Source organism: Macaca nemestrina, chromosome 13 (genome assembly GCF_043159975.1).
Source record: "Macaca nemestrina isolate mMacNem1 chromosome 13, mMacNem.hap1, whole genome shotgun sequence".
Taxonomy (NCBI): Eukaryota; Metazoa; Chordata; class Mammalia; order Primates; family Cercopithecidae; genus Macaca; species Macaca nemestrina.
The window spans coordinates 33,181-105,269 of NC_092137.1; the positions used below are offsets into that span (position 1 = coordinate 33,181).

The 72,089-nt window shown below is 41.8% G+C and overlaps 1 long non-coding RNA gene across 2 annotated transcripts; it reads left to right on the forward strand.

Annotated features, from left to right (window-relative positions):
* The first annotated feature begins 17,295 nt into the window (after positions 1 to 17,295).
* LOC139357747 (uncharacterized) lies at positions 17,296 to 52,490 on the forward strand. 2 transcript variants are annotated; one of them, XR_011611342.1, is made up of 4 exons: positions 17,296 to 17,341; positions 19,003 to 19,108; positions 50,773 to 51,151; positions 51,408 to 52,486. It is a non-coding gene; the product is annotated as an uncharacterized lncRNA (long non-coding RNA). The 2 variants fall into 2 exon arrangements; XR_011611341.1 differs by having other exon boundaries at positions 50,773 to 52,490.
* Positions 52,491 to 72,089: the final 19,599 nt, after the last annotated feature.

A 72,089-nucleotide genomic window follows, 5' to 3' on the forward strand; every position in this document is an offset into this window, starting at 1 on the left:
TCTTGTGCCAGTTTTTAAGGGGAATGCTTCCAGTTTTTGCCCATTCGGTATGATACTGGCTGTGGGTTTGTCATGAATAGCTCTTATTATTTTGAGATACGTTCCATCAATACTGAATTTATTGAGAGTTTTTAGCATGAAGGGTTGTTGAATTTTGTCAAAGGCCTTTTCTGCATCTATTGAGATAATCATGTGGTTTTTGTCTTTGGTTCTGTTTATATGTTGGATTACGTTTATTGATTTGAGTATGTTGAACCAGCCTTGCATCCCAGGGATGAAGCTCACTTGATCATGGTGGATAAGCTTTTTGATGTGCTTCTGGATTCGGTTAGCCAGTATTTTATTGAGGATTTTTCTGTCAATGTTCATCAGGGATATTGGTCTAAAATTCTCTCTTTTTTTGTTGTGTCTCTGCCAGGCTTTGGTATCAGGATGATACTGGCCCCATAAAATGAGTTAGGATTCCCTGTTTTTCTATTGATTGGAATCGTTTCAGAAGGAATAGTACCAGCTCCTCTTTGTACCTCTGGTAGAATTCAGCTGTGAATCTGTCTGGTCCTGGACTTTTTTTGGTTAGTAGGCTATTAATTATTACCTCAATTTCAGAGCCTGCTATTGGTCTCTTCAGGGATTCAACTTCTTCCTGGTTTAGTCTTGGGAGAGTGTATGTGTCCAGGAATGTATCCATTTCTTCTAAGTTTTCTAGTTTATTTGCGTAGAGGTTTTTATAGTATTCTCTGATGGTAGTTTGTATTTCTGTGGGGTCGGTGGTGATATCCCTTTATCATTTTTTATTGTATCTATTTGATTCTTCTCTCTTTTCTTCTTTATTGCTCTTGCTAGTGGTCTATCAATTTTGTTGATCTTTTCAAAAAACTAGCTTCTGGATTCAATGATTTTTTGAAGGGTTTTTTGTGTCTCTGTCTCCTTCAGTTCTGCTCTGATCTTAGTTATTTCTTGCCTTCTGCTAGCTTTTGAATGTGTTTGCTCTTGCTTCTCCAGTTCTTTTAATTGTGATGTTAGGGTGTCAATTTTAGATCTTTCCTGCTTTCTCTTGTGAGAATTTAGTGCTATAAATTTCCCTCTACACACTGCTTTAAATGTGTCCCAGAGATTCTGGTATGTTGTATCTTTGTTCTCATTGGTTTCAAAGAACATCTTTATTTCTGCCTTCATTTCGTTATGTACCCAGTAGTCATTCAAGAGCAAGTTGTTCAGTTTCCATGTAGTTGAGTGGTTTTGATTGAGTTTCTTAATCCTGAGTTCTTGTTTGATTGCACTGTGGTCTGAGAGACAGTTTGTTATAATTTCTGTTCTTTTACACTTACTGAGGGGTGCTTTACTTCAAACTATGTGGTCAATTTTGGAATAAGTACGATGTGGTGCTGAGAAGAATGTGTATTCTGTTGATTTGGGGTGGAGAGTTCTGTAGAAGTCTATTAGGTCCGCTTGGTGCAGAGTTGAGTTCAATTCCTGGATATCCTTATTGACTTTCTGTCTCGTTGATCTGTCCAATGTTGACAGTGGGGGGTTAAATTCTCCCACTATTATTGTGTGGGAGTCTAACTCTCTTTGTAAGTCTCTAAGGCCTTGTTTTATGAATCTGGGTGCTCCTGTATTGGGTGCATATATATTTAGGGTAGTTAACTCTTCTTGTTGAATTGATCCCTTTATCATTATGTAATGACCTTGTTTGTCTCTTTTGATCTTTGTGGTTTAATGTATGTGTTATCAGAGACTAGGATTGTAACCCCTGACATTTTTTTTGTTTTCCATTTGCTTGGTAGATCTTGTTCCATCCCTTTATTTTGAGCCTATGTGTGTCTCTGCACGTGAGATGAGTCTCCTGAATACAGAAAACTGATGGGTCTTTACTCTTTATTCAATTTGCCAGTCTGTGTCTTTTAATTGGAGCATTTAACCCATTTACATTTAAGGTTAATATTGTTATGTGTGAACTTGATCCTGTTGTTATGATGTTAGCTGGTTATTTTGCTCGTTAGTTGATGCAGTTTCTTCCTAGCATCGATGGTCTTTACATGTTGGCATGTTTTTGCAATGGTTAGTACTGTTTGTTCCTTTCCATGTTTAGTACTTCCTTCAGGAACTCTTGTAGGGCAGGCCTGGTGGTGACAGAATCTCTCAGCATTTGCTTGTCTATAGAAGATTTTATTTCTCCTTCACTTATGAAACTTAGTTGACTGGATATGAAATTCTGGTTTGAAAATTCTTTAAGAATGTTGACTATCGGCCCCCACTCTCTTCTGGCTTGTAGAGTTTCTGCCAAGATATCTGCTGTTAGTCTGATGGGCTTCCCTTTGTGGGTAATGTAACCTTTCTCTCTGACTGCCCGTAACATTTTTTCCTTCTTTTCAACTTTGGTGAATCTGACAATTATGTGTTTTGAAGTTGCTCTTCTTGAGGAGTATCTTTGTGGCGTCCTCTGTATTTCCCGAATTTGAATGTTGGCCTGCCTTGCTGGGTTAGGGAAGTTCTCCTGGATGATATCCTGCAGAGTATTTTCCAACTTGGTTCCATTCTCCCCATCACTTTCAGGTACACCAATCAGATGTAGATTTGGTCTTTTCACATAATCCCATATTTCTTGGAGGCTTTGTTCATTTCTTTTTACTCTTTCTTCTCTAAATTTCTCTTCTTGCTTCATTTGATTCATTTGATCTTCAATCTCTGATACTCTTTCTTCCAATTGATCAGGTCGGTTACTGAAGCTTGTGCATTTGTCATGTAGTTCTTGCGTCATGGTTTTCATCTCTATCAGGTCGTTTATGGACTTCTCTGCATTGGTTATTCTAGTTATCCATTCATCAAATCTTTTTTCAAGGTTTTTAGTTTCTTTGTGCTGGGTTTGTAGTTCCTCCTTTAGCTCTGAGAAGTTTGATCAACTGAAGCCTTCCTCTCTCAACTTGTCAAAGTCATTCTCCAACTATCTTTGCACTGTTGCTGGTGAGGAGCTGCGTTCCTTTGGAGGGGGAGAGGTGCTCTGATTTTTTGAATTTTGAGCTTTTCTGCACTGCTTTTTCCCCCTGTTTGTGGTTTTATCTACCTTTGGTCTTTGATGATGGTGATGTATGGGTGAGGTTTTGGTGTGGATGTCCTTTCTGCTTGTTAGTTTTCCTTCTAACAGTCAGGACCCTCAGCTTCAGGTCTGTTGGAGTTTGCTTGAGGTTCACTCCAGGTAGGCTCCTCTCAGTTAGGCTCTCCAGTTAGGCTACTCGGGGGTCAGGGACCCACTTGAGCAGGCAGTCTGTCAGTTCTCAGATCCCAACCTCCATGCTGGGAGAATCACTACTCTCTTCGAAGCTGTCACACAGGGACATTTACATCTGCAGAGGTTTCTGCTGCTTTTTGTTTAGCTATGCCCTGTCCCCAGAGGTGGAGTCTACAGAGGCAGGCAGGCCTCCTTGAGCTGCAGTGGGCTCCACCCAGTTCGAGCTTCCTGGCTGCTTTGTTTACCTACTTAAGCCTCAGCAATGGTGGGCACCCCTCCCCCAGCCTCACTGCCGCCTTGCAGTTAGATCTCAGACTGCTGTGCTAGCAATGAGAGAGGCTCTGTGGGCTTAGGACCCTCCGAGCCAGGTGTGGGATATAATCTCCTGGTGTGCTGTTTGCTAAGACCCTTGGTAAAGCACAGTATTGGATGGGAGTGACCCAATTTTCCAGTGTTCTGTGTCACAGTTTCCCTTCACTAAGAAAAGGAATTCCCTTCCCCCTTGCACTTCCTAGGTGAGGCGATGACTTGCCCTGCTTCGGCTCTCACTCGTTGGGCTGCGCCCACTGTCCTGCACCAACTGTCCAACATGCCCCAGTGAGATGAACCTGGTACCTCAATTGGAAATGCAGAAATCACCCATCTTCGGTGTTGCTCACGCTGGCAGCTGGAGGCTGGAGCTGTTCCTATTTGGCCATTGTGGCACCAACCTCACTTGATATGATTTCTAAATTTAAATGCCTTTGAGACAAACATGAATTGTGAAGGGATTTAAAAATGTCAGTGAAAAATGGAATTAAAAATAAAAATATAAGTATCAACTTTATTTCTCAATATAATCTCTACTGAGGTCAAGACACTGCATTAAGGGATGATCCCAACCATTCAGTCCATTGCTAAAGAACTGAGGGTCATGGGAATTTAACCATGTCAATGCAATCTTCTACTATTAACTGAAGAAAAATGGGTGCCCTTTACAGTTATTTTAAGATTAGGAAAAATAAGGTCAGAAGAAACCAAATCAGGACTGTAATGTTGATGCCTAATAATTTCCCATGAAAACTCTTTCAAAATTACCGGTGTTTGACGAGAGGAAGGAACAGAAGTGTTGTTGTGGTGCAGAGGGACTCTCTAGTGAAGCTTTACAGGGCACTTTTCTGCAAAAGTATTTGCTAATTTTCTCTAAGAACTCTCCTACTAAGCAAATATTATGGTGCTTTGATCCTACAGAATGTCAACAAGCAAAATGCCTTGAGCATCCCCAAAACCTCTATGGCTTTTGCTTTTGAGAAGTTTGCTTTTGCTTTGACTGGACCACTTCTACTTCTTGGTAGCCATTGTTTTAATTGTGCTTTGCCTTCAGGATCCTATTGATAAAGTCAGTTTCACTCCCTGTTATAATTCTTCAAAATAATGCTTCAGGATCTTGATTCTGCTTGTTCAAAATAGTCACTAATAGCTCTACTTTTGTCCATAGCTGATCTAGGCACAAGGGTATTTGGGACTCATCAAATGTAAAGTTTCTCAACTTTCACGTTATAGTCAGTATTGTGTAAGCTGAACCAATTGAGATGTCTGTGGTGTTGGCTATAATATCTCTCGTTAATTGTCAGTCCTCCTCAATTAGGGCATAGAAACAATTTTTTTTCTCTCAAAAATTGGAATGGATGCCCCTCCTCTGTGGGCTTCATCTTCAACATTGTCTTATCTCTTCTTAGAATCAGGTATCCCTTTGTAAACGACTGATCCTTCAGGTCATTTTTCCCATAGACTTTTCTTAAAGAATAATTTATTTCACCGTTTTTTGTACCCCAGCTTCACCATAAATTTGATGTTTGTTCTTGTTTCAGGTTTGGCAGAATTCAAGTTTGGCAGAATTCATGTGGTTCTTTTCAGACTGATGTTTTAAATCCTATTCACATATGTTAAAACACGGCCGGGCATGGTGGCTCACGCCTGTAATCCCTGCACTTTGGGAGGTTGGGCAACATGGCAAAACCCTGCCTCGACAGAAAATACAAAAATTAGCCTCTACAAAAAATACAAAAATTAACCAGACAAGGTCCCAGCTACTTGGAAGGCTGAGGCAGGAGAATCGCTTCAGCCTGGAAGCAGAGGTTACTTTGAGCCAAGATTGCTCCACTGCACTGCAACCTCGGTGAGAGGAGTGAAACCCTGTCTCAAAAATAAGAAAAAGTTAAAATAAACTAGTATATGTGTGTTTTGATGCAAAAGCTAAAAGTTCACGCATAGTTTTTTCATAATTGTTATTTTGCATGAACTTATTGAAGCCCCCTATTATTTGCCATAATTTTCTCATCTTATTAATTTCTATATACATACAGAATTTCCAATTTGTGTAAACCTTTCTTCCCAGTTACTGAACAATTATTTTAAATTGGAAAAATATGAGCTATTTTAATCTATATTTTTGTTTTCTACTTCTGAATATTTTAGAGAAAAAATGGATAATGAGACTTGTAAGATGGAGATGTTTGGAAGTTTCTATTACCAATGACAAATTAATTTTTAAATAATTTCAGGAAAATTTAGGTGAATGTCTGTACTTTCATATGAACATTCATAGTAAAACAGATTTTTTAATTTCTACCCTTGATAAACTTTAGTATAAAATATGTGAGTAAATGTGTACTTTTCCGTTCCTCATGAACATTCTCAAGTTTATGCTATCTGGATTTTCTCAGGATGAATTACAAGCTGTATATGCTGCTGAAGTGTCTCAAAGATTATGTCCCAAAGAGAGTGCCCTACTGTTTTTCCAATATTAATTTCTAAGTTTTACCAAGTTACAAGTTTTTTTTTTTTCATAAAATATAAAACATAACTTTCCTGTGGTAAGGGGTACAAAGGAAGCTTGGATTTGTTCTGAGAAAGGGAGAGGGTACTTCTGCCCATTGCCATGCACATCTGATTTTAGAGCTGAATGCCTTTCTGAGCTTGGCTCACTCCTCTCAAACTTGCTGGTAAATAGACACAAATTAAAGAGAAATAATTGTACACCATTTGGGATCAACGAATCCAGATATCTGAACCATTGTTTATTATTTGCCCCTCCCACCCTCTCACCCTCCCAGATCTCTAGTGTCTATCATTCCACTTCTATGTCCAAGTGTACAATTATTTAACTCACACTTACAAATGAGAACTTCATGTGTTCATTTGTACAGATTCTCTTCCACCTAGCTACCTCTGAGACTGCAAGAACAATCACTCCTCCCCCTCCTCCTTCTCAGCCTACTCAAACAGAAGACCAGGAGCATTATCTATCTATCTATCTATCTATCTATCTATCTATCTATCTATGCACACACACACACGTACACATATATATACACACACAAATATATATACACACATATGTGTACATATACACACACACTCATAAAGAATTTGCATTTTAAAGAATGGCAGAACCATAGTTGTTCAAAAATCAACTATATAATTCTATATATGATAAATGTCTACTAGAAAATTCACGTTTAACATTGCAAACACGACATAGAAAAAATAAAGTTTTAAAAAAAATTTTTTTATTTCATTTTAAGTTCCAGGATACATGTGCAGGACGTGCAGGTTTGCTACATAGGTAAGTGTGTGCGATGGTGGTTTGCTGTACCTATCAACCCGTAACCTAGGTATTCAGCCCCACATGGATTAGCTATTTATTCTGACGCACTCCCTCCTCACTCACCCCCAGACAGGCTCCAGTGTATGTTGTTCCCCTCCCTCTGTCTATGTTTTCTCATTGTTCATCTGCCACTTATAAGTGAGAACATGTGTATTTGGTTTTCTGTTCCTGCATTAGTTTGCTGAGAATAATGGCTCCCAGCTTCATCCATGTCCTTGCAAAGGACATGATCTCATTCCTTTTTATGGCTGTATAGTATTCCATGGTGTATATGTATCACATTTTCTGTATCCAGTCTGTCACTGATGGGCATTTGGGTTGATTCCATGTCTTTGCTATTGTGAAGAGTGTGGCAATGAACATATGCATACAAGTATCTTTATAAAACAAGAATTTATATTCCTTTGGGTATATACCCAGTAATGGCATTGCTGGATCAAATGGTATTTCTGATTCTAGGTCTTTGAAAAATCACCACACTGTCTTCCACAGCGTTTGAATTTACATTCACTCCAACAGTGTAAAAGTGTTCCTGTTTCCCCACAGTCTCACCAGCATCTGTTGTTTCTTGACTTTTTAATAATCACCATTCTGACTGGCATGAGATGACATCTTACTGTGGTTTTGATTTGTATTTCTCTAATGATCAGTAACGTTGGGCTTTTTTTTTTTTTCATATGTTTGTTGGCTGCATAAGTGTCTGTTCATATCCTTTGCCCACTTTTTAAAATATTTTTATTTTCACTTTTTAAGACAGAGTCTTGCTGTGTCACCCAGGGTGGAGTTCAGTGGCACAATCTCGGGTCACTGCAACCTCTACCTCCCAGATTCAGGTGGTTCTTCTGTCTCAGCCTCCTGAGTAGTTGGGATTACAGGCACCTGCCACCACATCTGGCTAATTTATTGTATTTTGAGTAGAGACTGAGTTTCACCAGGTTGGCCAGGCTGATCTTGAACTCCTGGCCTCAAGTTATCTGCCCACCTCACCTTCCCAGATTTCTTGGATTACAGGTATGAGCTACTGCACCCAGTTTTTGCCCAATTTTATATGGGGTTGGATTTTTATAGTTTTGGGTTTTACATTTAAATCTTTAATCCATTTTCAGTTCACTTTTGTATAAGGTATAAGGAAGGGGTCCAGTTTCAGTTTTCTGCATATGTCTAGATAGTTTTTCCAGCACCATTTATTATTAAATAGGGAATCCTTTCCCCATTGTTTGTTTTCATCCAAAATAAAATGGTTGTAGATGTGCAGTCTTATTTCTGATATCTCTATTCCATTCCATTGGTCTATGTGTCTGTTTTGTACCACTACCATGCTGTTTGGGTTACTGTAGCCTTGTAATATGGTTTGAAGTCAGGTAACAGGATGCCTCCAGCTTTGTTATTTTTACTTAGGATTGTCCCGGGTATATGGACTCTTTTTTCGTTTCATATGAATTCTGAAGTAGTTTTTTCTAATTTTGTAAAGAATGTCCATGGTAGTTTATGGGAATAGCATTGAATCTATGAATTACTTTGGGAAGTATGGCCATTTTCATGATATTGATTCTTCTTACCCATGAGCATGGAATGTTTTTCCATCTGTTTGTGTCCTCTCTTATTTCCTTGAGTAGTGGTTTGTAGTTCTCCTTGAAGAGGTCCTTCACTTGCCTTGTTAGCTGTATTCCTAGGTAGGTATTTTATACTCTTTGTAGCAATTGTAAATGTGAATTAATTTGTGATTTGGCTCTCTTCTTGTCTATTGTTGGTGTATAAGAGTGCTTGAGACTTTTGCACACTGATTTTGTATCTTGAGACTTTGCTGAAGTTGCTTGTATCTTAAGAATCTTTTGGGCTGAGGTGATGAGATCTTATAGATATAGGATCATGTCATCTGCAAGAAAAGAAAGTCCGACTTCCTCTTTTCCTGTTTGAATATGCTTTATTCTTTCTCTTGCCTGATTGCCTTGGCCAGAACTTCCAACACTATATTGAATAGGAGTGGTGAGAGGGCATCCTTGCCTTGTGCCAAATTTCAAATGGAATACTTCCAGCTTTTGCCTGTTCAATATGATAATGACTGTGGGTTTGTCATAAATGGCTCTTATTATTTTGAGGCAAGCTCCATCAATACCTACTTTCATGAGAGTTTTTAGCATAAAGGAATGTTGAATTTTATCAAAGACCTTTTCTGAGTCAACTGAAATAATCATGGGGTTTTTGTCTTTAGTTCTGTTTATGTGGTGAATTACATTTATTGATTTGCATATGTTGAACCAGCCTTGCACCCAAGGGATGAGGCCGATTTGATCTTGGTGGATAAGCTTTTTGATGTATTGCTGGATTTGGTTTGCCACTATTATATTGAGAATTTTGCAACAAAGTTTATCAGAAATATTAAGCTAAAGTGTAGTAAATACATTGAAAATAATAACAGACTGATTAAAAGACTAAATAATATGAATCCTAAGTGTTTTCACAACTGATTTATAGAGTAAAAGCACTGCCAAACTAAATGAGCTTGGCCAAAGACTGTACAGGGTCTGAGATGTTGTCTCAACTTCCATTACTCATTGTGAGGTGGACCTACAGTAACTATATTTGATGCAAAATTTCATGTTGATGGAAGCTGAGATGTCCTGCAGTCTCAGAGGGACAGTATTCTGGTGTGTCTCCCTTTGCCCTGTCAGGAATAAAGATCTAGACTCTACAGGTTTTGTCAAAATATACAATATGTAGGAAATGGGGCAGGGTTTAGGTTGTGAGGCAAAGCCTAGAGATATAAAGAAACAGCTTCTGACCCAGGGCTCATGAAGTCAGGTTAGTTTCAGAGATGATGGTGGAGTGAGCATAGTACAGTCTTTGGAACCATTCCTTCCCCTTATTTGTTCATAGGCCAGATGTGCTCAACTAGGGGGCATCTCAGGTCTGATGAACAGAGTCCTGGAGAGACAAAGGGGCAATCCTGAGGAAAAGGCTCAACAGGGAGGAAGGAGCCACCATTTTCTCTCCTGAGAAAAATCCTTCTCCCTAGGAAACCATAGGATTTTCTTTGGTCCCAGTGAGACTTTTTCTGAGTGAAGAGAGCAGAGAGAGCAAGGGACTGATGTGTTATCTGTTTCCACCTCCTGCAGTGATTCTGAAACCATGGGGGACAGAATTATCTTCAGAATCATGAGCAATCCAGATGCCATGGTTTCACACAAGACACTGGAAGTTCTTATCTCTGGGGGGTAGGCACTGGTCACTGATACTCTTTAAAGCTCATTCACTGATTACAAAGTGAGCCAAATTAATAATCTACTGCAAGTTTTACTAAACTCACTTTACTCGACACACAATTCACACACATTGTTAATATACACATTTTGATGCTTGGACAGGGTTGGACCCAAGATTCTGTACTTCTATGGAGCCCTGTGTTCTTCCCAGGTGTAATTTACTCTCAGGTAAGTAAACTGATCACATAACTAACAAGAGATTGATCTGTGATGATTAGAAATGAGAAGATCTGTTGGTTATGTTTTATTGGGATGGATTCTATTAACATTTAAATACAGTTTAAAAACACAGCTTTACAATGAAAAGTAAGAAGCAAATATAAAAAGTGAAGGGGCTATTCCCCAAAGTAGTTTCCACTGAAATACCACCAGAGAAAAACAACTCTCAGGACAGGGATACTGCTTCAAAGACACAGATTTCACAGCTGGATGGTTGATCTAGAATTTCCGAAAATTCCATCCTTTACTCATGAAATGCAGTTTATTTAAGAACTTTCTAATTTGACTGTAGTTTCATACTCACACACTTCAGTGTGTTGTGTATTATTCCATTGATGATAAGAATAACTTATTTGGAAATGAATTACATACTGGTGAGGAAATTTTCCCTTTAAATTAAACCTAAACTCACACCATAAAATTAGCAGCATCTGTTTGTCTGTTCCAAGAATTAAATAGGTTCTACCCAGGGCACCTGAGGTCAGTTGAAAACAAAAGCAAAAAAAGTTGGAATAAAAAGTAAGAACACCCTTCCAATGTTACAAATGCATCCCAGTCTCAATTATTCACATTCACGAGAATGATTCACCTATATCCCACTTTAGCAAAATTTCACCTACTCTCGACTACCAATTGACTAATCAAAACAAACCAAGACAGAATAATAAATTCAAATTCATCCAGTACACTGAGGGGAAAACCTACACCTCAAAATGTAGTATACAGATATTCACACAGGATGTCATCTACTGTGAAAACACGTGCACAGAGACAGTCCCTTCACATGATCAGAATACTCACAACTCCACAAGAATATATTAGATATAGGATCATCTTGAAATGCGGCCATCACTAACCAGTTGTCCCTTTTACATAGACAAAAACCTGAGGACCACATTATGTTATGTAGGAATGACTGTACACTTGTGTGCGTGTGTGTGTGTGTGTAGGGATCCGGGGAATCCAATAGACATTCCAGTGATAACCTTTTCATGTTCAGCCTCTTGATTCTATATCTGAGTGAAATGACTTGCCAGTGGGGAACAAGATAAGTCTTTGCAGGAAGTGCTCTGGTGGGAGCTAGATACCCAAATCATAAAGCATCGAGTGTTGGAAACATGCACTGAAGTTAGACAAAATATTCCACGCACAATTTAGACGGTGAAAGACTTTCGGGTAATCATGCAGTCACCGAGAGGCTGATTGATGACATTCCCCGAATTTATGATTGCAAGAAGAGACAAATACTCATGACATTCTATTTCCGGTGGTTGGGGACATACGATGGCAATTTAAGAAATCATGAAATCAAGAAACTTGAGTAATCGGAAGGTATGCCAACTAAAACCTTCGATTCCTTTAACAAAGGATGAAAACAAAAACCACATATCACACAGCATGGGAGATGACATTTTCATATGTATGTGATAATGGATCAACATTTGAGAGAGATGCAATAAAAAGTTGTAAATGTGACAAAAGCAAACAACCAGAATTAAACACTGGAAAAGCCTGGGTGACGGGAGTGGAGCGCCCTGTCTCAAGAAGAAAGAAACAGAGAGATTTAAAAGCAGGGAGTGAAACAGAGGTTTGTACACCATTGTTACTACTGGCCCGTGTTTCAGTAGGAAAAGGTGAAAAGAAGGCATTTATCTCATGGATTCTTGCATGGATTGCTCAGGATCTGGGATGTTGCCTCCGTTTCCAGTTAGGCATTGTGTGGTGGACTGGCAGTTCCCACATTTGGTGCAAAATTTAAAGCTGATGAACGTAGACATGCTCCCCAAACTAGGAGGGTCAGAATTTGGGTGTGTCTTCAGGTCCTTTGGCTTCAGGAATGAAGATCCTGGCTCCAGAGATTTTGTCAAAATGTCTTAGAGAGTGAGAAACGGGGCAGAATTTAGGCCCGGTGCCAAGGCCTCGAGGTGTAAAGAAACATGCTGGCCTCAGGGCCCATGAAATCAGGATGATTTTAGGGAGGATGGTGGAATGAGAGGACTGTGACCTTTGGCCCCGTTTCTTTCCATTGTCTTTCATGGGGCAGGTGTGTTCAATCAGAAGGCTTCCCGTGCCCGATGAAAAGAGTCCTGGGGGAGGAAAGAAGCGCTGCTTAGAGAGTTGCTCCACAGGGAGAAAGGAGCCACCATTTTCAGGAGAATGATCCCCAGAAGCATGAGCAGTCCAGATGCCGTGGCTTCACACAAGACGCTGGAGGGTGTTACGTCTGAAGCCGGGACCTGGGCATCGGTGTTCTTTCATGCTCATAACTGATTTTCAGGTGAGCCCAATGGATCACCTGTCTGCCAGTCATGCTCATCACACTGTACTTTACACACACGTCACACAGAGACATTGTTAATACGCACATTTGTGTGCTTGAGCAGGGTTGCACCCAAGATTCTGTGGTTGTACGGAGCCCTGAGTTATGCCCTGGACATCTTTACTCTCGGGTTGGTCAACTTGGATCACTGTACCGACCGAGAAATGGAGCCTGAAATCCAATCGGCGAATACACAAAAGGAAGGGGCCATTTCCCACAATCATTTCCACTGCAACACCACCTCGGATGAACAAGTCTCATTGCAGGTCAGGGACTATGCTTCAGAGATGCACCTTTCGCAGCTGGACGATTGACCCGGAATCTCCCAAATGCCATTTTGATACACACCAAATGAGTTTTATTTCAGTGCTTACTGCTTTTATTTTAGTTGAATACACACACGCTCCTGTGTTTGATTTCCTTGATTATCAATACGATTTACTTCCAAATGACTCATACCAGTGGGATGATTTTCTGCTTCAATTCATTGGAAATGGGCAGCATTCAATAGGCAAGTGTGTCTGTCTGTCTGTCTCCAGCATTCTGTGGGTTCCACCAAGGGCACAAGTCCTAGGGCGCCTGAGGTCCATTCAACAAGCAATGTAAAAATGGCGAGGCAGGTTCAAAAGAAGAACATCCTTCCTCTCTTCAAATGCGTCCCAGTTTCCACTACTCAAGGTAGCAAGAAGGATCCACAGAAGTCCCACGTTCGCCAAATTTCAACTTCTGGTGCTCACCAACAACTGACGAATGAAACACACCCCAAGAGAAAATAGTCAACCCCGTCCCCTGCAATAACCTCACGCGCAACCCTACACTGCAATATGTCCTATTCAGAAATTCACACTGAATGTCATCTACCATGAACACAAACACACAGACACTGCCTCCACAGGTTCAGAAGACTGACGACTGCAAAACTCGATGTTTCCCATGTCTGGGCTCATCCTGAAACGCAGCCATCACTATCCAGTTGTCCCTCTTGTGTAGACAGAAACCTGGGCTCCTCATTACTTTATGTCGGATTGACTGTGTATGTGATGTGATGGTGTGTGTGTGTGCGCGCACGAACCCCCTCGTGGGTGTGTGTGTGTGTACGTGTATGTGTGTGTGTGTCAGTGTGTGTGCGCATGCACTCCTGCGTTTGGGTGGAGACTTTTCCTGAGATCACTGGCACACAAACAGAGCCCTCTTGCTGTGTTTGTTCCTCCCTTTGGATCTCCTGGTCCTCCCTTGCAGAGAAGTGAGTGTGTCAGTGTTCATGGACTCCTGAGATGTCAGGTTCCTTGAAGAGAGGTTCAGCAGGGAGCTTTGCTGTTCAGGATGACAGTTGTTCATCCCACTCTTGTATTTTGATGGATGAATCACAAGCACGTTGGGAGGCAGGGTACATTCGACTTTTCTGACGTTGAAGTCAGGCTTGGTTTTGTTTTGGTCTTGGAGGAACTTCCAGTGGTCTAAGGTGCTTTCCTGAGTGGCTCTTTCCACCAAGTGCTCCTCCAAGTCAGGTACCTGGAGGCAGGGTTCTCTCTGGAGCTCTCCTTGCGTTGCTCGCCTGTCTTTGTTCAGCGCCAAGGGCTCCTGGTTCCCTGCCTATTGACACACTCTCACTGCATCTTTCCAGTTCACTCTTCTGGATGTAAAAGAGGACATAGGCCTGTTGCCTCAGGACAGAAGCGATGCTACAGGCAGTGACCTCGGCGTCATCCATTTTATTCCACTGGCTTCCTGGAGCTTTGACATAAGAGAGGTGATGTCCGTTGTGACAACACCACCCAGCGTGGACCAGCACAGCATAGAGGACATAGACAAGAGGTCCTGTGTTCTGCTGAGACATGTATGGCTGCATGTCAAGGCACTCAGGGTATTGCACGTTCTTGGCAAGTTTGTTGCCTGTGACATTGGAGAATCTCTTCAATAAAAGGATGAGGACCTTGGCAGAAGTGTGTAGAGTGAATGTCTTGGAGGCAGGCGCCTTCTGGAGACAAAGACCACAATGATAGGCATTCTCTCCATTGAGTTCTTCGGGCTTCACCACCTGTTCCAAAGCTTGCTTCACACCCTGAACTGCCTGGATATCCAGGGCGATGTCCAGGTAAGGGTCAAAGGTGTCCGAAACGCCCTGGCAGTGGAGACACTTGATTTGAGATCTCCAGCAGCCTCCAAATATCTGGTGGATGAGGGTGGTGTCCTCAGAGTCATGATCTACTTGCTTGTGCCCGGGAAGACATGCCTTTTTCATGGCATCCACAATGAACATCAGAAATTCATGGGCATCTTCCTGCTTGCCTCGATGGAAGCCAGTAGCCAATGCCTATGAGGGCTGGATGATGTGGCCAGGACAGTGGAGGGTCCGTGTGATGTGAGCTTCCATCGTACACAGCATGCAGCACTTGTGACGATGACAAAGTTGAGAGTGCTCCCGGGACAGCATGTAGTTGGCAAGGGGTGGTGTGTATGTCAGGCACTGCAGGGAGGCATTCATGTAGCAAGTATTTCCCATATTCTGGAGCCCAGCCCCCACCGCAACAGGTCTTCTGCTACTGAGAGGAAGCTTCTTTCCGGGGGCAGGCTGTCTTGCCACAGGAGCCAAACCATCACAGAGGTTGACATGGGTCTCAGATGACAGTGGTGACTTCTCAGGTAGAGAAGTCCGCTGGATTTCAGGAAAAGCTGCATCTGGCCGAGAAGATGTGAGTTTTGAAAAGTGATTGAACTGCCACTCACCTCCCAAGTGGAGTGAATCGGTATCCATGTCGCCAGGAGCAAGGATCACAAGCTTTTTCTGCTGGGACCGCACGTTGCAGAAAGACGCTATCTCTTCCGAAAGAGTCTTCAAATGACGCGCCATTTGACTGCATCAGCCCCTATATAACTAACCCCCGCCTACCGCGAACACCCCACCCACCCATCAGGTACGCGGTCCACCAATCCAATATCAGCACTCAGTTAAAGAATGAGTCATAGGGTGTGTCCCCTTTTATTCCCCAGGGAGTTCACTTAAAACTCCTGGGGAATCCGTTAGTTTACTTAAAACAGTGCTAGGGAATAATTCTGTCCTCACGAAACAATGTGTGTGTTTGTGTGTATGTGTTTGCTTGCGTGAGCTTGTGGGCGTGCGGAATTATGCCCATGTGAGTGTTTCTTTGTGTTTGTTTATATGTCTGGGTGTGTGTGTGTTTAAGCTGCAATGTGCTTCTAACTATGTGCTTTTGGCCGATACGATCATCCTTTCAGGCATTGAAGGACAGGAAGTCAGACCTGTACTTTCTGACTTGAGAATCATCAATGAAGTACAGTTAATAACACAGTGTATTTGTTTCCTTAATATCAAAGAAGAGATCTGTGCAGTCTAATAAGTATTCTAGCGATAACCTTTCCATGTTCAGCCTATTGATTCTGTGTTCGAGTGAAATGACTTACCAGTGGGAACCAAGATATGTCTTTGCAGGAAATGTTCTTGTGGAAGCTATATACCCAAATCATAAAGCATCAAGTGTTGGAAACATGCACTGAACTTAGACGAAATACTCAGTGCCCAAATTAGACTGTGAAAGACTTTCAGGAAATCATGCAATCACCGACATACCAATTGATGACATTCCCTGTATTTATGATTGCAAGTAAAGAGAAATACTCATGACATTCTATTTCCAGTGATTGAGGTCATATGACCACAATTTAAGAAATCATGAAATCAGAAAACTTAACTAATCACAATCTAATCCAACTAAAACCTTTGGTTCATTTAAGAAAGGATGAATATAAAAATAACATATCACGCAGCATGGGAGATAATATTTTAATACGTATGTGATAATGGATCAACATTTGAGAGAGACGAAATAAATAGTTGTAAATTTGAGAATAGCATATAACCAGAATTAAACACTGTAAATGCCTGGGTGATGGGAGTGAGTCCCTGTCTCAGGAAGAAATATAGAGATTTAAAAGCAGGGCGTCTAAAAGAGATTTGCATACCATTGTTAATACTGGCAGTTGTTTTAGTAAGAAAGGGAAAAATAAACCATTTGTCTTAGGGATTCTTGCATGTATTTTTCATCGTCTGAGATGTTGCTTCCAATTCCAGTTAAGCATTGTGTGGTGGACTTGCAGTTACATTTGGTGGAAAATGTCATGCTGATGAAGGTAGACTTGTTTCCCAAACTAAGAGGGACAGAATTTGGGTGTTTCTTTGGGACTTTTGGCTTACTAGGAATAAAGATCCTGGCTCTAGGGATTTTCTTAAAATTTTTCAGATAATGAGAAAGAGAATAGAATTTAGGCCAGGCGCCAAGGCCTCGAGGTGTACAGAAGCATCCCCGGTCTCAGGGCCCATGAAATCAGGATGATTTTAGGGAGGATGGTGGAATGAGGAGAGTGTGACCTTTGGCCTCCTTTCTTTCCCTTTTCTTTTCATGGGTCAGGTGTGCTCTATCGGAAGGCTTCCCCTTTCTGTTGGACAGAGTCCTGGAAGAAGAAATGAGCGCTGCTGAGAAAGATGCTCCACAAGCAGGAAGGAGTCACTATTTTCAGGAGCATGATCCCCAGAAGCATGAGAAATCCAGATGCCGTGGCTTTACACAGGATGCTGGAGTTTCTTTCCTCTAGATCTGGGAACTTGGCATCGGTGTTCTGTAATGCCCATAGCTGATTTTGAGGTGAGTCCACTTGATAACCTGTCTGCGTGTCATGCTCATTACACTGCAATTCACACACACGTCACACCGAAACCCTCTGAATGAGCATATTTATGTGCTTGAACAGTGTTGCGCCCAAGATTCTGTGATTCTACAGAGTCCTGAGTTCTGTCTTGGACATCTCTACTCTTGGGTAGGTCAACTTTGATCACTGTACCTAATTATAAATGTACCATTAAATCTAATCAGCAAATACACTAAAGGAAGGGGCCATTCTCCACAATTGTTTCACTCTAGTTGGTCAACTTTAATAACTGTACCTAAGAAGAAATGGATCTGTGATGATTCCACATCAAAGAACCTGTTGATTTTTTGTCATTTGAATGAATTATGTTAACATTTAAATAGAGTTTAAAACCCCAGATTTCCCATGAAATCTAATCAGCCATGAAATCTAATCAGCAGATACAAAAAAGGAAGGGGCCATTCTCCAAAATCGTTTCCACTGAAACACCACCACCAATAAACAAGTCTCATTGCAGGAAAGGGATCCTGCTTCCAAGATCCAGTTTGCACAGTTGGACGATTGACCCAGAATCTCCCCTAATGCCATTTTTTTACACCCCAAGTGAGATTTATTTCTGGGTATTCTAATTTTATTTCAGCTGAATATACACATTCCTGTGTTTCAATTTCTTTCAAACACCTTTTAATAATGAAGTACCTTGCTGCTTCACCCCTTATATAACTAATGCCCACCCACTGGTTCCACTACATTTACCCATCAATTACCCAATTTACCAATGAAATGTCAGCAGTCAATTAAGTTTTGTGTCTTAGGTTGTATCTTTTTGCATTCCTCAGGGAATTTAATGGACACAGCTTAAATTGTGATTATAGAACAACTGAATCAGATTTACTAATCAGTGTTATGGACAAATATGATAGGAGTGGAACTGGGTTAGGACAGTGGCTACACATTTGCCTTACTTCATGTAAAACAATGCCAGTTAACAATTGTGTACATATTAAACAGTTTGTGTCTGTGTGTGTATTTGTATCTTTGTGTCTGGATGTGAGTGTGTGTGTGTGTGTGTGTTGAGAAGTACTTCCAAGCATGTGCATCTGGGAGATAAGATCATTCTTTCCATGATAGAACGACAAGAAGTTGGGACTACACTTTCTGATTTGAGAATGTGCAGCGATGTTATGTAATTAACACAGCATATTCTGTCTTAATTAAAATGGAGAGATCAATGGAGTCAAATTGACATTCCAGAGATAACCTTCCCATTTTTGACCGATTGATTCTATATCATGTTGCAATGATCTGGCTGTGGGGACAAGACAAGTCTTTGCGTGAAATGGTCTTGTGGAAGCAATATATGCAAATAATAAAACATCAAAAGGGACTATGCCTTCAATTTGCAGAAATATTCACTTAAGTTTGATGAAATTCTCAATGCCCAAAATAGACTGCAGAACACTTTCAAGAAAACATGCTATAACCCAGAGATTAATTGATGACATCCACCGAAGTTATGAGTGCAAGAAAAGAGAAATATTCATGGAATTTTATATCCAAGGGTTTCTTGTATATGACAGCATATTTTGAAAAGTCAAAATCAGAAAAACTTGACAAACAGGAAGATATCTAAGCTAAAACCTTTTGTTCATTAAAGGAGCGATGAGAGGCAGTTCCAAGATGGCCGAATAGGAACCGATCCAGCCTCCAGCTCCCAGCGTGAGCAACACAGGAGACAGGTGATTTCTGCATTTCCAACTGAGGTACCGGGTTCATCTCACTGGGGCTTGTTGGACAGTGGGGGCAGGACAGTGAATGCAGCACACAGAGCAACAACCAAAGCAGGGCAAGCCATCACCCCACCCAGGAAGTGCAAGGGGGAAGGGAATTCCCTTTCCTAGCCAAGGGAAACCGTGATACATAGCACCTGGAAAATTGGGTTACTCTCACCCTAACACTGTCCTTTATCAAGGGTCTCAGCTAACGTCACACTAGGAGATTATATCCCACATCTGGCTTGGAGAGTCCCACACCCACAGAGCCTCCCTCATTGCTAGCACAGTAGTCCAAGATCTAACTGCAAGGAGGCTGCAAGGCTGGGGGAGGGGCGCTCGCCATTGCTGAGGCTTGAGTAGGTAAACAAAGTGGTGGGGAAGCTCGAACTGGGTGGAGCCCACCACAGCTCAAAGAGGCCTGCCTGCCTCTGTAGACTCCACCTCTGGGGAGAGGGCATAGCCAAACAAAAGGCAGCAGAAACCTCTGCAGATTTAAATGTCCCTGTCTGACAGCTTTGAAGAGAGTAGTGGTTCTCCCAGCATGGAGTTTGAGATCTGAGAACAGACAGATTGCCTGCTCAAGTGGGTCTCTGACCCTGGAGTAGCCTAACTGGGAGACACCCCCACTAGGGTCAGATTGACACCTCACACCTCACACAACCAGGTACCCATCTGAGACGAAGCTTCCAGAGGAATAATCAGGCAGAAACATTTTCTGTTCAGCAATATTCACTCTTCTGCAGCTTCCGCTGCTGCCACCCAGGCAAACAGGGTCTGGAGTGGACCTTGAGCAAACTCCAACAGACCTGCAGTTGAGGGTCATGACTATTAGAAAGAAAGCTAACAAACAAACAGAAAGGACATCCACACCAAAACCCCATCTGTACATCAACATCATCAAAGACCAAAGGTAGATCAAACCACAAAGATGGGGAAAAAGAAGTGCAGAAAAACTGAAAATTCTAAAAATCTGAGCACCACTCCCCCTCCAAAGGAATGCAGCTCCTCTCCAGCAATGGAACAAAGCTGAACAGAGAATGACTTTGACGAGTTGAGAGAAGAAGGCTTCAGACGATCAAACTTCTCTGAGCTAAAGGAGGAAGTTTGAACCCATAGCAAAGAAGCTAAAAACCTTGAAAAAAGATTTCCTGAATGGCTAACTAGAATAACCAATGTAAAGAAGTCCTTAAATGACCTGAGAGAGCTGAAAACCATGACACGCGAACTACATGACATATGTGCAAGCTTCAGTAACCGACTCGGTCAACTGGAAGAAAGGGCGTCAGTGATTGAAGACCAAATGAATAAAATGAAGTGAGAAGAGAAGTTTAGAGAGAAAAGAGTAAAAAGAAATGAACAAAGCCTCCAAGAAATATGGGAATGTGGGAAAAGGCAAAATCTACGTCTGATTTGTGAACCTGAAAGTGAGGGGGAGAATGGAACCAAGTTGGAAAACATTCTGCAGGATATCATCCAGGAGAACTCTCCCAATCTAGCAAGGCAGGCTGACATTCAAATTCAGGAAATACAGAGAATGCCACAAATATACTCCTCTAGAAGAGCAACTCCAAGACACATAATTGTCAGATTCACCAAAGTTGAAAGGAAGGAAAAAATGTTAAGGGCAGCCAGAAAGAAAGGTCGGGTTACCCACAAAGGGAAGCCCATTAGACTAACAGTGGATCTCTCGGCAGAAACTCTACAAGCCAGAAGGGAGGGGTGGGGCAATATTCAACATTCTTAAAGAAAAGAATTTTCAACCCAGAATTTCATATCCAGCCAAATTAAGTTTCATAAGTGAGGGAGAAATAAAATCCTTACAGACAAGCAAACGCTGAGAGATTTTGTCACCACCAGGCCTGCCCTACAAGAGCTCTTGAAGGAAGCACTAAAGATGGAAATGAACAACCGGTACCAGCCACTGCAAAAACATGCCAAAATGTAAAGACCATCAATGCTAGGAAGAAACTGCATCAACTAATGAGCAAAATAACCAGCCAACATCATAATGACAGGATCAAGTTCACATGTAACAATATTAACCTAAATGTAAATGGGCTAAATGTTCCAATTAAAAGACACAGACTGGCAAGTTGGATAAAGAGTCAGGAGCTCTTGTAGGGCAGGCCTGGTGGTGACAAGACCCATCAGTTTGCTGTATTCAGGAGACCCATCTCACGTGCAGAGACACACATAGGCTCAAAATAAAGGGATGGAGGAAGATCTACCAAGCAAATGGAAAACAAAAAATGGCAGGGGGTGCAATCCTAGTCGCTGATAAAACAGAGTTTAAACCAAGAAAGATCAAAAGAGACAAAGAAGGCCATTACACAATCGTGAAGGGATCAATTCAACAAGAAGAGCTAACTATCCTAAATATATATGCACCCAATTCAGGAGCACCCAGATTCATAAAGCAAGTCCTTAGAGACTTACAAAGAGACTTAGACTCCCACACAATGATAATGGGAGACTTTAATACCCCACTGTCAACATTAGACAGATCAATGAGACAGAAAGTTAAGGATGTACAGGAATTGAACCCAACTCTGCACCAAGCAGACCTAATAGACATCTACAGAACTCTCCACCCCAAACCAACAGAATATACATTCTTCTCAACACCACATCACACTTATTCCAAAATTGACCACATAGTTGGAAGTAAAGCACTCCTCAGGAAATATAAAAGAACAGAAACTATAACAAACTGTCTCTCAGACCACAGTGCAATCAAACAAGAACTCAGGATTAAGAAACTCAATCAAAACCGCTCAACTACATGGAAACTAAACAACCTGCTCCTGAATGACTACTGGTTACATAACGAAATGAAGGCAGAAATAAAGATGTTCTTTGAAACCAACGAGAACAAAGATACATCATACCAGAATCTCTGGACACATTTAAAGCAGTGTGTAGAGCAAAATTTATACCAATAAATGCCCACAAGAGAAAGCAGGAAAGATCTAAAATTGACATCCTAATATCACAACTAAAAGAACTAGAGAAGCAAGAGCAAACACATTCAAAAGCTAGCAGAAGGTAAGAAATAACTAAGATCAGAGCAGAACTGAAGGAGACAGAGACACAAAAAACCCTCCAAAAAGTCAATGAATCCAGAAGCTGGTTTTTTGAAAAGATTAACAAAATTGATAGACAGCTAGCAAGACTAATAAAGAAGAAAAGAGAGAAGAATCAAATAGATGCAATAAAAAATGATAAAGGGGATATCACCACTGACCCCACAGAAATACAAAGTACCATCAGAGAATACTAAAAACACCTCTACATAAATAAGCTAGAAAGCCTAGAGTAAATGGATAAATTCCTGGACACATACATTCTCCCAAGACTAAACCAGGAAGAAGTTGAATCCCTGAATAGACCAATAACAGGCTCTGAAATTGAGGCAATAATTAATAGCCTACCAACCAAAAAAGTCCAGGACTAGAAAGATTCATAGCCGAATTGTACCAGAGGTACAAGGAGGAGCTGGTACCATTTCTTCTGAAAGTATTCTAATCAATAGAAAAAGAGGGAATCCTCCCTAACTCATTTTATAAGACCAACATCATCCTCATACCAAAGCCTGGCAGAGGCACAACAACAACAAAAAAAGAGAATTTTAGACCAATATCCCTGATGAACATCCATGCAAAAATCCTCAATAAAATACTGGTAAACCAAATCCACAGCACTTCAAAAAGCTTGTCCACCATGATCAAGTGGGCTTCATCCCTGGGATGCAAGACTGGTTCAACATACACAAATCAATAAACGTAATCCAGCATATAAACAGAACCAAAGACAAAAACCACACGATTATCTCAATAGATGCAGAAAAGGCCTTTGACAAAATTCAACAGCTCTTCATGCTAAAAACTTAATAAATTCAGAATTGATGGAACCTATCTCAAAATAAAAACAGCTATTCATGACAAACCCACAGCCTATATCATATTGAATAGGCAAAAACTGGAAGCATTCCCCTTGAAAGCTAGCACAAGACAGGGATGCCCTCTGTCACCACTCCTATTCAACATAGTGTTGAACTTCTGGCCAGGGCAACCAGGCAAGAGAAAGAAATAAAGGGTATTCAATTAGGAAAAGAGGAAGTCAAATTGTCCCTGTTTGCAGATGACATGATTGTATATTTAGAAAACCTCATCCTCTCAGCCCAAAATCTCCTTAAGCTGATAAGCAACTTCAGCAAAGTCTCAGGATACAAAATCAATTTGCAAAAATCACAAGCATTCTTATACACCAATGACAGACAAACAGAGAACCAAATCATAAGTGAACTCCCATTCACAATTGCTTCAAAGAGAATAAAATATCTAGGAATCCAACTTACAAGGGATGTGAAGGACCTCTTCAAGGAGAACTACAAACCACTTCTCAATGAAATAAAAGAGGACAGAAACAAATGGGAGAACATTCCATACATGCCATGCTCATGGATAGGAAGAATCAATATAGTGAAAGTGGCCATACTGTGCAAGGTAATTTATAGATTCAATGTCATCCCCATTAAGCTACCAGTGACTTTCTTCACAGAATTGGAAAAAACTACTTTAAAGTTCATATGGAACCAAAAAAGAGCCCGCATTGCCAAGACAATCCTAAGTTAAAAGAACAAAGCTGGAGTCATCACACTACCTGACTTCAAACTATACTACAAGGCTATGGTAACCAAAACAGCATGGTACTGGTACCAAAACAGAGCTATAGACCAATGGAACAGAACAGAGCCGTCAGAAATAATACCACACTTCTACAACTATCTGATCTTTGACAAACCTGACAACAACAAGAAATGGAGAAAGGATTCCCTATTTAATAAATACTGCTGGGAAAACTGGCTAGCCATAAGTAGAAAGCTGAAACTGTATCCTTTCCTTACACCTTATACAAAAATTAATTCAAGATGGATTAGAGACTTAAATGTTAGACCTAAAACCATAAAAACCCTAGAAGAAAACCTAGGCGATACCATTCAGGACACAAGCGTGGGCAAGGACTTCATGTCGAAAACAACAAAAGCAATAGCAACAAAAGCCAAAATTGACAAATGGGATCTAATTAAACTAAAGAGCTTCTGCACAGCAGAAGAAACTACCATCAGAATAAACAGGCAACCTACAGAATGGGAGAAAAATTTTGCAATCTACTCATCTGACAAAGGGCTAATATCCGGAACCTACAAAGAACTCAAAGAAATTTACAAGAAAAAAACAAAAACAGAAACAATCCCATCAAAAAATGGGCAAAGGATATGAACAGACACTTCTCAAAAGAAGACATTTATGCCGTCAACAGACACATGAAAAAATGCTCATCATCACTAGCCATCAAAGAAATGCAAATCAAGACCACAATGAGATACCGTCTCACACCCTTTAGAATGGTGATCATTAAAAAGTCAGGAAACAACAGGTGCTGGAGAGGATGTGGAGAAATAGGAACACTTTTACACTGTTGGTAGAACCGTCAACTAGTTCAACCATTGTGGAAAACAGCATGGCAATTCCTTAAGGATCTAGAACTAGAAATACCATTTGACCCAGACATCCCATTACTGGCTATATCCCCAAAGGATTATAAATCATGCTGCTATAAAGACACATGCACACATATGTTTATTGCATCACTATTCACAACAGTAAAGACTTGGAACCAACCCAAATGTTCATCAATGATAGACTGGATTAAGAAAATGTGGGCACATATACACCATGGAATACTATGCAGCCATAAAAGAGGATGAGTTCATGTCCTTTGTAGGGACATGGATGCAGCTGAAAACCATCATTCTCAGCAAACTACTGCAAGAACAGAAAACCAAACACCACATGTTCTCACTCATGGATGGGAATTGAACAATGAGAACACCTGGACACAGGAAGGGGAATATCACACACCAGGGCCTGTTGTGGGGTGGGGGAAGGAGGGAAGGATAGCATTAGGAGATACACCTAATGTATATGACGAGTTAATGGGTGCAGCACACCAACATGGCACATGTATACATATGTAACAAACCTGCACTTTGTGCATATATTCCCTAGAATATAAACTATAATAAAATAAAATAATAAAATAAAAAAGGGACGATGAAAATAAATGAAATGTAACACACAGCATGTGAGATAATGTTTTAATACATATCTAAAAATGCCTTAAAATTCAATAGAAATTAAATAAAATCTTCTAAAACTTGACAAAAGGAAACAACAAAAATTACAGACTGGAAAAGCCTGGCTGACTGGAGTGATGTCCTGTCTCAAGAAAGAACAAACAAACACACAAACAAGCAAAGGATTCTGAAAGCAGAGAATCAAACAGATATTTGTACACCGTTCTTCCTTCTTCCTACTAGCACTCTTCATAGTAGGAAAAGGCAAAAACAACCCAAATGTGTCACGAATTGCTTCATCAGTTTTTTAGGATCTGAAATACTGCCTCAATTTTCAGTTACTCATTGTGGGGTGGACCTGCAGTTACCACATTTGGTCCAAAATTTTATGCTGATGAAGGTAGACCTGTCCTGCATTTTCAGAGGGACAGAATTCTGGTGTTTCTCCAGGTTCCTTGGCTTACCAGGAATGAAGATCCGGGAAGAATGTGCGTGTGTGTGTATGTATGTATGTATGTCCATAAGTATTTCCTGTTTTTAAATTTAAAAAATACGGGATACATGTGCAGAACGTACAGGTTTGTTATGTAGGTATCCTTTGCCATGATGGTTTGTTGCACCTATTGACTCATCCTCTAAGTTCTCTTCCCTCATCCCCAGTCCTCAGCGGGCTGTGTTGTGTGTTGTTCCCCTCACTGTGTCCTTGTTTTCTCAATGTTCAACTTTCACTTATTAGTGAGAACATGCGGTGTTTGATTTTTTTGTTACTGTGTTAGTTTGCTCAGTATGATGGCTTCATCCATGTGCCTGCAAAAGACATGATCTCATTCCTTTTTATGACTGCATAGTATTTTATGGTGTATAGGTACCACATTTTCTTTATCCAGTCTAGCACTGAAGCGCATTTGGGTTGGTTTCATGTCTTTGCTATTGTATATAGTGCTGCAATAAACTTACATGTGCATGTGTCTTTATAGTGGAATGATTTATATTCCTTTGGGTATATAGCCACTAATGGGATTACTGGGTCAAATGGTGTTTCTGGTTCTAGATCCTTGAGGAATCACCATACTGTCTTCTACAATGGTTGAACTAATTTACAGTTTCCCCAACAGTGTAAGAGCGTTCCTCTTTCTTCTCAGCCTCACCAGCATCTATTGTTTCTCAACTTTTTAATAATCACCATTCTGATGGGTGTGAGATGGTATCTCATTGTAGTTTTGATTTTCACTTCTCTGATGATCAGTATTGTTGAGCTTTTAAAAAATATATTTGTTGGTTAGATAAATGTCTTCTTTTGATAAGTTTCTGTTCATATCCTTTGCTCACTTTTGATGGGGTTTTTTGTTTTTTTTGCTTGTAAATATGTTTAAGTTCCTTGTCAATTTTTGTGTCAGATGGGCAGGTTGCAATAATTTTCTCCAATCCTGTAGGTTGATTGCTCATGCTGATGATAGTTTCTTTGCTGTGCAGAAGGTCTTTAGTTTAATTAGATCCGATTTGTCAATTTTGGCTTTTGTTGCAATTGCTTTTGACATTTTTGTCATGAAATCTTTGTCCTTGCCTGTGTCCTGAATGATATTGCCTAGGTTTTCTTCTAGGGTTTTTATGGTTTTGGATTTTACATTTAAATCTTTAATCCAGCTTGAGTTAATTATTGTATAAGGTGTAAGGAAGGGGTCAAGTTTTGGTTTTCTGTATATGGCAAGCCAGTTTTCCCAACATCATTTAGTGAATAGGAGATCCTTTCTCCCTTGCTTGTTTTTGTCAGGTTTGTCAAAGATCAGGTGGTCATAGATGTGTGGTGTTATTTCTGAGGTCTTTGCTCTGCTCCATTGGTCTATATGTCTGTTTGGCAGCAGTAGCCTGCTGTTTTGGTACCATAGCCTTCTAGTACAGTTTGAAGTTAGTGTAATGCCTCCAGCTTTGTTATTTTTGTTTATGATTGTCTTGGCTATATTGGGTATTCTTTGATTCCATATGACATTTCAAATAGTTCTTTCTAATTCTGTGAAAAATGTCAACGGTATTTTGATGGGTATAGCATTGAATCTATAATGTTTGGGCAGTATGGCCATTTTCACAATATTGATTCTTCCTATTCATGAGGATGGAATGTTTTTCCATTCGTCTGTATCCTCTCTTATTACCTTGAGCAGTGGTTTGCCGTTGTCCTTGAAGAGGTCCTTCACATCCGTTGTACTCCTAGTTGTATTCCTAGGTATTTTACTCTCTTTGTAGCAATTGTGAATGGGAGTTCATTCTTGATTTGGCTCTCTGCTTGACTATTGTTGGTGTAATGGAATGCTTGTGATTTTTGCACAATGATTTTGTATCTTGAGACCTTGGTGAAGTTGCTTATCAGTTCAAGAAGTTTTTCAGTTGAGATGATGGGGTTTTCTAAATAGGAAGTCATGTCATCTGAAAACAGAGACAAGTTGACTTTCTCTCTTCCTATTGGAATACCCTTTATTTCTTTCTATTGCCTGATTGCCCTGGCGAGAACTTCCAATACTATGTTGAATAGAAGTGGTTACAGAGGGCTTCCTTGTCTTGTACCGGTTTTCAAATGGAATGCTTCCAGCATTTGCCTATTCTTTATGATATTGGCTGTATGAAATAGCTCTTATTATTTTAAGGTATGTTCCATCAATACGTAGTTTATTGAGAGTTTTTAACAGGAAGGGATGTTGAATTTTATCAGAGGCATTTTTGCGTGTATCAAAATAATTGTCTGGTGTTTGCCTTTGGTTCTGTTTATGTGATCAATTACATTTATTGATTTGTGTATGTTGAATCAGCCTTTCACCCCAAAGATGCAGCCCACTTGATCGTGGTGGATAAGGTTTTTGATGTGCTGCTGGATTCGGTTTGCCAGTATTTTATTGAGAATTTTTGCATTGATGTTCATCAGGGATAATGGCCTGAATTGAGCAGGTGTGTGTGTGTGTGTGCTTTTACCTCGGTTTGCCAGTAGGTTGATGTGTGTGTGTGATGTGTGTGTGTGTGTGTGTGTGTGTGTGTGTGTGTGTGTGAGAATGTGTGATAGAGAGCCAAATTAGGGCAGAGGAGGCTCCCCGGCCTGTCATGACATTGAATGTTCTGAATTCAAGATGCTCTAATGGACTGTGTCAGTTGGCCTTCAGCCAGGAGGTGGTGCTTGCAAAAGACCGCCAGCTGTGGTGGTAGTGGTGAGATTTGGACTTGCCTTATGTTACCCATGGGAGGTACTCTGGTGTCTCAGGGAACGGGTAGAGCCAAAGGGCTTCTAAAAGTTTCTTCTGTTATTTGTGTTAATCTACCAGGGTAGGTGGTTGAGCAAAACCAAGTGGGAACTAGGTCAGGTAAAGTGATGCTCTGGCTCTCTATGTGTGGGACAAGCAGTGGCTCCAGTGGGAATTGGAAGGCAGTTCTTAGGCCACTGGGGTAATTTTCCAGAGAGAAGTGAAGCTGTTTCTGCCTGTGTACAAGGAGAGTCCATATGAAGAATGGGGAGTAGCAGCTTGGCAGTAAGCCCCATCCAGCTCCCACACCCTTGGCGAGGCAGGTCTCACACCCACAGTGTTCCACTGGGAGTAGTTAGCTAAGTTTCAAGAAGTCTAAACTCAGAGCTCAAAACTGACCCATACCATAAGCCTCTCCTATTGAGACAGTAACTGCAACCTTCAGGCCAAACCCCTCCTGATCCACCTGCAGAGCAGGGGCATCCAGCTCCCGTGCTTGCTGCTGCATCACACGTCCCACTCACCTCTCAGTTCTGGCCTGGGGAGTTTGTCCCCACAGAAAATTATATCAAACATTTCAGTTGGGAGGTTCTCTCAACCTGTGACCACCATTTGAGTTAGCTGGCAGACTTCTGGGAGGTCCTCTCTGAGGTAGAATCAGAAATGGCTTCCCTCCATCCTGCCAGAAACTGGGAACGTGCTGGAGACTCAAAGCACATCCCAATGCCACTCCTCATATACTCATCACTCTTCACTGAATCAACTCCAGCCCTGAGTACGATTAAGGCCTTCCCCCATGGCCTAGATTGATAGGTTTCCCAATGGAAGTGTATATCTTACAGTCAGTTTATCCCCATCTCACACCCTGGAAACTCAAAATTTTCTGCCTAGCTTATGGTGTAAGCTGCATCCTGCTGCTTCTTTCAAATGGTCTGTGGCTTATTTCAATTTTCCTGTTAAGTTCCTGTGTTGCTTCTTGAAAGAAAGTTCAGTGTGAATCTCTACACACCATTTTGTCTTTCCAAGTGCAAGAGGCAGGCTAACAATGCCTTCAATCCACCATCTTGGAAAACAAAAGTAACAGTTTTCTCATTTTTAAAGGTTTTGTTAAGATCTGTTAATGACTCACAAAGAAATAGTATTGGGTATATTTGAAATTAGTATTTATTCATTTATGTTGATAAGTGAAAACACAAGATGGTTATCAAGATGGAAGTACTTAATATGTATATTTCAATATTCTTAGATGCAAATAACTTCACTTTTGATGTATTTTTATTTTACATCAGTTTCATTTCAACTTAGGTTTAAGGGGTTCTTGATAATCTGACATGATAAGTGGTGTTGGAATTGGCATTAAAATCCACCATGCTCTACAGCACTTCATCCTTCTTCGGCAGGCACCAATTTGATCTTCTACTACTTTGCAGACATCTCTTCTGCAAACACCAGACAAATTGAGACAATGACCTTCAGCAGCAGCCAAACCACCTCTTACTGCAGGAAAGAAGATCCAGTGAGATAGTCCACCAATGGAATGTAAATCCATAAACACTCTTAAGTAACAGAATAAATTTAGTATGAGCATTTCTATGTGGGAGCTTTTGAAATGGTTGCTGCTCATATGTCAGTGACATATGCAGATTAAGAAAGGTAGTAGTTCCGATCCTGGTTTGGCACAACAGTCACGGTATTTTTGGTGGGGGAAAAGGGATGTGGGAGGGGATGGTACATCTTCATCTTTTCCTCTGGGTTTTCTCTCAGAAATGGCTGTTGCTTACTGCGGGGCAAAAATGCCAGTGTCTTCTGCCAGAGAGGGTTACTGAGGGCCATAGTGGTTCCACCTTGTGGCTGATACTGATAGTCCCTTTCTGCTTTTTTCGTTCCTAGCCAGAAAAGATGTTTCTGCTGTCTCAGGTATGCCGATTTCAGGAGTTGTTTTTTCTATATGGCTATTCGTTTTTGTTTTTTTTTTTTTCTTTCTCTCTCTCTCTCTCTCTTTTTTTTTTTTTTGGCTTCACTGTGTTGCTGTAGTTTCTTAAGTGGTCCCTTGAACCCTCCCAGTGCTATTTTGGTTTGTACATAGCTATCTATAAATTTTTTCTTGGGGGAAGTGTAGAGTTAAAGGCTGGTATGTCCTGCTTTTGCTCCCCGGAGTGATTGTATTCCCCCAAGCTAATATTTCAGGCTTTCAATTTATTCGTGCTTTCATCTGTTCAAACAAGTGGAAATTACTTTTTCTCTCCACATTTAGATTTGCTCTCTCTACTTTAATTGCTAATAGTGTCTTAGTCATAGGATAGATTAGTTAGAAAAAAGTATATTTTTGACATTATAAATGATCCTTTCAATTTGTGTCTAAAACTGGAAAATATTAGAAAACTTGACATTTATTATTGTGTCCAGACCAGTATTTCCTCCAGATAACGTTTATTAAAACAAAGATAATTTAATGAAGATCTCTCTAATGGTAAAGCTGGTGGCTTTGTGCTATTATAATATCCTTAAAGTGACAGTCTGGTGGAAAGACCAACTAAAGCAAGGGTTAGGAGAAAAACAGTTATTACTTTCATTTTGGTCTCACTCTGCATTAAGAGTTTTCATTGTGTCAAAGATTTATTATTCATTAAGTAGCCTAATGTTCATTTAATAATAAATGGATCCTATTAAATATGATTTTAAAAATTATAATCACATTACTTTTATTCACATCTGTCTACTGATGCCATTCACAGATGAGAATGGTATAACATTATTTTATTTTTTTCATTTTGCCACATCTTTATTTACTTAGGTTTATGCTGTATCGAACAATGTATGTGTGGGAGTAATGGGTGATTCAGGAATGCATGAGGGGGAGGTTTAAGCTCTTTAACTTTGAACAATTAAAATTAGCAATATAATGTTGAAATACATGCATAACACTCAAGTGATACTTTCAAAATAGTGTATATTTCCTCTGTTTATTTGTAGCTTTTAAACCCAGCTAGAAGTATTCTATTTCTTTTAGGCACCATAAGTCTGAAAGTCTGTAGTGAAAGCTACGAGTAGTAAATGATGCTAATTCATGTACTCCCACCTGTGGAAGAATTGAATGTCTTAGATAAAAAAAGATGGTGCAATTGGTGTACCAAGTATCTTAGAATATAATTTGGTGGTGGTTTTTCTGTTTCTGTAGCAGAGTAACATATATACTATATCCAAGTCATCAAGTTATTTAAATATGCCTTTAAACAGGGAGAACTGAAAATAATACTGTGAATCCTGGTAAGCATTTAAAAATAATGAGGAGAATATTGCCTTTATGAAGTCAAAATTTATCTGAATACAACCCATATAGCAATTTCATAGCAAAACACTTCCTTTAATCCTATTTAAGTCAGAAGGAAAAGAATTCCCACTGTCAATGCTGTATTGATATAGTTCTAAAAGTTTTGAACAATGAAACATATTGTAAGAAGAGAAGTCAGAGGGGATTTGAGCCCATTGTTTTTCCTCTCCTTCTATACCTCCCAACATACCATTGGAATGTTGTAACATTTTGAAGAATCTATAGTAGTGTCGCAAATCATAGAATACTATGAATGCATCTGAATCTGAGATATCCCCAAAAGATACAAAATAGGTGTGACTAGAATGAAAGAAAGATTTAGGCTTTTGGCCATGACTGCAAGTGAGCTGCTCTCAAGTGACTGCTGCTATAGAACATATATATAGTAGAGGATCTCTTTGAAACATTTCTATCCCTGAAAATGGTTAGGCAAGTTCTGAAAATATCTCCTCTTTCAAACACAAAAATAGTCTGTGAACTGGAGCTTGAGCAGTGGGCACTTTGTATTGGATAACTGATGGAGGGGGGTGAGGGTTTCCCAGATCTTCTGGGAAGATCTGCTATGATCAGTAATGCTAATGATGGTACTACTGACTCTGGGGCCATCAGAAGTTCCAGTTTGTTAATGCTGAAACTTCTATATTGAGTTAAAGCATTGGGTCGGCTTCACAGAGGAAGTCTGGATAATAGCATTCTCATTTCAGACCATAAAATGATGTCAGGTTAAGGATGAACAATGAGTTCAGTATTAAAAATGATCAGGTAAGCAAGACACCATGAATAAAAGTTAATGAAATGAATAGCATATCTAGACCCTTTAAAACTAGATGTATTGAAATCGTCAATGTGGAGAAATAATTAAGCAGGTATGTATCAATTGTTTAAAGAAACAATCTACTATTACAAAGATGTAAAAACAATAGTAAAACAATATAGATGATAGAAAAAACGGGCAGGTCTGGCTGGGCGTGGTGGCTCATGCCTGTAATCCCCACTACCAAGAGATCCGCAGCAAATAAAATTTCAAAGGCTACATATCAGAAAGAAAGAATTTAACCCAAAAGCTGATATTAGAGTCAACTTGGAATTCCATAAATATCACTGAACTGATGATAATAGTAACACTTTCTGACACGTGGGGATTCTGAAAAGAAGTGAACTTTTACTTTTGTTTAGAATTTAGAAAGTTATAGAAAAATGCTCTTGCCCTGACAAAGAGAATAAGTTGGATAAACTATAGATCATAGATTTCATTTTAAAACACAGAACTGAGGTCTCAAAAAAAGCTAATTAACTTAAATTCAGAGTGATGAAGCCCTGCTGAAAAAAGAACGGATCCACAGATGCTTTGTGCCTAGCTGAGTTGCAGCAGCAGAAGCAGGAGGAAGCTGCCCTTGGTGGAGATAACAAGGAAACAAGTGAATCTCCAGCAAATGTTGAAAGGCTGAGTGTGGGCTTGTGATAGTTTAGCATCATCAGTAGGGGCCCAAACACACTCACTCTCACTCACTCTCCCTCACTAATCTTTCTTTCTTTCTTTTTTCTTTCTTTCTTTTTTCTTTCTTTCTTTTTTCTTTCTTTCTTTTTTCTTTCTTTCTTTCTTTTTTCTTTCTTTCTTTCTTTCTTTCTTTCTTTCTTTCTTTCTTTCTTTCTTTCTTTCTTCTTTCTTTCTTTCTTTTCTTTCTTTCTTTCTCTTTCTTTCTTTCTTTCTCTCTCTCTCCTTCCTTCCTTCCTTCCTTCCTTCCTTCCTTCCTTCCTTCCTTCCTTCCTTCCTTCCTTCCTTCCTTCCTTCCTCCCTCCCTCCCTCCCTTCCTTCCTGTCTGTCTCTCTCTCTCTCTCTCTCTCTTTCTTTCTTTGGAGTCTCACTCTGTCGCCTAGGCTGGAGTGCAATGGCGCGACCTTGTCTCACTGCAACCTCTGCAAATATAATAATAAATGCTGCTGAAATTCAATCCTGTCAGATCTAACTGCCTGCATATAAATTTCCAGGTCCCACAAAGACATCTCATTGAGGTCACATTCTGTTGTATTCTTACTTTGTATCTTGAGATGCCTTGGTGGGATATGGAAATTTATATGTAGGCAGTTTGATCTGACAGGATTGAATTTCAGCAGCATCCATTATTATATACACTCACTAGATCAAAAAACATGGATGGAATCTTATCAACAGGAGCTACTGCTAAATGAGTCTCTTTTCTATTTTTTCCTATTATTATCCTAGTGAAGCTGTAAATATTAGGTTCTTGAACTCACAGGACTGATTCTAGGATCTTGTCTGTCCAGGGATATAGCCTTCTAATCTGCAGAACCTTGTAGTAATCAGCTACCAACTTACCTGAGGATAAAAGAATTGAAAAAAGAAGGAGAATAAGAAGAAGCAAATGGAGTCTCATGGCTGAAGGGCCAGCATCAATGTAGGTTGAGCCTGGAGTCTCTGGACATCGTGGGTCTGGGCCTTTTTATGATGCTGTCTGAGTCTGTGATTTGTTCTTGGTTAGTAGAGCCTAACGAAAAGAGAATAACTAAATCTCCCACAAGAAACTTCCAGGGACACACAAGTACATAAATGTGGTGATATCTCAATGGATGAGAAAGCAGGTGAATGCTGTTTATTTCCAAAAGACTCAGGATGTCTTATTGTCACCTGCTTTCTTTATTATTTTCAACATACACATGCAATAGTCATTGCTCTTACTTTAAGTATAAAGTATTGTTTGCCAGGCAATATAGTAGGAACTGAAGTAAAATTGTTATACAAAAACTGTACGTAATTAATGGATATAGTTTGGCAAATTTGCACATAGATATTACTCTTGTTACCACAACCAATATCCAGGTAATAATATATCCATCACCTCCAAGTGTTTCCTACGTCCCTTTATTGTTGTTGTTGTTGTCAGAACCCCTAAGATCGACCCTTTTAACAAATTGTTAAATACAAAATACCTCAGTAATAACTATAGGTACTATGTTTTAGAGCCTATCTTTGTAATTGACTCATTTTGCATAGCTTTAACCCTTGAACAATAACTCCCCATATTGCTCTTTCCCACTCAATAAAATACCAAACTTTTTAAAAGCACATTCTATGTAATCCACTTTATGAAGCTTTTTCTAACATTCTTTTGTCTGCTCCCCCTCAGTAAAGGGAACAACTAATATAACAATTACCTATTTTGGATTTTTGTGTCTCTTACATATATTCCTGCATGAACCCATGTAACACTTTATCTCCCATTATCTTAATATGAAGTAAAATAAAACTTGAAATGATTTTAAAAATGAAATCACAGAAGGGCTTTGTAAAAGTATGATGTACCATTGCTTAGTTGTAAGAATTCAAGTGACATTAGGGGTTTTAAAACATCTTTTGTTTTGATTTGTTCTTTGCTTGTAAACCTTGTGTCTTGCATATTGTGGGCACAGTGTCTTTCCCAGCTATTTGCTTGGGGAAGATCAGTTAGAGTTACAATGAACATCAAAGGCTATCTTGTCTAGTGACTTACCTTCCAGATGAGGAAATGAGCTGAGGGAAAGGAAGAAACTTGCCCAAGATCACCCAGTGATCAAGTGAGGAAGGTGATAGGGACAGCACTAACGCTTGGTATTCTGAGCCTCATTCTAGTTTCCACTCTTGCCCCTTCTCTGTTTCCTCCTCTCTTCCCCAGCCTTCTAAAGAAAACTTTGCAGTTCTGCTGCAATGTCTACCTAAGGACATCCTGAGGAGACCCCACTTTTCATTAGACTGCTTTTTTAAGCACTGTCCTGAATTTTCTTCTTCAGTCTTGTTGTATCCCATTTTTGGCGATAAGTAATGCTTCTGCTGTGCTGTTCTATCCAATTAGTTTTTTACTATTTTCATTGAGTGAAAATTAAAACAACAAAAAACATGAGTTTATCTAAATTTGAAAGTTTTAAAACTTGATTAAAATTTCCTGGAGATATGGATGTAAGACATATATTTTAAAATATTTTTCATTTTCAAAATTAAAAATCAAACCTATATATTTAGCCAGGGTGACTACTTGATAACTACTAATCAGATAGGTCTTCAGTAATGCCACAAGGTTAATACACTTATAAATCAATTCCCTGGTGTTTTGTGCTACTGAGTTAATACAATTTGATACGGTATCACCTTTAACCAGGCTTTGAGGAGTCACACAAAGGAACAGCACAACAGAACCATAGGGTAGGATGTGTGGGAAAACCGAGATGTAAAACACAGCCTTGACTCTGACATTTACTCCACTGTTGGGAAAAGTACTTCAATTCCCAGGGCCTTAATATTTTCCTGTATAAAACAGGAAAAATAGAGCCATCTTTAACGTTTTGTCAAATCTTGTTGCTGAGTGATTTTATAGTGTCTGCAGCTATCCTCTCTGCTAATCACAACAAGGTTAACTAACTGTTCTTTTGTTTAGGTAAAGATATTTCTGCATTTGTTTACAAATACTTATTCTTCCCTTCCCAAGAAAGGAAACATTTTAAAGATAATTTATAAGATGTTCAGAGTCTCTTACATATCAACCCTTCACAATGTGGTAGAGTAGCTTAACCCCGTCCCTAAGAGTATAGATTCAGATCAGCCTGTTTGTAATTAACCCCCAAACCTATGTGGAGTGTGGTATAGATAATATATTTCAAATACATGAAAAGGCGCATGTGCACACACACACACACACGCACGCACGCACACACACAGACAGTATTACTAAGGCAGAGGTGCAGATGAAAATATTGGATAGACAGCTCAAAACTCTTAGTACTAAAATAATCCTAATAATAACTTTCCTTCCAAAGTCATCACCGACAATCAGATCTCTTAAAGGTTGGTGCCTTAGGTTTTTGAACTTTGTGTAACTTTTGGCTTTCTTATTTGGTTGTATGCTATTTATCTCATAGAAAGAATCTTCTTCTTCATCCTATGCCAGTGCTGTATTGTAGGGGCTTGTGAACGTTTTTCTGGTCTATAGCCATCCAGGTTACTGGCCTCTGGCTTCTTAGGAGCAAGGCCATCACATGCTTTTGTTCTTTGCTTGCTTCCTTGTAAGGGCCCGACATACTTAACAAATATTTGATCAACTGAACTCATTTTCCACCTCCGTTCTCTCCCACTTCAATCTCTCCCTTTTACTTCTTCCAGATTAGTTTTCCTACAGCAAAATGAGAATTGTCGAAAAACTTCCCTTCATCTTTACAACTTGAAGGATTCATTACCCTAAGCAGTCTTTCGAAACTGACTATCACAGACTAGATAAAAAGTCTGGGTTCACCAAGAATAGGCATGTGTGCCATTATATTTTCTGTTGAAAGCTTTGGAAAGTGTCTTTTAGCAAACAACATAAAGCATAGAATTTAACCGTTCCTGACAATATAAAAGGATCATCCACATTCTCACATGTCCATGGCTACTTTCCCACTCCTTCCCCAACCTTGAAATCCTGAATTCAAAAGAAAACATAAGAAAATAGTATGCCTCATGTAAGGCAACAGGTTGCTTAATCTTTCTTGCCTATACACATTCAAGAGCTCCAGAAAAATTTCTGAGCTACTTAGGATGTCTGATCCTCTTCTTGGGTAAAAGCAGTAAGTCCTACATGTAGTCACCAAAATCATGTCTGTTCAAGGGGTCTTATACCTGTGATTCATGATTGCATGCTAAATGTAGAAGGATATGCTCTGTTGCAGGGCCATGTCTGGTCATTGTTTAAGTTCTACTTTGGAGGACTAGTTGCTGAGAAAGAAGAGGGAATGATAATATTAGAAATTGGAATAAAACTTAAGGGGAAAAATCAAGTACAAGGGACCAACAGTACTGAGGGGCAATAGGTTGAAGATTTCTTCGATTATTGTAATATTTTCAAGGAGACCCCCATGAATCCTTCCTGGCTGACCCCAACATAGCTTTGGCATAGCCCTTATGCCAAGTGTCTTAGGCTAACTAGCTTTTCCTAAAGAAAATAGAGGAGTTATGGAGAACAATATTTAGTAGAATAATGCCTGATTCTCTTGCTTTTGAGGTCTAGTAACTGCTAGTAAACTTGCCTAATTAACTCACATTAAGAGGTAGAGTAATGAGGGTTTCAAGTACTTGAACCACCACTGACTTCATTTCACGTGAGAGTTCTTATGGAGAGCTAATGAACTATGAGGCTACAGGTCTCTCGGCCAATAAGTCTTCTAGATTTCCTGTGACTCCGTTTTCTGGTCATAGGTGATTTTGCTTTTGCTTTGAGTATTATAGCACCATAAGGTGTCAGACACTCTGCTCTTACCAAGGCTTACACAAAGTTTATCTTGTTATTTGGTAGAGTTTTGCCCATTCAAAAAAAAGAGAGAGAGAGAATGATAAAGAGGAGGACAGCAATCCTCACTGCTGAAGGAAGAAGAAAGCTTGCCTTTATTTCCAGTAGGCAGAAAAAACTTCCGTCTGTAGCTCTCTAGCACCAGTGGAATGTCTTTGTTTGGATAATAAATGTCCTTCCATACCTCATTAGGCATATTCACAGACAGAGATGTATTATGCACGCAAAATCACCTTCATGGGATGACTGAAAGTCCATGTTTTATTGGACACTAAGTTCATTAGAAAGATGTGGGTGCACAGTTTTGACCAGAAAACCTTGTTAAATGGGAACATAAGCTACAAATATTTTGGCAAAAGGTTAAGGTTTATGAACAACCAACCATTTATATTAAGTTACAATTAATTAGGCCATGTTGAGAAACCATTTGGTTTAGTTAATGATTAGACATTTTGTTAGTGAACACTTCCCAGACTTTACTAGCCCTGCTAATCCCTGCTTTGCTCCTGGTCTGAACCCCCACAGTGCCTTGTTTATGGTACAGTGCCTACTGCTTGTATGCTAGATTAGTGAATGTCTATTTGCCTCCTCTACTACTGTGTGAGCTTCTTGTTTGCCAGGACAGGGCTATATTCCTCAGAGCTGAGGAGAGAGTTGAATCATGTGGTCATTTATTCTCAAATCCTCTTCAACAAGTGAAGCGAAACAGGACAGTGAAAGGCCACTGCACATGCAAGCAGGAGGTCTGGATTTGAGTTCTGAATCTCTAGATCTGTTACTAACTGGAGGTGTGGATAGAGTCAGGAAAATTTTCTTCCTTAAGTCTTGATAGCACCTATGTAGGTCCAGATCTGTTGGGATTCTCAATAATTACTGTGCATAAAATCAACTGAAAGTTATTTTGCAGTGCAGATTCTTAGCCCCATTCTATGAAATGTTTACTGTTTTATAAATTGATAAATAATTTTTATTAGACAATGTAAATTTCCTTACTTGCACCAGCATACAAAAATATTGAATAATATTAGCAGCAGAATCTTTCAACAAAACAACTATGTATAGCTATTAAACCACTTTGTTTCACTGCTTTTTATTTTCTTTTATTTATCACCATTGTTTTATTTATAAACATTGTTTCTGCTCATAAGGAGTATGTATTCTCTACATGTTTATAAAATTAATGCCTGAATGAAGTTGCTTAAACAAGACAGAAGTTGATTTCTTTGTCACTTAAAATTAACCTGTAGTTACACCATTCAGGGCTAGTACAGATACTTTCTAATATCATTAGGGATGCAGGTCCCTTCCAGGTATCTGCTCTGCTATACTTTAGAAAATACCCTAGATTGGCTGCTAAATTCCCACCTATTATTTCTGAATTCTAGACAGCAGGAAGAAAAAAGGTGTGGGAGAAGGGCAAAGGAACATCTACCCTTCCTTTTTAAATTTTTTAACCAACCTCCCTTAAAAACACTTTGTTGAGATATGATTACATTCAAAAAGCTGTACCTATTTAATGTGTATATCTCAGTGAGTTTGAGGATAAGGATACATTGTGAAAGCATCACTACTATCAAGATTATAAACATAGTCATCACCTCCTGAAGTTCTCCCTCCCATTCTAATTATTATTTCTATTAGTAAGAACAATTAACATAAAATTCACCCTCCTATTATATTTTAAGTATGCAATACAGCATTCATAACTATAAGCACTATGCTGTAGATTAGACCTCCTGAACTTATTTATGTTTGTATATCTAAAACTTTGTACTATAATCACACCTACTCATTTGCCTGCACCAGAGCTCCTGGCAACCTCCAGTCAACTCTCTGCTTCTGAGTTTATTTGAGATTTCAAATACAAGTGAAATCATACAATATTTGTCATTCTGTGTTTGGTTTATTTCACATGACTTCATGCCCTTCAGATCCACCGATGCTGTCACAAATGACAGGGTTTCATTATTATATAATACTGAATAATATTCCATTGTGCGTACATATATATATAAAACGTTAATTCATCCGTCCGTGAATGAATGATAACATGTGTGTCTTCTTCATATATCTTGATTATTGTGAACAGAGCTGAAAGGAACATATGAGTGCAGATATCTCTTTCACATAATGATTTCAATGACTTCATATATATATTATATGTTATATATATATATAAAAAAAAATGGGATTGCTGGAACAAAATGGTATTTTTATTGTTAATTTTTTGAGAAACCTCCATACTATTTTCCAAGATGGCCATACTAATTTACATTCCCACCACCAGTATACAAAGGCTCCCTTTTCTCCACATCCTTACCAACACTTGTTATCATCCATCTTTTTGATAATAGTTATTCTAACAGGTGTGAGGTGATATTTCATGGTAGTTTTCATTTGCATTCCCGTGATGACTAGAGAGGGTAAGAATTGTTTATATATATATATCGTCCATTTGTATCTCTTCTTTTGAGAAATTCCTACTCATATCTGTTAGTTCATTTTAGTTTTTTAATTTTAATTTTATACACAGAGGATACATGTGCAGGTTTGTTCCATGGATGTCTTGTGTGACGCTGAGGTTTAGAGTATGAATGATCTCATCACACACATAGTGAACATAATACCCAATAGACAGTTTTTAAGGCCTTGTACCCAACCCTCCCTCCTCCCTCTAAGAATCTCCGGTGTCTATTGTTTCCATATAAGTGAGAGCTAAGCAATGTATAACCCAATGTTTAGCTCTCACTTATAACGGTGAATATGTAGTATTTGGTTTTCTGTTCCTGCACACAATACCACACTGGGCTAATTTTTGTATTTTTGGTAAAGACGGAGTAGCTTCAGCATGTTGGCCAGTCTGGTCTCAAAATCCTGAGCTCATGTGATCCACCCACCTCACAAAGTGCTGGCATAACAGGCATGAGCCACTGTACCTGGCTTTTCTGAATTTTTTTTAGCTTATATTAGGTTTGTCTCTTCTAGAATTTTGTGCACATTTATTTATATTATAGGACACTTTTTAGCTTAGCTTTCCCCACTCAGGGTGAGAAAGATTATATTGATCCAAGATGTTGATTAATAGAGTTGATCATCCCCCTTTATTGCCCAATATTACTCTATAATATGCGTATAATTTGTTTATCGATTTCCTCTCGGTAGACATTTGAGTTGTTCCCAGATTTTAGCTATTGTTAATAGAACTCAAGGACATTTTTTAAAATAAAAAAATTCAATCCAAAATGTCCTTTCCTTTTGACTCTCCAATATTGTGTCAGGGTTACATTTTTGTTGTCATGAAAATCCAATTACATTGAACAAGATGTGTTTCCAGAATCAAGATTCAGTATATGTGTGGTCTAGCTGTGTCCCAAGAATGTAGCCCTTATTAGTTTTATTAAGCATTTTCCTATATAAATTGAAATCAAGTAGAAGATGCATTTTTCCACAGTAGGAGACATAGAACAGTTTAGGACTTTGGAGAGATAGCAACTTGCTGCTTGCCTGTGCAACCCACCTCAAAAGATACAACTCCTCCAACTTTTGGTTTCTGGTGACTTGTCCAAACAATTAGATGTGAACTGACCTTATTCCTTACAATACTACAAGTCGGTCTTCTGCACCTGGCCAAATACAGTATAAAATTGATGGGCATACGTTTCTTTTGTTTTCATGCTTTCTATTTAAAGCTATTCTCTTTGGCTGGGCACTATGGCTCATGCTTATAATCCCAGCACTTTGGAAGGTCGAGGTGCAGGGATCACTTGAGACCAGGGGTTTGAGACCAGCCTGGCCAACATAATGAAAGCCGTCTTTCTGAAAAATACAGAAGTTTTCTGGGCATGGTGGCACATGCCTGTAATCCCAGCTACTCAGGAGGCTGAGGCAGGAGAATCGCTTGAACCCAGGAGGCAGAGGTTGCAGTGAGCTGAGATTGCGCCTCTGCATTCCATCCTGGGTGATAGAATTAACCTTCATCTCAAAAAAACAAAAAGCTAATCTGTACTTTTCTTTTGGTGCATAACTATTGTGGGTATGTGAATGTGTATCTGTAGCACCTAGAATAGTGCCTAGCCCATCACTTGTGTTGAAAATTGAGAAAACCTTCTTAATATAACTTTTCCACACTCTAGTTCTGAATTTAAAGACAGAAAAAGATAGGTTAGCAAATATACGTATCAGTTATTTCTATTGACAGATCATTTGGAGAACACGTTTTTGGATGTGGGAGAATAAAGGTCCCTAACTCTCCACCCCAGAAATAATTTTGCTGATACAAAAATCAGTCAGACATGGTGGCACATGCTTACAATCCTAGCTACTTAGGAGGATGAGGTGGGAAAATCACTTGAACCCAGGAGGCAGAGATTGCAGTGAGCCAAGAGTGCCCCATTCCACTCCAGCCTAGGCAACAGAAAAAGACTGTCTGAAAGAAAAAAAAAAGTTGTTACTATATAGGAGACAATTTTATTGTCATCTCATTTAAAGTTGAAGAGTACATTTGGGTCGAATTCTTATGCCTGCAGAGACATTTGCCTCTGGCTTAAAATCACTGGCTCCAGGAGGAAACTCCACCAGAGGGCATCGTAAGGATTTCATAGTGTCTAAGTCATCTTGGTAATTCTTCAAATAATTCCTGGCAATTCTGTTAGGTCTTGAACTTCACTTACTTCTTATATGTTTAATAAAAAGAAGTTCAAAACGTTGCCATGGCTGTTGAATTCCCACAGGCTTGTCTTCCCCTTAAAATTCATTACATGGTTTGTACTCTTTTGCGAATATAATACATAAGTTTGGAGGTGGATGCTTTCAGCCATTAAGTTCAAAAGTACTGCTACATGGGCCGGGCATAGTGGCTCATACCTCTAATCCTAACCCTTTGGGAGGCCAAGGGGTGCAGATCACAAGATCAGGAGATCGAGACCATCCTAGCCAACATGGTGAAACCACATCTCTACTAAAAATACAAAAATTAGCTGAGTGTGGTGGTGCGCAAGTAGTCCCAGCTACTTGGGAGGCTGAGGCAGGACGATTTCTTGAACCAAGGAGGCGGAGGTTGCAGTGAGCTGAGATCACACTATTGCACCTCAGCCTGGTTATAGATCAAGATTATGTCTAAAAAAAAAAAAATACTGCTACGTGGACATCCATCATTCCGGCATCTCTGCCATAACAGCTGAGTATCGACAATGTCTCTTAGTTTCTTTAACTCCAAATTTGTGTTGTGTCCCTTGGTCTCCTGTCGTACCATAAAGTGTATTATTTACAAAAAGGACAATTTATCTATTGTTATTTCCTCTCAGTATGCTACATCCTTTTAGAATTTAAACATAGCGTCTCCCAACCTGAAATTTGATTTTTAAAAAACCAGAAAAATGTTTTTGGACATCTTTTATTTCCAGCTGTTTTCATCTTCATCTCCTCTCCTGAAGTCAACTGAGGGTAAAGTTCATTCGTCAAAATTTCTCCTCAACTCACAACAACCTCATCCCACTCCAATATGATTTTTGTCCCCATGAATTGATGCACATAATTTTTGCTGGCAGTGGTAATGTCCTAATAAAAAAAATCATGAGATGGCATCAGACTTTACCTTATGTTCTAGCTCAGCAGAATTTGATCCCTGTCTGACAAGGAAACCATATTTTCCCTAGAAACTTTTCACTTTTGTCACAGGTTTGGTTCCCAGGGAGCTGGATATAGATGAAGTTTAGTGTGCAGGATGTTTATTAGGAAGTAATGTCAGGATCCACATCTGTGGAAAGGATTAGAGGGAAGCCTTCTGTGCAAAGGGACAAGTCTAATGGCAACGCAGCCTGACTTTGTCAACTGGCCGCACAGACAGAGCTGTTCAGCTAAGAAGGCCTCCCCTATTTGTCCCAATTGAATCAAATGGCAAAGTCTATGCATCCCTTGCCTCCATTAATAATTGTGTGCTTGCCACTTGTGGAGGGTGAGACTTTGAAGCAGGTGGCTTTCTGTGGCTGAAGAAAACCTTAAATGTGCTGGCAAAGTTTTCCAAAGAGACAGAGAATGGCATCTGCCATGTATGTTGCCCCTTTCCAAAGAGGAAGCAACAAGGATAAAGTCCTCCAATGGCGCTGTATGCAGATGGGTGGACAGTAATATCTGTCCCTCCTGTGACCTAAGAAGAACAAGTGGCAGACATGCAGCCAGGTAGTTAGAGGTGCCACAGTGTTAGGAGATAAACATCTGTCATAAGCAGTGCTTCTTTGAATCAGGTGTGACACAAGTCTTGCATCCCTTGCATGGACTCCTTCCCCGTTATCCTGCTGTCCTACCTCATGAAGGTGAGTGGGGGCTAGGTGGTGGGCAGTCCCAGGACGAGGTACACTTTGCCTGCAGTGTTCCCACATGAGTTCCAAGGTAGCCCAGGTGATCATCCATGAACTTTGTATTTTCCTTATGCTTCTTGTCTTTGCCTTTGAGGAACACGTTTCATTGGACTCTGAGTCCAAACAACTCATGTATCCCTATATCTTCACATTGTCCTTCACCTAAGGGAATCTCTAATCTCTAATGCCTTTGTTTTATTATTACTATCAATATTATAATAATTAACATTGTCATTATTAACTCCATTGTTGGTTTTCAGTTATTTTTATTCATGGAGTTAATATGAATTATTCTTTTGTGGCTACTTACACCAAGATGAAGATAATTTATTAGTTCAGGAAGAATCTGCATTCTGAAGGTGAATACAAGTTCACACTACAGATGGGCAGACACATGCCCTCCCAATTCCTGATGGACCTCCTAGTGCCTCCTAGACCTAAGGGGTCTCCTGCAATGCTCCAAGAAGCCACCAAGGCAGGGATCTGCTTGTGCATGCCTGAGAGCATTCAGGATGAAGTGAGGCTCTGGAAAAATGCACGAGTTTCCACATAATCCCCAAAAACCTTACAGGTGAACTGGATGCCACAGAAACAGGAGTGGTCATTGACACAACAAAGTCACCAAAATTGTTTTGAAGTCAATTAGGAAACCCAGGAATCACTCTTGCTGCCATTAAGTGGAAGAACAGGAGCCTGTGAATGGCATCCTTGTCCTGCCTGAAACTACACAGATATTTGTATGTGGCCTCAGGTACCAGGAATCTCCGTGATTTTCAGAAAGGCAGGGACAGCTTATGCCAGCCCATCCCTCTGCAGAATGTGCCCCAGCGGATCAGAGGATGGAACCATCATGGACTGCACAAAGGCTCAAGGCCAGCTTCCCAGACCTGCCTGTGACTCTAGGTAAGTTCTGAGTCCACGTGGGTGCCAAGGAAAGGTTAACGATGACCTGGAAAGATGGGACAAGCAGACACCACCCCTAAACAATCTACAGGATTCTAACTTCAGCAGGAAGCCAAAGACCAGCTCATACCACACTAGTGCACCTTGAAAACCCCTGAATGCAATGCCGCTCTTCAGAGAATTCAACAAAGAAGTTTTTGCATTCTAGGCTGCATTTTACAGTGCTTCTGGACACGTGATCAGAAATTGAACATTGGTATATCTAACTCTGACATTTTTCACAAAATAGTTTTTTTAAATGAGGTAATATAGACAAAATATAATATAACCATATGTATTATATGCCAAAATATGCTTCACTGGCATCAAGTAGACTCACTTTGAAATACAATCTAGGACAACCTCCATTTTCAGAGTATTTTCTTTTCGAAAGTGAAACTCTCCCACCAAAAACCAACAACATCACAGGCTTTTGCCTCCAACAAACCGACAAAAAACCAATACATTTATTCTACCACTGTGAAATGGACTGCGGTGCAACACATACGTGTGAAACCCCACATGTGGCATCGCCGTGAGCCAAATGGGGACTCGTGGTGTAAGCAACACTCCTCACGTGTTAGTGTGCGTGAGATTCACTTGGCGGAATTTGACTAGGTGCGTGTTGGTAGAGTGGGGCTGAGGTTCTCTTGCCCCTGTGGATGCTTAAGAAGTCACAGGTCCTGCGAAGACCTGCGGTCCCCTCAATCAACTCTGTTTCAGAGACAAAATGACTTGGATTGCTGACAAGTCAAGAAATTTTCAAGCCCTTGGAAAATCAGTTACACACAAACACGGAATGAAAGTCAAAAGAGAGTACGTCATCTTTTTGAGAATTTTATTCACTTCAAAACAAATTAAACACACCTATTTCCAATGACATTCCAGAGCCCAATTTTCGAGGCTGAGGAAACACCCCAAGAACGCTTTGTGCAGAACGCTTCACAGCGTCCAAAACACTGCTGTCAGGGCGGGGCACAGCTGAAGGCCTGCATCTCTCAGGGTTCCCTAACTGTTCCCTGATTCAGTCATCTAGAGAGCAAATGCACAATCATTCCCCAGTTTCCTACTGACATCACAGCGGAAGTCTGACTCCCACGCGTCACCGTCACCCAGTTTCTGAGGCAACGAATCATTGGCACAGATGCTTCTGGTGGCGGGTTTCCGGAGCGCCCTGCGAACTACAATGTCCCTCACCAGAATTCGATGAGGCAGAGTCTCTGCATGTGGTCCCTGCCTGGCCTGGGCTCCAACATCCCCAGAAGCACCACAGCTGGGGAGTTTGGGAGTCACCACACACAGTCTGCTCTCTGCTCTGTGCTCCTTAGTCCCACAGACCCCTCCAAATCACGGGAGCTGGATGCAATGGAGCCCTGGCCACCTGTAGTCTCACTCCAGGTCAGAATCGCTGTCCTCTGAGGAGGAGGAAACCTGAAGGTCCTCATAGAGGACACTCAGGGGGACAGGAACACAGGGAGCCTCAGACTTCTCTGAGACATGACGGCTGTGAGCGAGGAAGGCTCCCGGCTTCTCAGGAGAGGGAAACAAGGGAGCTGTCAGGAGGCTGGAGCTCCACCATCCGTTTTCCAGTCTCCGGAAGAGCATTCTGAGAGGCTGGGCCCCATCGTGGCTGGCCGCTGGGTGATGGGACATGGTGCAGGCCTGGGCAGTAGGCAGGCAAGGTCTGCTGTGCGGAGGCTGCCGGTCGCTGCTGGGCACCTGGGCGGGTGTCCTCCTGCTCATCTGGGGCGACGGACTTGGTCTGAGTTCGGTTGCAGCTGGCGGAGGTTGGAGAGTCTCCGGGGCCCCCAGCTCACCTCCCTGGATGGCATTTTCGGGCATCTGGAAGGGACCCATTCTCGGTTTCTTGGGGAAGTTCAGGCAAGCCTGAGTCGGAGCCTGGGAAGGTCTCTTGGCTCCTGGCCTGAAACTGAGATTGGAGCCGAGGCCCAAGCTGTGTGTGTCGGCTGGTGGGCAGGGCTGTGAGGTCACCGCAGGACGTTTGTCTTGTGCCTGGGGGCTGATGACCCGGATCAGGCCGTGGGGCTTGGAGGCAGCCTGGGGAACTTCTCGACGGCCACCCTGAGGCCTGCTGTGTGTCGGCTTCCTCACGACGAGAGGCTCCGGGCCCTGCTGCCTGACTCCAGGCTGAGGGATGTCGGCCACAGCCCCTGTCTGTCGTTCCTTTGGTCGGAGACTTGACGAGGAGCTCAGACTGGCTTTTCTGAGGGGAGACAGTGAAGCCAAGATGGATACCGTGTCAGACATTTTCGTAGCTGAGCCATCAGTGAGGGCACGGTCCACGCGTGGCCTCTTATTAGTTGCTTGGACCGGCATTGGCCTGCTTGCAACCTGAAAGAAAGGAGACCACACACGTTAGAAGTTCCTCGGCATCGAGCCAACATGGAAATCAACCACATCCAAAGACAAGGTGTACACAGCAGGAAATTCTTAATACGGTAAGGACAGGCGGTCCTTGGAAGTAGGGACAGATCCTCAAGGTGAGTGCTGATCGGGGCAAGACCCATGAAAAATGCACTCTCGAGCTATGATCTGAGAATACCACTTTTCTAAAGACTGTGTCTTGGGCATTCACTGGATCAAAGCGCCTCCACTCAGCCTTCCATGAAGTGGGACGGACTAATGCCCTTCTGAAGGCAGGTCGGTGGCTCAAGGGTTCCCAGGACGTCTTTTCTGAAAACATGCATGTTCCTGGGGTGAGCCGCCTCCATGTTTGGGGCCCCTGAGGGACTAATTTCCTCACGCCGCTAGGAAGACGTTGTTGGCAGGCTTGCCATCATTGCACAGAGAGAAAGCAACAGGAAATACGGCATCTTCAGATGCCTTCATCTGGAATCAAATGGACCTGGAAGGATCATGGAGTCCCTGACCCCAAGAAGGCAGGAAGAAGGGTTCCCCGATCCCCTCACACACACGGGAACCTGAAAGGAAATCAACCAGGGTGACCTAGAGGAGAAAAAGACCAGGGGCCCAGGGTGACACTCACCCTCAGATAATCACAAGATTCCATGGATTCTTTTCGATTTGGCGGCAGCTTCTCCGGAGGTGTCCCGGAAAAGATCTGGAGGAGAGCCTTCCTCTGCAGGTCTTGTTGCCTGCAGAAGAGAAAAAGTTCAGGCCCTGCCCCCTGGTTCTCCCCAGGAGACAGGGAGAACCCTGTCTGGGGCCCAGTCCCGTTCTGTGTTTTGTGATACATAAATGGAACTTTTGCGCCCTTTCCGCCTCTGCACCTTCCCTCATGTGCCAACCTTCCCATCCTGCTGGTGGCCCTCTAGGCTTCCCAAGTAAGTACTGTCATTTGGATTCCGTTGCTTTTCCCCCTGTCATGGGGAACCCGCACGAAGCGCCCCCGCCTCTCCACCGTCCCTGAATCTCCCAGAGCCAAAGGAGCTCCCGGATGGGGAACCCGGGAGGACACGGAGCTCTGGTCTGTTTCTCTGCAGCGTTCCTTCCCTGTCCCAGAGACGGAAAGGCACACGGTGTGCGGGTGCAGAGACACCGTGTCCTTAGGTGGCAGTACCCTAAGGGTGGTGAAAACCCCTCCCACTGCTCACCTTGGTCTCGCTTCCTTCTCTCCCTTTTCCTTGTTCAAGGGCCCAGGGTTCCTTCGAACCTGGGGCTTCCATGGTTTCCGGTTTTCCTTCCCTTCCTTTCTCCCAAAGGTCTGGGGAACCAGGGCTCCGTTCCAGCACTTCATGGGGCACCTGGTACTTCTGGCCGTGTGGCCAAAGGCCCCGCAGTTTTTGCACTTGACCTGTGGGTGGAAAGGAAGTGATGCCAGTGAATGAGCTGAAGCCACAGGCAGTGATCCAATGTCAACATTGAGACGGATTGTGAATTCAGAACTGAGTGAGGATTCCAAAGCGGGGACACCGGCATGGGGGCCCTTAAGTGGCGGGAGGGTTCGGTTACGATGTTCCCTCCCAAAGCCCATGTGAGGGAGGAACTCTCAAAGGAAGGACTCAGGGTTCTAGCGGGGACGATCATGAACCCGATGTCCACAACACAGCCCAACCTGGCTACACAGGATTCTGAGTGGAAAGGGAGGTTGCTCCCAAGAGTCTCTCCAGGGACCTGTCGGGCCGGGGAGGAGGTCCCAAGCCAGGCCCACCTTGGATGGGAAAAGCAACCCGGGTGGTGCTGGCAGAACTCTTTGGAATCCAACCCAGTCTCTGAGGACCGTGTGACACTCGCCCCCTCCTCCCCCCTCGATACCCAAAAGATTCCAAGGCTAGACATACCCTGGGATCTTCTTCATCGGGTGGGGGAGCCCTTGGCCCAACTGGGGCCCTCTGCTGCTTCTGGAGGGTCTGGGCTCTCACGAGTCTGTTTGCCCCACTTTTGGGGTCACGACGTGCCATCTTCTTCGTCTCCTGGGCGTTTTATGGCCGCCTTTTTCAGGGGTTGATGGTTGGGTCACCTGAATCACACACAAACACACACAAAGCGATGGTTAGGCACATTGGATATTCACACACCCACAAGAAACCCTCAGCTAATTCCATGACGGTGTGGTCATGAGGAGACCTCACCACCCGTCGGTCAAATCTGTGGATCACAATGTGGTGTGTGCATCCTCAGATATTGTGTGTTCCTCTGCTGTGACTACCTGGTCCAAGAGTAAACTTTGCCTGCCACATGGCCCACGGCCTAGGTATGTGGAGTTGGAGTTGAGATTTCAATCCCAACCAAACAACTGATTCTGGAGACTGGACTTAGGTCTATCACCATTCACTCCAGTAGAAGACACAATGATTCTCTCTCCCCTGAGGGACAAAAGAATAGAAGCTACAGGGCATGGCCGATGTCACCCCTTGGCAGGTCTGCTTGAAGGCAGGGATAAGGGATGCTTCCTATCAGAACTCAAATCACTACTCTTGCCGTTTCATTAGGCAACTTCCAAACACAAATTCATCGAGAGAAGTTATCTCCCTCTCTACCACACTAGCAGGTGATGGTCTTTCCTGCTCTGTCTTTTTGGCTTTAGCTCCAGCCCCTCTTTATTTATTTTTCTGGTATTTTACACACGCCATACGAATCCATCTAAACAAACGCTGAACAAGTGGCATATGAATTTCTTACATGGCTAAAGGGCAAACCACCCCTTTTCCAAAGTTCTTTTTCCATTTACCCACCAATTCAGCATGCTGGAATAAATTTCTTTTTGCATTTCCATCTGGCTCTTATCCCAGGCACGGAGATGGAAATGTTTTCTCGCTTTCTGTTCCAAGAATTACGGGTAAGGAGAACACATCCTACCGCATCAGCGAGCCCCATTGTGATCTGTTTCTTTCACTCTCCTTTTTCTCTTTTCCCCCAACCCCTCAGGGATTGCGTGAAACAACCAGTCGTTCAGGGAAACTAACCTGAAATTACAGGTCTACTTTCTTTCCTCGGCTGGCGCTCAGATGGACAGGTGAGCTGGCGCTCAGATGGGCAGGTGCTGGAGCAGCCCTGCTGGAAGCGGTGCAGCCTTCAGGAAGCCGGAGGAACGGGCAGAGAGGGACCTTTGCTTTCCAGGTTGCCTTTTATACTGCCTCTGGACCCCTGACGCGAAACGGACCCTAACCTAATCAACTTAATCCAATTACATGACCTGGAAAGGTCTATTTGCCCAGCCCACTCTAAGATGATGTTCACTATGGACAGACATTCTAATACCTACCTGTACAGCTGCAAGCTTTGAAGAATAGATGTTTCCCGTCAGGTATGTAGCACTGGTGCAAGTACCCCTGTCTGGTTTTACATCTTTTTTTTTTTTTTTTTTAAACAAGGTGCTAAAATAGACACAGTGTAATTGGACCATATTTACTCTATTTCAACGTAGGCCACAGTGTCATCAAGAAGGTACACCTTGACATGCAATCTCGGTCGTTATCCATCTTCAGAGCTTCTCCTTCTTCCCCACAGTAAGTGCGTCAGCAGAAAACCCTGACCACACCCTCACGTGTTTTCTCCTCCAGGAGGCCCTTGGAAACCACCGTGAATTGGACTGTACTGGGAAACCCAGATGAAGAAAGTCAACACCGCTTTGTCCTTCGGTGCCTGGCTCCTTTTTCAGCTCGTCCTGCGGCTCCAGGCATTTTGCCTGAAGAGTCTCCAGGACACCGGTGCGGCTCTATTTCCTTGGGTCCCGTTGCCATTTCTCTGGATTTGCGAAGATCCAGCGGACTTTCTGTGGAACTCTCTTGTCGGGGAACTTGGGTGCCACGTCCCCTCATTCTGCCCGTCGTCATCTGCACCTGCACGAGTTAGGGTCCAAGTTCCCTGGACGGGAAGAGACAGGCAGGAGTCGGAATGGTGAACCAGCACACTGGGGGCATTTTCTCACTTGGTCCAAGTGACCCCATGGTCTTCTAGAGCTTTGGAACCAGTCGCGTCCCACTTGACACTACACCCGACTCTCAGTTGCTGAATGTTGTTGGCCCTCTGGCGATCTCCTGTTGGATGAGTTGCACCTGCTGAAACTCGATTTCTCCTGGATTTGCGCTTCATTAATTATTCATGATTCAGGTGGGAACGCCTGCTTACATCCCCCTGTGGCTGTTCTCTGAGCTTTCCGGTCACATCGTTTCCTGCCATGCTCTTTGGTTCATTTTGGTCATGTTCCTTCTGCTGTCAGAGGAGCAGAGAGTTGATCTTGTTGATTCTGGATACTGATAGTTTCTAGGTGATCTGGATAACCAGGGTACGACCCTCAACGGCGGCGGAAAGGGAGCAGCCATTTGGCGTTGCTCAGAAAATCCCACTCAGTTCCCAGGCCTCCTAGATGTGGAATCCTGGTCAGAGTTGTTCCCAGGTCAGAGAACGGAGATAGCCTGTGCATGGTGGGATATCTTTACCTAGAGCTTTCAGTGAGTCTCGACCTCAGCTACTCTTAGGATCGGGGGAGAAGCATGGAAAGGCCCTGTGCTCAGGCATCTGGAAAGAAGACGGGATGAATATTCTACCTCTGAAGTACGTCCCAAATCTGGGAGTTTACTTCCCAGATTAATAGTGTCATCGATAATTATTAAAATTGGTCATTAGTGTTTAATAATTAGTCATATTATTACTCCTAATACCGCAGGGTGTGTACACCTACCTGTGATGTCATTCCTAATATCCAGGGAGGGAGAGCATGGTTTTAGTTTTAATATCGCAATAAGCGCACACTCACCCTGTGACACAAATCCTAATATCCAGTGTGGTAGAGTATGACATGACTCCCAACATAGCAATGAATAGACAGCCACCCGGTGATATGGCTCCTTATATTCACGGAAGATGAGTATGATATTAGTCCCAATATCGCAGGGAGAGTACAGGTCTTCTGTGTTATGATTTCTAATATCCAGAGGAGGAGAGGATGATAATAATCCCAGTGTCGTAGGCTGTGGTCACCGGCCCTGTGACATTGTTATTAATATCTTCGAAGGGAGAGGATATTACTCCCAATGTGGCAGGGGGTGTACATCCACCCTGTGATATTCTTTATATTCCAAGGCCGAGAGGTTGATATTACTCCTAGTATCACAGACACTGTACACCCCCGTGTTTTTAATCCCTGCGATATTCGGAGTAGTATCATCCTCTCTTGGGTGGAAATTGGGAACAGTATCACCGGGGGCGTGTACACACCCTGCGATATTGAAAGTAATATCATCCTCTTCCCTCCTGGATCATGGAAACAACACCACTGTGGGGGTGTACACTTTCTGCGATATTGGGAGTAACATTATCTTCTGTGCCTTGGATTATTAAGGATAATATCACGGGGGCATGTGTACATCTTCTGCAATATTGGGAATAATATTATCCTCTCTCCCCCTGCATATTAGGAAAGATATCACAGAGTGGGTGTTCACCTCCTTCGATATGGGGATTAAAACCATCTTCTCCTGTTCCGGATATCAGGAGGAATATCACAGGGGGATGTACAGTGTCTGTGATACTGGGAGTAATATCAACCTCTCGGCCTAGGAATATTAAGAAGAGTATCACAGGGTGGATGTATACCCCCTGTCATATTGGAAGTAACATTAGCCTCTCCCCCCCATGGATATTAGGAACAATATCCCAGACTGGGTGTATGCCTCCTGCTCTATGGGGAGTAATATCATCCTCTCCCTTCTATGATATAAATAACAATATCACAGGGCAGGTGAACACAGCCTGCGATACTGGAATTATTATCCTCTCCCCCTCTGGATACTAGGAACCATATCACAGATGAGTTGTACCCTCCCTGCGATATTGGGAGAGATATTATACGCTTCTTCCGTGAATATTAGGAGCAATATCACTGGGCGGCTGTCCATTCATTGCTATGTTGGAAGTCATGTCATACTCTACCCCCTAGATATTAGCATCACTGCACAGGGTGAGTGCACACCTACTGCGATATTAAAACTAAAATCATGGTCTCCGTCCCTGGATATTAGGAACAACATCACAGGTAGGTGTACACCCCCTGTGGTATTAGGAGTAATAATATGATTAATTATTAAACATCTTTGGTCGATTTTAATAATTATCAATGACACAATTAATAGGATACCATTATTAGCTATGGATAATTATTTTAAATATATGATTATGTACTCTTGAAAATAATTAGTAATATTAATGTCATTTAACAATATTATTAGTTCTTAATATTAATAATTATTTTATTACCAACACCACTTAGTATTGATTTAAGTAACATTAATTGCTGATATCATTATTTTATTAATAGTGATATTATGATTAATTGTTATACTAATCATTAACATTTTTTACCAGTATTAATTTATACTATCTTTATTGTGATTATTAATATTGATGATTGCTATCAATTTTTATTGTATTTATTAATATTAATAATTAACAGACTTGTTCCTGATATCCGACGGAGAGAGGATGATATTACTCCCAATATCGAAGAAAGTGTACATCCCTCTGTGATATTATTTCTAATAGTCAGGGGGTAGAGGATGACATTATTGAAACTATCGCAGTGGGTGTCCATCCCTTCGGTCATTTTGTTCCTTATATCCTGAGTGGGAGAGGTTGATATGACTCCCAATATCACAAGAAGTGTACTACCGCCTGTAATATAGTTCCTAACATCTAGGTGGGAAGAGGATGATATTACTGCCCATATCGCACGAGTTGTAAAACCCCTTCGATATTTTGCCTACGATCCTGAGGGGAGAGGATGATATTACTCCCAATATCGAAGAAGATGTATAACCCCCTGTGACGCTATGTTCAATATCCACTTTGGGAGACGATGACATTACACCCAATATCGCAGGGGATGTACATCCACCTTGGGATATTGTTCCTTATATCGAGAGGGGGAGATGTTATTACTCCCAATAACGCAGGGGCTGTGGCTGTACACCCCTCCTGTGTAATTGTTTTTAATATCCTAGGCAAGAGAGGATGACACTACACCCAATATCGCAGGGGGTGTACATTCACCCGGTGATATTGTTCTTAATGTACTCCACCTCTGTCCGCCAGGGATATCGTTTCTAATATCCAGGGGAAGAGAGGATAACATTATGCCCAATATCGCAGGGGAGTGTACACACCCTCTTAGATGTTGTTCCTAGTATCCAAAGATAGAGACGATGATGTTACTGGCCATATCGCAGCGGGTGTACAACCTTCTGTGATACTGTTTTTGACGTTCAGTGGGGGAGAGGATAACATTAATCCCAATATCACAGAAGGCGTACAGACCCCTGTGATGTAGTTCCTAATGTACAGGGGAAAGAGAAGAATATTGCTCTCAATATCGCAGGGGGTGTAACCACCCTGTCCCCTGTATATTGCTCCTAATACGCAGCGGCATGGAGGCTGATAGTACTCCCAATATCCCAGAAGGTGCACACACGCCTGTGATGTAGTTCCTAATATCTAGCGGGAAAGAGGCTGATTTTACTTTCGATATTGCAGTGGGTGTACACCGCCCCCAACCCCAGGGTATCATTCCTAATATCCAGGCGGGAAGAAGATGACATGGCTGACAATATCGAAGGGGGTGGACACCTCTTCAGTGATATGGTTCCTCTTATCCAGGGGGTGAGAGGATGATATTACTCCCAATAAAGTAGGAACCGTACAGCCACCCTGGGATTTTTTCCTTAATAACCACAGGGGATTGGTGACATTACTACCAATATTGCAAGGGGTGTACACCCCTCCTGTGATATTGTTTCTCATATCCAGGAAAGGAGAAGATGGTATTAGTACCAATATTGAAGGGATGGACAGCCCCCATGGGATATTGTTCTAAAGATACATGTGGAAAGAGGATGAGATTCCGTCCAATATAACAAGGGGTGTACACCCCACCTGTGATATGAGTCATAAAACCTAGAAGAAGAGAGAATGACATTGCTTCCAAAAACACACGGATTGTACACCCACCGTGATATTGTTCTTGTCATCTAAAGGAAGAGATGATGATACTACTCCCACTACTGGAGAAGGTACACACCCCCCTGTGATATTGTTCCTGTAACTTGTGGGGGAAAGCATGATATTACTTCCAATATGACAGTGGCTTGGCACCCAGTCTGTGATATTGCTCCTAATTTCCAGTAGGTAAAGTATGATGTTCCTGCCAAGAGAGTAGTGGGTGTACAGCCACCCTGTGATATTTCTCCGAATATTCAGGGAAACACGGGATGAAATTAACCCAAATGTCCCAAAAAGTGTACACCCATTGTGTGATATGGTTCCTAATATCCGGAGCTGCAGAGGATGGTATTCGTTCTCCGATCGCAGGCTGTTTACACACAACATGGGAAATTGCTCCTAATATCCTGAACAAAAGACACTGCTAATAATAGACACACATTGCAGGGGGGAGTAATTGGCTATTACGATCCACATCGCAGGGCGTGAGACACTCCCCGCGATATGGGGAGTAATAACAACCCCCTCTCCCCCCTGGCTATTATGATCCACATCGCAGGGCACTTCAGGACACCAGTTCTGTCCCAACCTTGACTGAGACAGTGGGTGTCATGGGACTACCTCAGGGTGGGTGGCAGTTCAGCTCAAAGGTTTCCCTGCTGCCAAAGACCAACTGTTCCTGCTAGTTTGAATCTGGCCACAGGGTCTCTGTTGGTGAGACAGATGACCATGAGTCAGATATCCTGAAATCTAGCACGACAGAGCTCAACGCCCCATGACAGGCACCATAGCACGCAAACTTTGCAGACATACTAGCGAAGGCCACAGCAGGCGCTGAGTGAGGAACAAGCTGACCAAGATCCTGAGGTTCTGCCACACAGCCCTTAAACCAGGGACTGGAAACTGTTTCCCTAAAGAGCCAGGAGTCAGTATTTTCAGCTTTGCCAACTGATCTTTGCCTCAAGGATGCAACTCTGCCATGGCTGCACGTGCACGACAGCAGCCTTCTGCAGGTGGCCTGTGAAGAGATGGACATGACTGCACCCCCCATCAAACTTTACTTATGGACATAGAAGCTTCTCAGTGTCATGAAGTGTTAGTTTTTTATTTGTTCAACCTTTTGGAAATGTAAAATCCATTCTTGATTCACGGGCCACAAGAGCAGGCAGGGACAGGCTGTCCCTGGTCGACCTCTGGAATGAACTTAGAGAAGGAAATGACCGGCTGGGCCAGCGCAGCCTCCTCACAGCGGATTCACTGCAGGAGGGTCCTTCTTAGCAACCACTTCTCATCCTTCGTCTTGGCTTCAAGTGCAGTTCAGGTGGAGAAAGAAAGAACAGAACTGGCCTCGGCAACAAGAAGGAAGGAGATGCAGGATCGAGCAGCCATGTGGATCCATCACACTCAACATTCACACCAAGTGAAGCACAGGAAGCACCAGCCCGGGGGGTCGAAGTGGAGGCTCTCTGGGGTGCGGAACCTCTGGGTGGGCAAGATTCTCTACCTAAAACTCATATAGAAGATCTACACAGCAGTAGTTACAGAAAACACACACTAAGAAAAAGGCCAAAATAAAAATAGGACACCAAGTTTGGCCAACCGGGTCTCACAAGCCAGTAGGTAAAAAAGCCCAGGAGGGCCCACCAGAGGAGCTGGGGGTGGGTTCCTGCCTGCAGGGGGCCTGGGACACCCCATTCCCACAGATGAGGACCCAAGTTTTAGGGAGGAAGCTGTCAGAGTCACCCAGTGAGCTGTTCAGAGCTGGAGCCACAGAGCAGGTGAGGAGTCCTGGCCATGTCCCCGTGTGCGCTGAGAAGCTGGGGTGGGGGCACACCCCCAGGGGCAGATGCAAACAGTGGACCTCGGGCCCTCCTCCTGCCCAGAGGATGCTCAGCTCCCAAGGGACTACCAAGACCTGGAACCCAGGGACACACCACCTGACCATCATGCCCAGGCCTCCTGGATCAGGCAATGTCCAGTACAGGCAGGCAGTCTGGGCTTGGGGCCAGGACAGGGGTGGATGGTCCTGCTAGGCAGGCCTCCTTCTCCCTACCAGCTGGGCTGGTTGCACTGTAGTTTTGGTTCTGGCAACATATTGCTGCCCACTTTGGCCACACCAGTCCCCGGTTCCCTGGCTAGGCCCAGTGCTGTCCAACCTACCTACACAGGCCCCACACACCCAGTGCCCACTAGGCTCTGTCAGCCAGGAGGACCCATTCTCATCCCCTGAAGTTTCCATGGGAGCCTGCGTCCCACAGGGACCCACAGCTCAGGGCCAACCTCCATGTGGGCCTCTTGCTCATGGTGGTAGGGGCGGGTGGGAGTTGACCTCCAGCCTTCCCATCCTGGCCACTGTATTTTGTGGGGATCATTCAGTCCTGGGAGCTTCCTGGGGATGCCAGAAGGAAGAGAACGGGGTGGTCATGGCAGCCTCAGCCCCAGGCTCTGGGCCGGAATTTGATAACGACCAATTGAGAGCAACCACTGAATTCGATCCTCTTACAGTTCCACGAGAAGTTGGTGAAGAACTGAATGTAGACCATTCTATGGTCATCTGGCATTTGAAGCCAATTGGAAAGCTGAAAAATATTGATAAGTGGGTGCCTCATGAGCTGACCAAATATTTTAAAAATCATCCTTTTGAAGTGTCATCTTCTCTTATTCTATGAAACAGCAATGAACCATTTCTTGATCAGATTGTGACATGCCACAAAAAGTGGATTTCATACAACAGCCAGCTCACTGGTTGGACTGAGAAGAAGTTCCAAACCACTTCCCAAAGTCAAACTTGTACCAAAAAAAGGTCATTGTCACTGTTTGGTGGTCAGCTGCCGGTCTTCTGATCCACTGCACTTTTTGAATCCTAGTGAAATCATTACATCTGAGAAGTATGCCACACCATTCGATGAGATGCACGGAACACTGCAGCACCTGGAGCTGGCACTGGTCAACAGGAAGGGCCCAGTTCTCCACAACGCCTGACCACATGTCATACAACCAGGGATTCAAAAGTTGAATAAACTGGGCTATGAAGTTTTGCCTCATCTGCCATATTCATCTGACCTCTCGCCAACCAACTACCACTTCTTTAAGCATCTTGACAACTTTTTGCAGGGAAAACACTTACACATCCAGCAGGATGCGGAAAATGCTTTCCAAGAGTTCATCAAACCCTGAAAGCATGGAATAAACAAGTTTATTTCTCATTGGCAAAAATGTGTTTAATGTAATGGTTTCTTTTTTTTTTTTTTTTTTTTTTTTTTTTTTAAGACAGTCTCACTGTCACCTAGGCCAGAGTGCAAAGGTGCAATCTCGGCTCACTGTAACCTCTGCCTCCTGGGTTCAAGAGATTCTCCTGCCTCAGCCTCTTGAGTAGCTGGGATTACAGGCACTTGCCACCACACCCGGCTACTTTTTATATTTTTAGTAGAGATGGTATTTCACCATGTTGGTCAGGCTGGTCTCAAACTCCTGACATCCTGATTCACCTGCCACAGCCTCCCAAAGTGCTGGGATTACAGGCGTAAGCCACTGTGCCCAGTCCATTGTAATGGATTCTATTTTGATTAATAAAGATGTGTTGTAGCCTAGTTATAAAAATTTAAAATTCATGGTCCAAAACCACAGTTACTTTGACACCAACCTAATAATAGAAGAACTAAAAGAGGCCTTTACATTAGAGAGCCCATGGATGATAAAATAATAAAGAATATTACAATATCCATAAGTCACAAACTTGGTAACTTAGACCAACTGGATGAATTAAAAGACACAATCTATTAACACTAAAACATAGGAGAAATAGGTAATCTGAATATATTGATATCTATTTTAAAAATGGAATCAATACCTAATAACCTTACAGAAAACCTATATATTCCAAAAATCTGATATTCTGTCATGTTATTCTAACTGGTGGGATTCGGGGATTTCCATTTTGATAAGAACACAGGTGAGTCGCACACACTTACTTTTACTGCTCATTGGTCAGGAAACCTATGTCCTCTATAGGATACTGCAGAGCGATGCGTTTTGGAGAATTTAGGCAAGATAATATGATTTTCAGAGTTAAAGGAAGACAACCTGTTTTATGTACAGTAATTCCTCATAATATCACAGGGGATACCATATTTAAACTTTGGGGTATCCCCAGGTATAATTCTTATTTGAGCCACTTGTGAATTTCAGACACGGAGGCTTCCCAAATTTGGTGGCTTTCAACAGATGTGGAAGTTAATTCACAACCTACTTTGTGGAGGCATAAAATTCAGTGAGCACTCAACCTTTTACTTTAAATATTATTTTTGTAAACTTTGCATTTCCAATTAGGTGAAATTTTAAACCTGTTTCAGTTCTTATCCACCCTTTTTTTTTTTTTTTTTTTTCCTGAGACAGAGTCTTGCCCTGTCACCCAGGCTGCAGTGCAGTGGCATGGTCTTGACTCACTTAAATCTCCGCCTCCCAGGTTCAAGCAATTCTCCTGCCTCAGCCTCCCAAGTAGCTGGGATTACAGGTGCCCACCACCACGCCCGCCTAATTTTTGTATTTTTAGTAGAGATGTGGCTTCCCCATGTTGGTCAGGATGGTCTTGAACCCCTGACCTTGTGATCTGCCCACCTCGGCCTCCCAGAGTGCTCGGATTACAGGTCTGAGCCACTGTGCCTGGCCTCTCCACTCTTTTTAAACGGAGGGGAGTAAGGGTTGCTTTAAGTTAGGAGGGACTCCTGTGTACCCAACCCATTTGTATAAATTTCTTCCTTCAGAGTTCTTCAAATCAGCATCACCATTGTTAAAGGCCTCCCACATGGTAATAATTGTGCTACAGGGTTTTTCGAACATGAAGTTTATGTTTGGCTGAATGAACCTTCTTCCTGTGGCACAAGGGGGGCATAGGTGTTTTCACCAATTATGAAGCGGGTTCACTGTGCAATGGCTACCAACTTTTCTGAGTACAATGAGACCAAACACATTCATACATAAATTCCATGAAGTGAATTTATTACTTACAAATAGCAAACAAAAGACAACAGAAGCCTAGGATTCAATATGAACCGGTACCACAAGATCAGGAAGGCTACCCAGAGCAGATGGATGGAGTTTTGACTGTAAACGCTTCACTTGCACTACAACTGAGGGACCCCAGAAAGCAGCCCACCTTGGGTTTTCTCCCACGATGTGGTTGCTGGACACAAGCGTTAAAGGCCATTCTGTTTCGAGCAGGGACTCTAACAGAGCCTGGGCTGTTCTGACTAATGTCACCTGATTATCAGGATATTGCCTTCCCAGCATATCATACAGTTATCTTGAGAATTACCAGTAAGAAAGGGAGGAAAATGGCCCTGCACCCTTAAAACTGAAGGATCAGGATATTTGTTGTGACAGAGGCACAGACAGTAGCGACAGAGTGTTCTTCTGAGCCATCTACTAGTTCTCTTGACCAGAGCATGGCAGCTGATCTCTTTTCTCTTTCCTTTCAATGGAAACTGTTTCAGAATATTTTGAATATTTTGAGTTTCTACATCTACAGAGTTGAGGCACATGATCGCTGGCAGTGTACACTCTCTGCATGGTTACAAGAAAGAGTTCAGGAGCCCATCAACCCACATTGCAGGAGACCACCTAATCCTCCAGAGAGTGCCACTCCATCTTCCTGGGGTTAGCTCCACATTCAGTAAGGCCATTATGTCTAAGGCCATCAAGACTTGCAGTCCGAAGATGAGACTTTTGACATGCTGATAAGCAGCAGTGATAAGAAAAGCCCACACACTGGCTAGGAATTTTTCAATGCAAGCAGCTGAGACGCTTCTTCATATTCTTCGGTAGGGGCTAACATCAAACTCTTTCTTCCCATTTTCTTTACTCATCAGTGCCTGAACCATGAGGCATCATAGATGTACACCTCATCAGGAGGGTGTAGGGGACAGTGGCAAGGGAAACAGTAGCACAAGAAACAAACAAGGCCACTACTTCTGCCTACATAATAACTATTGTCTTGGAGTGTACAATAATTAATAATGTTCAATGGCTGCCCTCAGCATACAGAGATGCTGACCAGAGTAGATGCAGGGACTACAGAGATACAGCCTGATTCTTGCTAATTAGGACTTAAGTGTCGGCTTATGTGCTGCACTTCTGTGCATTCATAAGCCAGGGCCTCCAAACTGCCTGCTAAGCACAGGCCAAATGTCATGCTGGGGTGCAATTAAACATTCATGTCTAGGAGATGAGAGCATTTTAGTGTGGGAGAAGATGACAACACCTGAAGACCACAAAACACTGTGCAGAACAAAGGGAAGGCCCATCGTCAGCTCAGGGTTCTGACTCAGGTGACTGCTGATGTGTTACGGAACCATCAGCCGACAGCAGGTAGGTCAAGTTGAGCAGGTGTCCTGCATGAGGGCTGGTCCATTCCATTTGTGTTGTCAATTGTTTCAATAGCGTCTCATGCACCCCACTGGTGAGGAAGGAATTCGCACCCTACGTTTAGGGGCACCGTTAAACACCGTTAAACATAACATCTATTACTAAACAGATAAACCAAACATCAGTTATTAATTACATATAGCAGAAAGGTGTAAGTTCCCACAGGCCCAAACAGGGATTAACTTGGGAGCAGAGAGTGGTATAGCATTAAAAAAGTAAGGATGTTCCTTTTTTTTTTTTTTTTTTGAGACAGAATCTCGCTCTGTCACCCTTGCTGGAGCACAGTGGTGTGATCTCGGCTCACTGCAAGCTCTGTCTCCCGGGTTCATGTCCTTCTCCTGCCTCGGCCTCGCTAGAAGCTGGGACTACAGGCGCCCACCACCACGCACGGCTAATTTTTTGTATTTTTAGTAGAGACGGGGTTTCACCGTGTTAGCCAGGATGGTCTCGATCTCCTGACCTCGTGATTCACCCGCCTCGGCCTCCCTAAGTGCTGGGATTACTGGCGTGAGCCACCGCGCCAGGCCGAGGATGTTCCTTTGTTCCTACAGGAGTATGTGATTGGTTTGTCTGTTGGCTGGCAGGGAACTGAATCATGAGACACTGACTCGTAAGACTGTAATATTCTAAAATACAATATATAAACTATCATACCTTAATGGTGTAATACGATCTACTACAATACCAAAGGGATCGATGAAAAGCCCAATGCTATCATATGTGACTGAGAGACTGAATGCTTCCTCCCTCAGATTGGTTACAACGTATCGTCCTATCACAGTCCTCTCTCCTTCATTCAAAGTGAACGATCCAAATCACAGACAGAAATAATAAAGAATAAAGGGCAACAGACGCAAAGAACTCACGAGATGATACTCTATGGTAAAGTTTATGTACTTAGGAATTAATACCAACTCAGTATTAGCAAAAAATAAACATCTTTACATCAAGAGTAGTTTTTCCTTTAATGAAGAAAGGTGAAATGTGTATAATGGACAAGGGATAATCAAAATTTGCCAAATGAGGCTAGTAAGACTATCCCGACAATTCACAATCATTATTCACTGGTCCATTTATCACAAGGCAATACATACAAATGAAACTTACCTGGCCGGGTGTGGTGGCTCATGCCTGTAATCCCAGCACGTTGGGAGGCCGAGGCAGGCAAATCATGAGGTCGGGAGTTCAAGACCAGCCTAGCCAACATGGCGAAACCCTGTCTCTACTAAAAATATGAAGAATTAGCTGGACGTAGTGGTGGGCGCTTGTAGTCCCAGGTACTCGGGAGGCTGAGGCAGGAGAATCGCTTAAACCCAGGAGGTGGAGGTTGCAGTGAGCCCAGATCGCACCACTGGACTCCAGCCTGGGCAACAGAGTGAGACTCTATCTCAAAAAAAGATAATAATAAAATAAAAAAATTAAACTTACCTGCATATTAGAAAAACATCAAAATTCAACCATGAATCCAGCACATTATCAAATCAATAGACAAGAATTCTACCAACAAACAATTTCATTATCTATGAAACTCTAGTACTACTGCTTAAAGAGCATTTACAGAACTCTCACCTCAAGGTTTCCCTGCAAAACAACGTGAAATGCATTCTCAAGACTCTTTAAGAATGAGCCACTGATAAAAACAATATACTTGTAACTTGTGTAATATTTCATACTTTTTTTCAAACACTGCACGATAATTAATTTGCATCAGGCTTTCCAAATTAGAAAAGCTTCACTTATAGAACTTCTTTCCCATGGGAGTTTTCACATGACTTTTCAAGTAAATGTGAAAACTGAAAATATTCTTGCAGATTCTAAACTATTAGAGTTTTAATCCTGTGTACCTTCTTGTATTTACAAGGTCCAGGGAGCTACAGTGTGCATTTTCATTTGTCCTTGAGTGGGGATGGGAGAAATGAAACCTTCCCACGTTCTGGATATTCATAGGGTTTTCTCAGGAATGAGCTGATGTCTTCAAAAGGAACTAACACAACTGAAGGCCTTACCACAAATTTAAATTCAAAAGGCTTTTCTCCACTCCAAGTCCTCCCAAATCTTCAAAAACAGGAAAATCTGAAGGCTTGACCACATTTCCTACATTCTTCAGGTTTCTCTGCAGTGTGAACCTTTTCATGTTTATGAGGGAATGAGAAAGTGTAAATGTTTTACCACATTTCTTACATTCAAGGGGCTTTATTTATTTATTTATTTATTTATTTATGTATTTAGAGATGGAGTCTCACTCTGTTGCCAGGCTGGAGTGCAGTGGCACAATCTCGGGTCACTGAAACCTCCGCCTCCTGGGTTCAAGTGATTCTCCTGCCTCAGCCTCCTGAGTAGCTGAGATTACAACCATATGCTACTACACCCAGCTAGTTTTTGTATTTTTAGTAGAGACGAGGTTTCACCATGTTGGCCAGGATGATCTCGATCTCCTGACCTCGTGATCCGCATGCACAGGGCTTTCCCCCAACCCCCCGTTGGTTTTTATGTCCTTGAAAAAGAACTAAGACAACTGAAATGTGCCACCATGCACAGCTAATTATTTTTATTTATTTGTTTTGAGACGGAGTCTCGCTCTGTTGCCCAGGCTGGAGTGCACTGGTGCTATCTCAGCTCACTGCAAGCTCCGCCTCCCGGATTCACTCCATTCTCCTGTCTCAGCCTCCCGAGTAGCTGGCGTGAGCCACGGTTCCCAGCATTATTTTATTTTTTGTAGAGACGGGGTTTCACCATGAGGCCCAGGTTGTTTCACATTGTTTTAATCCAGGCTGGTTATAAACTCCTGGGCTCAAGCAATACACACTCCTTGGCCTCCCAAAGTGCTGGGATTATAGGCTGAGTCACTATACCCAGCCTCTGTATCATGACTTCTTTCATGGCAAGTAAAGTGACTGGAACGAATGTAGACTTTACCGCATCTCTTACATTCATAGGGTTTTTCTCCAGTATGAATTCTTCCGTGGAGGTGAAGGGAACTGAGGCGACTGAAGGCTTGGTCACATTGTTTACATTCATAGGCTTTCTCTCCAGTATGAGTACTTCTATGGTTACAAAGGGAACTCAAACCACTAAAGGCTTTGCCACATTGTTTACATTCATAGGGTCTCTCTCCAGTATGAATGCCTCCATAGTAACCAAGGGAAGTGGAACAGCTGAAGGCTTTATCACATTTGGTACATGGATAGGATCTTTCTCCAGTGTGAGTCCTTTCATGAGTCTTAAAAGAACAAGAAAATCGGAATGTTTTTTCACATTCCTTATATTCATAGGGTTTCTCTCCAGTGTGAGTTCGTTCACGTATTAGACAAAACCGGAAACAGTGAACGCTTTACCACATTGTTTACATTTATAGGGTTTTTGTCCTGTGTGAGTTCTCTGATGTCTTTCAAATGAATTGAGAAAATAAAAAGCTTTTCCACATATCATACATGTATAACTGGATTTCCACTGTCCGTTATCATGTGTCTTCTAACACCTGGAACAGAAACCAAGAATTTGCCACACTGTTCACATTATATTGCTTCTCTCCATATGGTTTGTATCCTGAGTGAGCTAGGATGTGCCTATTAAGGAGGGAATGACGTACAAAGACTTTTCCACAAATACTTCATTCACATTGTTTCAATCCAGGAGAAATGCTCTCATTCAGATCAAGCTTTTGTATTTGGCTGACAACAGTCCATACTGACTACCGTCTTTGCTTTCACACAGTCTCTGTATCATTTGATTTCTGCAAAAAAAAAAAAAAAAAAAAAGACAAGCACATTATTATTGCTTGGTTTAATAACTTTCTACTTATTAATAGGTCTTTGACTTACACTGCTACCAATACCAAGGAAAATGCTTTTTTTTTTTTTTTTTTTGCCATAACTGAATTATTTGAAAGTAAATGGGTTACTACTGAAAACACAGCTACCACCTGCATGGCTATGACCAAATTAGTAACATTCATGTACACAATTTTGTAGTACTATTTTCAAGTAAACTGTTTTCCAAACACTGCTACACTGAAGCACATTACATTTTGGGTGAAATTTTTCTAAAAAGAAATAAATTTCAAGTGACTCTTATTTGTTTTGATTGCTTGTTTTTAAGTTCATGACAAGCTAAGATTCCTTCAGAGGACTTTATTTCTTCTTCTCAGTGCAAATTATCTTATCTCTTTCCCAGATTTTTCAAAGTGATCTTCAATATTCTGGCCTTTCCATTTGTTTCCTAAAATGCAGACCCACAAAATTATCACAAATTATTACAAACTATAGAAACATTACTAGATTTAATGTTTATTGTACACAGTGCCATGCCTGATTTCTTCACCAAATCATTCCCTTGCCACATTCCAAATCACAAATAGCACTGATGATAGGGAAATACTTCTGTAATTAAGTGAAATGTGTTGTCATTCTCACCTACAGAAGCCAGGTTCCTGCAGGTTTCCTGCATCACTTCTCTGCAGAGAATCTTCTGAGAAGGATCTAGCAAAGCCCATTCCTCCTGGGTACAGTTCGCAGCCACATCCTCAAAAGCCACGGAGTCCTAGAACATTCCACACATGTAGATAGATGGATGGGTGAGACTGACAGCACTGGGAATCTGTACTCAATCCATAAGCTGTTTACATGATTCTAAAATTTCCAAGCATTTATTCTGTGCCTTGATTGTCACAACTCTTACTCTGTTCACACATACTCCCTCCCACACAGCAGTATGAATGCTAGAATTGAACTATTCAAAAAGGCAACAGCAAAGTAGAAACACCCATCTTATTAGAGAATCCAGGGAGTAAGATGTGCTGCTGGGAGTTACCATTTAACTTCACTTTGTACATTTCTAGTATCTGTCATAATAAAGTCCTACCTGATGTGCATAAGGGAGTTAATATGATCAGTCCTCAGACTACTTATTCTTAAAAACGCCTGCTCGCAAATTTCCATCTTTGTATTAGTAACTTACATTTTGAAAGGGATTCCACCAACCCTAATAAGAATGACTCACTGCATCTAAATGGCTTATGCAATATATTTGCCAAAACTTTTTCTGCTGAAGGTGTATTATTTTGTGTCACTGCAGTGGTTCTTAGGGAACCAGACACCAAGACACTGTCTGAACACTAAGTGTTCAATGTTTCCCTGGTAGACAATATTTTACACGTGCTGTCACTTGTTAACTGGGGAGTTGAGCCCATTCCATGTGATTACACCAAGACAGAGTAGGCTCATTAAATTTAATTGAGTAGTAAATAAAACCAATAATTGATATTTGACAATACTAATAGAACAATTTTAAAAATTTCTATTGCACAATGTCAAGGCAGAAAGGAATAAGAGGAAATACGACACATGTTTTTTAAAATGACATTAATGTCATCACTTCCAGTTGCTATTCCTATGAAATCACATAAATTCCCAACTCAGGTTGTTTTTAGGCAAGGAAAACTATTTTTTCATAAGTAGTAAAAATGACAAATGTCTAATGATTTTTAGTCATCTAAAAAAAGACTGATGGCTTGTCTAACATACTTCTAAGATTTTCAAACGAAAATATTCAGGACAGCACAGTATTAGCAGAGAGATGAGCAAGCAGACCAAGGGGAAAAAAAGTGTTAATGACCCAGCATTTATATGGAAAGTTGAGGAATGATAGAGCAGGCACTGTAGAATAGAAAAAGAAATCACATGCACTTTAAAATAAGAGGCAAACCAGGCTGGCATCTACTTGGGAAAATGCATTGCATTCTTCTCTATTCCGTGAGCCATAATCAACTTATTATACATTCGAATATGAAAGATAAAACCAGAACACTTTCAGAAATTACAGGAAGATTTTTTTTTATGAAGGGTTAGGCAGAATTTCTTTTATGTAAGAAAACAGTGATAAAGGAACAGACAAACTCAAACATATTAAAATTTAGGGGATAAAAAGAAAATACAATGGGCAGGGCATGGTGGCTCATGCCTATAATCCCAGCAGCTTGGGAGGCTGAGGAGAGCGATCACCTGAGGTCAGGAGGTGGAGATCAGCCTGGCCAACATATCAAAACCCCGTCTCTTTGTTGTTTGTTTGTTTTTTGAGACGGAGTCTCCCATTGTCGCTTGGGCTGGGGTGCAATGGCAAGATCTTGGCTCACTGCAACCTCCACCTCCCGGGTTCAAGCAATTCTCTTGCCTCAGCCTCCCGAGTAGCTGGGATTACAGGTGCCTGCGACGAGGCTCAGAGAATTTTTTTGTATATTTTGTAGAGACAGGGTTTCACCATGTTGGTCAGGCTGCTCTGGAACTCCTGACCTCATGATCGGCCCACCTTGGCCTCTCAAAGGACTGGGATTACAGACCTGAGCCACTGTGTCAGGCCTAAAAACCCGTGTTTACTGAAACTACAAAAATTAGCTGGGTGTGGTAGTGGGTGCCTATAATCCCAGTTACTCGGGAGGCTGACACAGGAGAATCACTTGAACCCGGGAGGCGGAGGTTGCAGTAAGCAGAGATGGCGCCACTGCACTCCAGCCGGGCTACAGAGCAAGACAGTGTCTCCAAAAAAAAAAAAAAAAAAAAAAAAAAACCCTCGAATATCCAGATAAGAGGATACAAATGTGTCCACTGTCATAAATTCTTCACCATGTTACAAGAAGGAAACTGACATTTTGGTGAATCTTTGTAAATCATCAATTTATCTATCACACTTTTATTTCACCAGTAACATTGACAAAGCTAAGTCCTACAATTTCATTTGAACTTACCCTTAAAAAGAACAGACCTTTAAAACTTACTACACTCACTCTGGGGAAGAAATAAATATGAATTTTTAGCAAATAAAATACACCATTTTACCTTGCCTTTTTGGAAATAGTATGTTTATCTTTCAAGCTGTACTGAGAAAATATATCTTACAGTCAATGAAAAACTGAAACACAAAGAAGCGGACAAGCCTTTTCAAGGTAACAAACTCAGGGAGAGGCAGTGCTGACTCCAACACAGGCCTTTGTAAGTGTCACGGCAGGCCATTCCATCCCTCGGGACACCCATCGTGTTCAGTAAAGTGCTCAGTGACCACCTAGGAGGCACTGGCACTGCTCTTTGTCCTCCTGTGTGCCTTCAGTGCATTTTCATGTTCAGGTTCTTGCACATCCTCTCTGGGGTGGGTTTTCCTTGTTCTTTGGGACAGTTTTTCTCTCTTCACAAGTCTGAGACAATCTAGAGAGCAGAAACCATTTCTGCCTTTTCCTCTCAATATCAGCATCCCATTGGCAGACCATCAATGTGTCTCCGAGGAATAAAAACTCCAGCTGGAGGAACAGTTTTAATGACCTAGATTTAACCACATTATGTTGTATTGTCCATTCATTTTAATGTCCTAAAATTTTAATAACCCAAAGGGGTCACTATTTTAGATGAAACTATACCAGGAGATTCCTCTAAGGCCAAGAGCATCCAGCTGCTCCCCTGAGAGACTGTACCCCCTACCTCAGGCTGTCCTTGGCGATGAGATGACCCCGGGGCTGATACTCACTAGACCCTCCAACAGACACCCATAGTGGGTATCCTGGGTCATCCCCAAACAGTTCTAAAATGCCAGGAGTAGGAAAAGACAGGAGGGTGGCCGAGGACACAACATGCTGTCAAGTTTTCACGGGGGGACCTCAACTTAAAGACATTTTGGTAATATGCACACTTAGGAAAGACGAAAAGAAGAGAGGCACAAGATTATTTTTTATAGTAGAGTGTCAGATGATTTATTCTCCGCTTTCCTCTCATGTAAAATGTTTGGAAACAGAAAAATATTTTGGCCAATGTGGCTCACGCCTGTATTCCCAGCGCTTTAGGAGGCCGAAGTGGGTGATCAGTTAAGGTCAGGAGTTCAAAACTAACCTAACCAACATGGCAAAACCCTGTCTCTACGAAAAATACAAAAATTAGTTGGACGTGGTGGTGGGCTCTTATAAGCCCAGCAACTTGGGAGGCTGAGGCAGGAGAATTGCTTGAACCCAGGAGTCAGAGGCTGCAGTGAGCTGAGACTGTGCCATTACACTCCTGCCTAGTGACAGGACGAGACTCCGTCTCAACAACGACAAAACAACAACAACAAAAAAATATATATATAAATACATTTAAAATTACTACTTGTAGATATTTGAAGTCATGGGACTGACTGTAGGTAGAAACAAGAGAAGGCAAGGAAAGTTTATATTTATATTTATATATAATTATATAAAATTAATATACATAATTATAATATATATCATATGGGCTGTGCACAGTGGCTTACACCTGTAATCCCAGCAATTTGGGAGGCCGAGGTGGGCAGATCATTTGAGGTCAGGAGTTCGAGACTAGCCTGACCAACATGGAGAAATCCCATCTCTACTAAAGATACAAAAATTAGCCAGACGTGGTGGTGCATGTCTTTAATCCCAGCTACTCAGGAGACTGAAGCAGGAAAATCACTTGAACCCGGGAAGTGGAGGTTGCGGTGAGCCCAGATTGCGTCATTGCACTCCAGCCTGGGTGACAAGGGTTAAACTCCATCTCAAAATCAATCAATCAATAAAACAAGAAATACATATTTATGTCTAAATATATAATTATAATACATAAATGTGTATATACATACATTTATTATAAATTTATTAATATATGAAATATATTTATTTCTGAGACAGGGTCTGGCTCTGTCACCCAGGCTGGAGTGCAGTGGCACTATCATAGCTCATTGGAGCCTTGAACAGATGGCTCAAGCGATCCTCCCACCTCAGCCTCCTGAGTGGCTAGGATTGCATGCACACAACACCATGCGTAGCTAATTTTAAAATTTTTTGTAGAGACAGAGTCTTCCTTTTTTGCCTAAGCTGGTCTTGAACTCCTGGGCTCAAGTGATCTTCCTGCCTCAGGCTTCCAATGTGTTAGACGTGGGCCACTGCATCTGGTCTAATGCATTTTTTAATTTGGGAGTTTATGTTATTTAAGATTTTGAAGTACCGAATGTGTTGAACAACCAACTTGCAGAATTCCCGAACAATGGACAGTCAGTCAGCTGTCATGTCCTGGTTCAAATCGTCCCAGCACACCAAGGCTAGAAACCTTTCAGCCAACTTCCACTTATATCTCCTGGGGCGGGACAATGTCACTTGGCCAATCCCCACTAAGAGGGACTCTAGAAAGGCAAGAAACTATTCTGTTCTCTATAATGGAACGTGACCAGGGAGGAGGCAGTTGGGAGGGCCAGCTGGGCCCTCCAACCAGCAGCGTCCACCATCGACCCACTGCCCTAGAACTACACCGTGCTGGGCATTTGGGGCACTGTTATGAGCAAGAGTTCCCATTTTTCTTCTCATGGGACCTTCATGCTAGTGGCAAGAGACAATTTTTTTTTTTTTTTTTTTTTTTTTTTTGAGACAGAGTTTTGTTCTTGTCACTCAGGCTGGAGTGCAATGGTGTCATCTCGGCTCACTGCAACCTCTGCCTCCTGGATTCAAGCAATTCTCCTGCCTCAGCCTTCCGAATAGCTGGGATTACAGGATTGCACCACCACGTCTAGCTCATTTTTGTATTTTTAGTAGAGATGGGGTTTCACCATGTTGGCCAGGCTGGTCTGGAACTCCTGAGCCACTGCACCCAGTCAAGAGGGAGATTTTCAATCAATAAGTAGAATTGTGATGAATGCCAGAAAGAAAAATGTGTGTGATCGGGAGGGGACCTAAGTTATTGTCTCATATTTTAACACTTTCACAGGCAATAACTAAATACTTAGAAGCTTAAAACAACACACATCTTTAAGCCAATTTTGGTAAGCTAGGAGTTGAGCACATTTTAGCGGGTCCTGTGCTTGGG